Raw genomic sequence first — 59,221 nt, 5'->3', positions numbered from 1 at the left:
TGCCTTATAGTTTACATTTTTAAAAGAAATATTATTATAAATTAATGGCTAAAACTCTGGCCTTTCTGACTCTCTGAAGATGATTTTCTTGTAGCATGGATGACCAACTATGAGGAGGGATAACTTGTCATGTCCAATCACTTTTTGTAAAATGTTTTAAGATCATCAACTAAAAAAGAACAGGGGCTTTGCATTCAGCCAATTGCTCGTTTGGTTGGTTGTCCTGCTCAGTTCTTGGTGTCCCTGCTCCTTTTATTGGCATGCCTCTGTGAATTCTCCTACATAGCTGTCTCTCCTTTCATCCTCCTACACTTTCAGCCAAAATCTCTTTTTCAAGGTTGACTGAGCAGAAGGCAAAATCTACTCGTTAATCTTTTGTAGTTTAATCTTATCCTTCATTCCACACCACCCTTCTCCTCCAATTTCACAAATATGATAAATCACTCTTTGGGAAAAGGGGTTCTACAAGTCTGAGTTTTCCCAAACTCACACATCTCCTGAAGCCTCCATTACCAAACTTAGCCAAGGTTCCTTCTCTCCTTGACTCCAAAAAAACTCTGCCTCCTTCTGCCCTACAGGCTGTGCATTGGTGTGTGGGCACCTTTGAATGAGTTCTGTCATTTTTCTCTTCTTGCTATCGTGGACTAGAGGTAGTCAGATCTGATTTTGAGTTTGTTTTTTATATCTTAATAAGGTGATATATCTGAAGTTGCATGTCCTCTACTTGTTACCGTTCCCAAATAGTTACAATGCCAGGAATTATTGCACTTTCATTTTAACTTCCCAAGTACAGTTCATACAAAGTCTTTGAAGAGAGCAATATTAGCAATATCCATGTTCCTCTGAGGCTCACCAGGTTTTGCACATTTGCATATAATCAGAACACAATAGACAGTAGTTTAAGAAGCTGATTAGTTGATCATCAATTGTCACACAGTTCACCAAATGGATGATAATCATAACAGTCTCTGTAACTTAAAATGCACACATACACACACACAAAACAAACAAGCAAACAAAAACAAGCAAAAATTTCCAGTGTATAGTCCTCATTTTCTTTCTGAAAATTAGAGTGCCTTTAGGTCTCTGTACAGTCAGCCCCCAAAATCCTTAAAAGCCCCAGAGTCACTTGTGATCACAACTATTCATGAGTCATTAAGTGTTGGACCCATGAATAGTTCACATTAGTATTTTTAATAACCTGCTATCCATTATGTTTTTCCTTTAACAACATAAAGGTATTTGATAGCATCGCCACAGTCAGCCCATTCAAGCCCTATAGATTGCTTGTACCCACTACTGTACTTTTTGGCACAGCCTTATCTCCATGTGTCTGTACCAGCAGCACTCCATTAATTATGGGTCAGAAGCTGGTTATGACTCGCAAACCTGTGCCAGAAACTCCCCATCGCCAACGCTGTCTCTTAACAATGAGGAATTTGGAGGGGATTCTGACGTTTGAGATCCCTTAACTCAGAGTTTGACATTAATCCCATTACCTCTAGATGAGATAAAACTGATGCACTGAACACTTACTGCATCAGGCAAGTGCTCATCCCATTTTAACCTGTGGTAGTTATTATTATAACCATTTTACAAATGAAAACCCTAAGGCTAAAGAGAGAAAGTTACCTGCTCATGGACAACCTGCAAATGGTACAACTTTAAGGATGTCCAAATCTTTTATATAATTAACTTATGAGGAATCCACTATTCCATTCTAGCTCTCATTTCTAAGCATCACAGAGACATCCTATGTCAGTGATAGACACCATCAAATAATTTCTTTTATGCTCAAGGTAACCAGCATCTGCACAAGATTTGAAATTAAGAAATACAGTTCCTACCAATGCCATGCCAAGATGAAGAGTGTAGTTTGGGCCTTTACCTTATACACTGCTTTGTCAGTGGTGGTCCTGTTGCCTTCTCTTGCCCTGTGAGTGTCCTCAGGTACAACTAGAGACTTTTAAAAGCTTGCTTCATCAAAGTTTCTTATTTTACGAATTGTACTCACTAATCTTTAATTATTAAGGTGAATTCACAAGAAAACTATTCACTTTCATTCCGTCTCCCTGAAATTAGCAAGCATTTATTCTTATTCATTGTTTTGCTTTGTTTTATTCTCTTTCATTTGTCGTTAAGGTTTAAGTATGTCCAGCCTTTGCTTCTTTGCTTATACCATTTCTCTTGTTGGACTTTCTCAGTTTCTTCAAACTGAGTACCATATACTTGCAGAATTTGTAATACCTTCATAAGCAGTGATATATATGAAGTCACATTTAAAACTCTGACAGATTTCAGGAACTCTGAGAATGTGAAGAGAGAATAAACAATGATGATTTTTAAATGGATATAGCCCATATCTAGCAGAGAGCCAGACTACTCTACTCTTCAGGGTCACAACCTCTGAACTTAGGAAACCAGTCCAGGTTTTGGCAACTCACCTAGGAGGCCTATTTTCATATCTGATTGAATTCAGCCCGTTCCTTTCAGAGCCCACAGTTAGGTCACTTGCAGAGAGGTCCCTGCCCTTTCTTTTATGAAATCAATGGCTTATACATTAACATAGTTCTACACCAAGCCTTTAAAACACCGCAACATAATTGAGGCAATTAAAGATTTTTTGGTTAACATCTGGAGATGGAAGTTAGTAATACACATGTTGAGATTCAGCAGCTAAACTCATGGTATAAATTATCTGTCATATAAAATTAAATGATAAATTGCTATAGTTAAAATGAATATGTGAGCCTTGGATACTAAAGAGTTGCAGCAAAAGTTGTAGGCGATGTCTCTGGTTTTAAATTATTTATATGAAACATTAAAGAGAGTAAGTGTAGATTTCCTACTGGGGCTTAACAAGGGTTTGGTAATGAAGTCTAAAATCCTGACTCTAATGAAGAACCTTAACATGTACTGATCATGGAGCCAGGCAACTTACTAGGACAAGAGAGTTCACTAGGGCTGGAGAAGAATAGAGAGTATCCTAGATTCATATAGAGATATATGTTCAAGATTTTAAGAAAATGTTCAAGCTGGGAAGAAATGAGGTCCCTGAGGCAAGATCAATTCAAGTCCAAGCAAGCAGAACAGAAAGGAGTCAGTGGATTTTGTAGATGAAGATTATTTTAAAGCTAATGTTTATGGATTTTTTCTACGTGCAAGGGGCTGCTTTATGTGCTTTACACACCAGGATTGGATTCTTCTTTGAAGAAACTCTTTGAAGAAGACAAAATTGTTACCCCCATTTTACAAATGAGGAATTGAGATGTTTGTGTAACTCTTTCAAAGTTATGTAGCTAGTAAGGGATGAGCTGTCACTGTACTTAAGAGGCCATAAGCCAGTGAAGCCATAAATTCTTAGATAAGACAGACATGAGAAGTACATCTTAAAGCATAAGTGCATGTTCCTAAGCATGATAGCTGTTGGTGACTATGTTAGAACGACTCCTGCTATATGTCAGTAGCTTCAAAGAGACAAGAAATATTTGTGATCTTGCAAACTCCAAATTGACTCTGTACCTTCCTTGTTCTTGTCCTATATAGCCCTCTGTAACCTGCTGGGCAGTGTGGGGCACTACTCTGAAGATCCTACAGCTTCCTAGGAGCTTCCTTGTCTGTAATCTCCCTAACAAAATGTATGTATTTTGCTAACTGGAGTGGCCTGCTTTGTTTTCCAGTGAGAAGTGCCCATCAAACTTTAGCAGAACCTACTCTGTAGGTTCGTGACCAGATATTATCTACAGTCACTTTTAAGAGCCCATACTTACAAACATGCCACTCTACTGGATCCTTATAGGTGTACAGTGTTTGTATTTATGGAAGGCCTGGAAAGGTTATCAGCTTGCTTCCCAACCTTTCTCAACAAGTTATTACTTGTCCAGCAACCAGAACAATTTGAACCACATCGATTTATTTCCTTACCTAAAACCATCTAGTGACTTCTCTTCAAACTCAAAACAATATCTATTTGCCTACCTTGATTCACAAGGCCCTGCTTACTCAGCCCCTACAAACTTCCCTAACCTCATCTGCTATATATAGTCTTGTCTGTTTATGTAATGCTCTATCTATTTCAAGTACCTAGTAAATTGTCTGACTTATATAAGTCACTGAATATATATTTGTTGAGTAAACGAAAAACAGGAATGATAAATTTCAGGGGTGAGATTAGAGAACACAGATGTATATTTTGATCCTAGGACAGATGCCATATGCTGTCTGGACCTTGCTCTGGAAAGCAAGGTTAATATGTTTTGACTGCCAGGCATAAAGTTATAGTTATCTGCACACCCAAACTCCAATAAGTGCATGAAGTTATACTCACCAGGGCTTTTATATCATGTTAATTTTAGAAGATTTATCAAAACATCCATCTGCCGTCATTTCTAAGAACATTGGTCTACCCACAGAAAAAAAGTAGTGCTGAGCTGAGTAAACTCCAAGGAACTTAATATCCAGAATAAATAACCAGCTATGAAATGATTTGCTTCAGTTTATTCCTTCTGGAATATATTTTCTACTAATTATTCACGTATAACAATAATTCACTGTTTTATTACATAGAAGACATAATGGTGAGAAGGAGGAATCATTTTTCTATATTTCTGCCTCAATATACTTATTGTCCTCAGAAGTTTCCTGCATTACATTTTACTCACTGTATCACTTAAGAAGACCTCAAATGGAAATCTGGGAAAAATAGGTGAATAGAAGACCTCTCCAATGACCAAAGTAACAGAGTATGGCACATACAGAGAGAGAGAGAGAGAGAGAAAGAAAGAGAGAGAGAGAGAAACAGAAAAGAAAATAAAGACAGCAAGAAAAAACAAAAATGGAATAATTTGTTTTCCCCATTGTATTAACTAATCCTATATCTTTTTTCTTTTCTGCACGGGCAGGCACCAGGAAACGGACCAGGTCTCTGGCATGGCAGGCGAGAACTCTGCCTGCTGAGCCACTGTGGCCCGCCCCAAATCCTGTATCTTTTGTTAGAAAAAAAAGCTAATCTTGTCAATTAGAGTACCTAATTTCATAATACAGTTTCTAGGCATTCTTTAACTAGACATTGAGGCACCATTCTTTATTTGTTGAAGGTGTAGAAATGATTGCTCTTTCATAACTGATACAGAAAAATGTAGTCCCCAAAAAAATACATTAACAAAACTTGCCAAGTGTGTCTTTAATTACCTTCTCTTAGGGATATAATAGAGCTATGAAAAAAGAGCAAAACTTAGATATGCCATCTGATACTGGTAAAAAAAGAGAAATTATTCATATTACCAATATTTATTAATGTTATATCTCACTTGTTGAAGGCTTATTGTGCCTCAAACATGGTGTTATCTCCATAAAATCTCCCAAGGATCATAAAAAAATTTAGCTGTATTTATCCAGTGTCTTGCACACACTGTATCCTCTTCTATAATAAAGGATTAATTTCATAGATGAGTCAGCCAATTTCACTTTTGAATATTATATAGGTAGTAAGTGACAGAACCACTTTTTCCCACCCAAGTCTATCTTCTATAAAGCCAATAGTTTTCAGTATGCCACAATGACTATATTAACGGTGAAGAAATTTTTTCACTCCCAAACATGTCTCTTGTTAAACTTATGACTAGATTGATGCAGAAAAGGATTTGACAAAATTCAGCATCCTTTCTTGATGACTACACTTCAAAAGACATGAATAGAAGGAAACTGCCTCAACATTTAATAAAGGGAATATGTGAAAAACACCCAGCTAACATCATACTCAATGGAAAAGACTGAAAGCTTTCCCTCTAAGATCAGGAACAAGATAAAAATGCCCACTGTCACCATTGTTATTCAACAGTGTGCTGGAAGTTCTAGCTATAGCAAATAGACAAGAAAAAAAAAAAGAAGAATTAAAAGTCTTCCAAATTGGAAAAAAGGGGCAGAACTTTCACTATTTACAGACGGCATGATCCTATATGTAGAAAATCCCCAAAAATCTACAGCAAAGCTACTAGAACTAATAAAGAAGGATACAAGATCAACAGACAAATATCAGTTATGTTTCTATACATTAGGAATAAGCAATCAGAAGATGAAATCAAGTAAAAATTCCATTTACAATACAACAAAAAGAATCAAATATTTAGCAATTAATCTAATAAAAAACATGAAAGGTCCGTAGATAGAAAACTATAAAAACATTGCTAAAAGAAATAAAGAAGACCTAAGTAAGTGAACATATCATATTTATGTATTGGAAGAGTAAATAGAGTTAAGATGTCAATTATACCTACATTGATCTATAGATTCAATGCAGTGTCGATTAAAATCCCAACAACTTAGTTTGCAGAAATAGAAAATTCCTATTTTTTATTTTAAATAGAAAATATAATCAATAATCAAATTTATTTGGAAGGGCGAAGTACTCAAATAGCTAAAAATATCTTGAGAAAAAAATGAATTGTGAGGCTTCACGTTACATGACTTTAAACGTATTGTAAAGCTACAGTGGTCAAAACAGGATGGTGCTGACATAAAGATAGATATACTGACCAAGGCATCAAATTGAGGGTTCAGAAATAGACCCTCTCATCAATGGAAGTTTGATTTTTGATAAGATGGTGAAGTCAAGTCAACTGGGACAGCAGAGTCTCTCCCACAAATGGTGCTTGTAGAACTTGATATCAATATCCTAAAGAATGAAAGAGTACCCCATCTCACACCATATACAAAAATTAACTCAAAATGGATCAAAGGCTTAAACAATAGACCTAAGACCATAAAAATTTTAGAGGAAAATATAGGGAGATATATTAGAGATCTTGTGGTAGGAGGTGGTTTCCTAAGACCTTACATCCAAAGCACAAACAATGAAATAAGATAAAGATAAACGGAATCTCCTCAAAATTTAAGACTTGTGTGTCAAAGGACTCTGTCAAGAAAGTAAAAAGGAGACAGTAATTGGAAACTACATGTCAGATAATGGTTTAATATCCAGAATATATAAAGAGATCCTACAACTCAACTAAAAAGACAAACAACTAAATTTAAAAATGGGCAAAAGACATGGATAGGCACTTTTCCAAAGAAGAAATACAAATGTCTCAAAAGCATGTGAAAAGATGCTCAGCCTCACTATTGGAGAAATGCAAATCAAAACCACAATGAGATATCATCTCAATCTACCAGAATGTCCAATATAAAAAAAACCAGAAAATTACATATGCTAGACAGAATATGGAGAAATAGGTGCACCTACTTACTGTTGGTGGGGATGTAGAATGATACAACTGCTCTGGAAGGCAATTGGGTGATTCTTCAGGAAACTAAGTACACAATTGCCATGTGATCTAGCAATCCCATAACTGCATATATACTCAAAAGGCCTGAAAACAAGGACACAAACAGACATTTGCAAACCAATATTTATAGTGGCATTATTGATGATTGCCAAGAGATGGAAACAGTCCAAATGTCCATCAGTGAACAAGTGGATAAACAAACTGTAGTACATACATACAATAGAATTATGCAGTTGTAAGACAGAACGAAGTCATGAGGCACACAACAATGTGGATGAACCTTGAGGACATTATCTAGAACAAAATATGCCAGAAACCAAAGAACAAATACTGAGTGGTCTCACTAATATGTACTAACTATAATGAGCAAACTCTGAGAGTTAAAGTTGAGAACAGGTTATCAGGAGACATAAAAAAGGTAGAGATTGGGCATTTGCTGTTGAATTAGTAAAGAATGTTCAACAGGATTGATTGTAAAGATTCAGAAATAGATACCACAATACTGTGTGATGGTAGCACAATATTGTAAATATAATGAACAGAGCTGAGTGTGAGTATGGTTGAAAGTGGAAGGCGAGGGACATGTAGGACACCAGAAGTAAAGATAGAGGATGAAAACTGGGACTGTATAACTTAGCAAAACCTAGAGTGGATGGTGATGGTGATTAATTGTAGAAATACAGGAAAATTTTTACATGAGGGAGAACAAATGAATGTCACCACAGCAAAGTGTTAAAAATGGAATGGTACATGGAAAAAAATACAACTAATGCAAACTAGGGTCTATAGTTAACAGTAACATTGCAATATTCTTTCATTAATTGTAATAAAGGCAACATACCAAAGCTAAATACCAATAAGAGAGGGATATAAGGGAGGAGTATGGGATTTTTATTGTTGTTGTTGTTTCTCCTTTTTACTCTCTCTCTTTCCTCTTCGTCTTTCTTAGCATAAGAAAGGAAATGTTCTCATATAGATCATGGTGGTAACTGCATAACTATGTGTTACACAAGCAGCCATTGATTGTACACTTTGGATGGATTGTATGGTAGGTGGAAAAAACTGTTTAAAAAATAAACTGAAAGATGCAAGTGCTGGAGAAGATGTAGAGAGAGTAGTATACCTAATCACTATTTGTAGGGAAGTAGAATGGTGCAACTTCTCTGGAGAACAGTGTGGTGGTTCCACAGAAGGCTAAGATAGGTTTGGCATATGATCTTGCAACCCCATTATTAAGCATATACTAATATATAGTATTATTTATTATAAATATATATTGTAAGATATATTCCGTAATATATGGAAGAACTGAAAGCAGGACAGGAGTAGACACTTGTACACTGGTGTTTATGGTGACATTATTCACACTTTGCAATGGATAGAGGTGGCCTAAAGATACATTGACTGATGAAATGAAGGGTGTACTGAGGGGTATACATAACACAGAATACTGAGCTGCTTCAGGAAGGAATGAAGTCATGAGGCATGCAACTAGGTGAATGAAACTTGGAAACATTATGTTGAGTGATATAAGCCAGAAATGGAAGGACAAATATGGCATGGTCTCATGAATATAAACTAATTATCATGAAAAAACTCTAAGAATTAAATTTGAGATTATAGGCATCAGGGGATAGAAAGTGATAGAAAGATTGAACAATCAATGATTAAAGAGTACAGAATGTTCAATAAGTCTCATTGTAAAGGTTCCTATAATGTAAGATTGTAGATGTAAGCAGTCACGTCTGTTTCTGAGTTTTAACTGTTATTTCTAATTTCTGAGATACTGTGTTCGTTGTATATAACCCAGCAGTTCACTGGAACTGTAGGCACCTGTGTGACACCTGAGACTCAGAATTAGAGTTCTGCAGCTCTGAAAGCCAGTAACACTCCATATAGCAACTGTTAAAGAAGGTGAAAAAGAGCTCAAACCTCTATTAAAGAAATGAAAGTAACAGACCTGGTTAGGATAAATAAATCAGAATATAGGGTAAAAAATTATATTGTCTGTATTTTAAAACCTCAGCTTTTGTGTGATGCCAAAGGATGAGATCTTTACTTGGTCCAAAATTTAAATTTTCTGTTGTACACTATCTAATTTAACCTATCTGTTCAGTTTATTTAAACAACATAATTACATGAAACCTAGAATAGGGAAAGAGACCTTGTTTTTCAGTACAGGTTAAAGTAATGCCCCAAATAGTGTATTGGGGCATTACTTTAATCTGTACCGAAAAGAATATATATATATGTGTGTGTGTGTATTGGGGCTGAGGATAAGTGTAGAACTATCAAACTTCCCAACTGGAATTTCTGATATTCTCTCAAGCATTAGGGACTTCAAATTTTACAAAAAACAAGCCCTCCATCTTGGGACTTGCCCTTCTGAAAGTTATTTCTGCAATGGCCAAGCTAAGGCTACTTATAATTATGCCTAAGAGTCACCCCAAGAGAACCTCTTGCACTGATGTGGCCTCTCTCTCTAACCAACTCTGCAAATAAACTCACCACCCTCCCATGAGACATGATTCCCAGAGGTGTAAGTATCCTTGGCAACATGGAACATGATACCAGGGAAGAATCTGGCTCTGGCTTTGTGGGGTTGAGACTATCTTCTTGACCAAAAAGGAGAAAAGAAATGAAACCAAATAAAATTTCAGTAGCTAAGGGATTTCAAACAGAGTCAAGAAGATATTCAGGAGGTTATTTTTACGCAGGCTTCAGCCAGATATTGCAAATTGCCACAGTATCCTAAGCTTCAACCAACAGTGTACCAGAAAACCCTCAAGAATACCTTGGGCTCTATCTGAATCTCTATACGTTTTACCTAATAACTTTATTATTTCAGAATCTTTAGGCTTCCATATTTTTCCTATGCTATATAAGCCCTGAAACCCAGAGGTATCAGTCTCTCCAAGAATGTCAACCCATTTCATTCCTCTACCCCATCAGGTCAACACCCTACCCAGCAAGAGGATGTTAAAATAGTTATGGCCCATGAAGAGAAAGAGAATGATCATTTGAGAAGGCAAAGGTGTAACTGAGAAAGTAGAATGTAACAAATGATTATTACTATTGACTCATTATAAGATATTTCTTTTTAGTTCCTAGCGTATTAGAAAAACTAGAAGGAAATACCTGAAATTGTTGAACTGTATCCAAAAGCTTTGATCTTTGATAATGATTGTATAATGCTATAGCTTTCATCACTTGATTCATGTGATTGTAAAAACCTTATGACTAACACTCCCTTTTTCCAGTGTATGGATAGATGAGTAATAAAGACTAATATTAATAATAATAAGGTAGGGTAAGGGATATGTCTTGTTTTTGGTTTTCTTTGTTCTTTTTTAATGAAAATGTTCTAAAATTGATTGTGGTGATGAATGCATAACTATATGATGATACTGTGAGCCATTAATTGCATACTTCAGATGGAGTATACAGAATGTGAATATATCTCAATAAAGTTACATTAAAAACATGACTCAAATCAATTGAAAATCTCATTTGGGTGGTGGAAAATAGAAAAGTAAATGGAAATATATAGTTTTGGAGAAATACAGAATTCATTAGTAATAGGAATTAATATTTAATATAAATATAAACTTTTCAAAAATTAGCTCTGAATCCACTAGGACTGTTACACATTGAAGGTCTTTTCTAATCTAAATGCTTTCTTCCTAATAAAGAAATCTAATTTTCACCATGTGCCCCAGGCAAATGTATTTGCCCTGATTGAATAAAAGTACTAAAAGAACATTTTGGGTCAATCTGACAAGTTTTTTCCCTTCTTCTACAACAAAACATTTTTAGATTTCTAAAATTCTAAAATTTAGTGTTATAATTCTAAAGTTAGTGTTCTAATTCTTTGATTTCTTTTTCTATTTCCCATCTGAAAGTGAAAAGCAAATATAATCACATTATACACAATGGAATTAAAATAAAGGCTTCTTCTGCTCCTTTGTGTTCTGTAAGTGCACCTGGAAAGTGTTAAACAAGATAAAACAGCTACCTACATTTGATGTTGCCAGGAAGGACCCCTTTCAAAGAAAGGATTTTCCAAAAGACCAAATCAATAAACCTGCAGGGGCTTTCTGAGAAAATGGAACAATGTAATGTGCCCTATAGGATTGCAGATATGCAATACCTGGTAATTAGCCAATTTGGGTCCAGTAGAGATAGCTGGACAAGAGAACCATGCTGGCCAATTATATCTGCTCCCCCTATGTAAAATGGAACCTTAAGGTCAAGCTATCAGGATATTTCCCTATTTGCCTCCACTTTTGCCCCATATAGGTTTCTCCTTTCCATTCCTTTAGTGGAGCTCCTTACCACTTTCAGTATGGTGCTCCCCAAATCATGAACTGTTTGTTGCCCAAATAAACTTTAACAGAATTTCTTAATTGTCTCAGTTTATCTTTGACAATAGATGTGTGTGTGTGTGTGTGTGTGTGTTACCCTGAAGAAAGAGTCAGTTAACCAGGAAACTAGTGTAACTGAGGAATTTGGATTTAACAAATAATTATGACTATATCAATATTTTTCTTTCTGGTATATTAGAGTAAATCTCTGAACTGAAATCCAGCTGTCCTGATCCCTAAGAATGATAGTGAGAGCCCTTATCTTGTGCCTTTATCTGCTTTCTTACTTTGGAAATTTGTAAAGGAAGGAACTTTAGTCAGCCATTTATTGTTTCCAACCCTGGTTTCACTCCTTTATACTTGTAAATTGCTTCTGTTTACACATGCTAATGAAAACACTCTTCTCCTTTCTGTTTACACTTGCTATTAAAAAGGTAACTCTGTCTTTCTTCCTCTCTGTTTACTATTGAAATTGTAATAACTTCCCTTTGTTAGAATCCATAAAAACCTGAACATCCTAGACTCAGGGAGACCTGTTTTTGTCAGCTAGGCCATCTGATCTCCTGCTTTGCACCTAGCAATAAAACTTTCTCTGTTTGAAAGAGTGTCTCAGGAATTGGTCATTCAAACCATTAGAAGGAGAATTAATTGCCTTTGTCTAGTATCACTGGATGATCTCTGGGATTAACTAAAAAGAGCAAATTGAAGAACTTTATTCTAGAGTTACTTAGCCTAATATTCTTGTTAATATATTATATTATGATATATAATATTCTTGTTATTATAAATTTTATGATCTTGTCATTATGTTTCTGTGGTGTGTAAAGAAAGTATTTTTGTATTTCTGCAGATATAAGGTTTTCTGAATAGCTTTTTTGCAGAAATTTGGGATTCTGGCCTTAGAGCAAGCTTTGGGAAGCTCATTTACAATTGTGCACATAGCGAGAGAACTCCAGAGAGATTTACCTACTTCCTGAGGTATATGTTTACATTCCAAGGAGAAAATGAGACCCAAGACCTCTGAGATAATCTATATCATAAAAACTAGACAAAGCACGCTTGGAGCAATGTATTTGCTTTGCATTTACATGTATTTACGAAAAGGTGAGTGATAACCCTGTGTGCTGGTTTGAATTATGTGCACCTTAGAAAAACTACGTCCTTTAATTCTGGTTCAATATTGTAGGGGTGGGCCTTTGATTACATTGCTTTCATGGAGACTGACCAACTCAATTATGGTAGTGGCCTTTTGATTAGAACGAGATTTACCTCCACGCATTTTGGAGAGAAAAGAGTTGCTTCAGACCTGAAACACAGACATTTGAAGGTGTTTGGAATGCCCACAGAGAGAGCAGACACCTAGACACAGATGTTTAGAAATACAGAGCCCAGCAGATATTGCCATATGCCTTCCCATCAGATGCTAAGAAAGCCAGAACCCAGAGTTATGTTCCAGAAAAACTAAGTGAAGGCCACAGACACTTAGAGAGGAAATCACTGGCGTCAGAAGCTGGAAGCAATAGAATTGGGAACAAGGACCAGCAGATACCAGCCACATCCTTCCCATGTTACAGACATCAGCCTTGTTTGTATCAAGGTGTCTTTTACGGGATGACTTAGTTTGGGCATTTTTATGGACTTAGAAGTATAAACATGTAACTTAAAAAAAATCCCCTTTTTGAAAGCCATTTCATTTCTGGTTTATTGCATTTTGGCAGTATTTAGCAAATGAAAATACCCAGGATTTTTTTTAACTTTTTTTATTGTATAGTATACTATACTATTGTATAGTATAACATATATACAAAGCAAAGAAATAAAAAGACAATAGTTATCAAAGCACTCTTCAACAATTAGCTACAGGACAGATCCCAGAGTTTGTCATGGGTTACCATATGATCCTGTCATATTTTTCCTCCTATCTGCTCCAGAATATAGGAGGCTAGAGGTTTTAAATATATTTTATCATCACGATAAACTTTTTTCTTTCTTTTTGTGTGAAAAGTAATATATATACAAAAAAGCTATAAATTTCAAGACACAACACCACAATTAGTTGTAGAACATATTTCAGAGTTTGACATGGGTTACAAATTCACAATTTAAGGTTTTTACTTCTAGCTGCTCTTAAGTACTAGAGACTAAAAGATATCAATTTAATGACTCAGCATTAATATTCATTTGTTAAATCCTATCTTCTCTGTATAACTCCACCATCACCTTTAATCTTTCCACCCTCACTTTAGGGGTGTTTGGGCTATGGCAATTCTAAATTTTTGCTACTGGGAGGGTCTGTCACTAATATGGGGTAGGGAGATCAAACTATCTGATGTACTAGAGAGGCTAGGCTAGGTTTCAGGACTTCTCTGGACCAAGGACACATCTGGAAGTATAGGTTTCTGGAAAATTACTCTAGTGCATGGAACCCTTGTGGAATCTTATGTATTGCCCTAGGTGTTCTTTAGAAATGGTCCTGGTTGGGGGTTGGTAGGTGTTCTAGTTTGCTAGCTGCCAGAATGCAACACGCCAGAGATGGATTGGCTTTTAATAAAAGGGGATTAATTTTTGTTAGTTCTTCAGAGGAAAGGCAGCTAACTTTCCACTTAGGTTCTTCTTACGTGGAAGGCACAGGATGGTCTCTGATGGTCTTCTCTCCAGGCCCCTGGGTTCCAACAACTTTCCCCGGGGTGACTTCCTTCTGCATCTCCAAAGGCCTGGACTGAGCTGCAAGTGCTGAGATGAGGAATGTCGAGCTGCTTAGCTGTGCTATGTTGCGATCTCTCATTTAAGCACCAGCCAATTAAGTCAAACGTCACTCATTGCAGCAGACACGCCTCCTAGCCGACTGCAGATGTAATTAGCAACAGATGAGGTTCACATACCATTGGCTTATGTCCGCAGCAACAAGACTAGGTATGCTCACCTGACCAAGTTAACAACTGAATCTAACTAACACAGTAGGTTATGACAGGTTGCAAGGTCTAATTGAAGCTTGCATAAAAGTAACCTCCAGAGTAGCCCCCCGACTCTATTTGAACTCTCTCTGCCACTGATACTTTATTAATTACACTTCTTTTCCACCTTTTGGTCAGGATGTAATTGTTGATTCCAAGGTGCCAAGTTTGGATTCATCCCTGGGAGTCATCTCTCACATCGCCAGGGAGACTTTCACTCCTGGATATCATATCCCATGTGGGCGGCGGAAGGAGGAATGATTTCACTTGCAGAGTTGGGCTTGGAGAGATGGAGGTCACATCTGAGCAACAAAAGAGATCCTTAGGCATTCCTTTAGGTTCTCTAAGTTTCTCCGCTACCTACATAAGCTTCATAGGAGTAAGCCCATGATTGAAGGCATGGCGTATTGATTTGGGTGTCCCTAAAGTTTGACCCAGTAACAGGGGATTCCCTGATGGAAAGTTTAATAGTTCCATATTTTTCTCCCATTCCTCAGGGGACTTTGCCAATACATTTTGATTACCTGGCTAATATGCTCTAAGGTGTATCCAGGCATTGCAATAGTCTATACAGGATTAAAGGACCTCTTTCTAATTCTGTGCTCCCTGTGTTTCAATTGTTCAAATGAGCTATACAGAAAGGTTGAATTAGATTATGCACTACAAGAAATTTCACTTCCACACCAAATGAACCTTTCTTCCATTGGTCTCAAAGACTATGTATGGTTCTAAAATATAGACACTGTCTTCCATATCCCACTGTTCTGAATCACTTTAACTTCAACCTGTTTGGCTTCATTCTTTTCTCTAAATACCAGGTTATATATATAAAAAAACAGCTTCTCAAAATCCAGAAATAATAATCACCACTCTGGACTTAATGTGTCTGCTCTAAAAGCTTACAGTCTAGGCCCCCGTTTTCTTATAAGCATTTTCTAAAGGTGACCATACCATTCTTGTTCTTTTGTTTCTGGCTTATTTTGTCTCACCAAATGTCCCACATGCTCATTCTCATTGCATGCCTCATGACTTTGTTCCTTTTTGTAGCATTACAACCTTTATTCACAAGTATATATCATTGTTTGCCAATATAATTCTCCATCAATGCATCCTTCAGCCACCTACATTCATCAGGCATCATGTAGAGGGCCCAAAGTCCACAGTCCTTCAGCATTCTCAATTTTAGATAATTTCATTGTTCCCAAGAGAAAGAAAACCAATAAACACAGCCTCACCAAATAGGAAATCTAAACCTCATCTTAACTCTCTTTATTATTTCCCTCCCCTCATTATTTACCTCTGCTGTTGCTGTGGTAGTGCTGATGGTTTCCTTTTGAACAAACCCCATAGCATGGAATAGCAGTTTTCCCCATACCCTGGGCTTATACACTCTTTATACAAGAATCATATCTTTGAAGTAATTCTTGTGAGAACTCATTCATATTTCTAGTGTGAGTCAGTGGTACACTTAGGTCTATACAACCCCTTTCAATCTTGTTTATCTTCAATATGGTAATATTACTTACAGACCCACTAGAGAACCACACCTTCACTCCTATCTGTTCCCTTATATTGGAGTTCAACCTCATTTGTTAATGGTTCACCCATTTCTAGCTTCTATGTATCTTTAAGTCCCCTATATTCTGTATTATATGTCTCTGATTATGCCTTTATGCTGGTCATAAAAGTGGAATCATGCAGCATCTATCCTTTTGTGTCTGGCTAACTTCACCCAGCATTATGTCCTCAAAGCTCATCCATCTTGTCATGTGCTTTAGGATGTCATTTTGTCTTACTGCTGCATAATATTCTATTGTATGCATATACCACATTTTGTTGATCCACTTGTCTGTTGATGGGCATTTGGTTTGTTTCCATCTTTTTGGCAATAGTGAATAATGCTGCTATGCTCTTCTGGGTATATACCAAGTAATGCTGTTGCTGGGTCATGGGGCAAATTGATCTTTAGTTTCCTAAGGAACCACCAAACAGTCTTCCACAATGGCTGCACCATTATACATTCCCACCAGCAGTTCATAAGTGTCCTAGTTTTTCCACATCCTCTCCAACATTTCCACATCCTTCCTGTTTGTTTAATAGTAGTCATTCTTATAGGTGTGAGGTGGTATCTCGTTGTAGTCTTAATCTACATTTCCCTTATAGCCAATGAAAATGAACATCTCTTCATGTATTTTGAGCCATCTGCACTCTTCAGAAAGGTACCTATTCAAATCTTTAGCCCATTTTATAATTGGATTGTTTGTTCTTTTATTGTTGAGTTGTATGATTTCTTTGTATATACAGGAAGTCAAACATTTGTCCATTATGTGATTCCCAAATATTTTCTCCCATTGAGTTGGCTGCCTCTTCACCTTTTCGACAAAGTCTTCTGAAGTGCAGAAGCATTTGATTTTGATGAGTTCCCATTTACCTTTTTTTTTTCTTTTGTTGCTTGTGCTTTGGGTGTAAAGCTTAGGAAGCTACCTCCTATTACTAGGTCTTGAAGATGTTTCCCTACATTTTCTTGTAGAAGCTTTAAGGTGCTAGTTATTATATTTAGGCATTTGATACACTTTGAGTTAGTTTTTGTGTAGGGTTTAAGATATGGGTTCTCTTTCATTCTCTTGGCTATTGATATCCAGTTCTTCCTTGCCCAATAATTGAATACTATTTTGTCCCAGTTCAGAGGATTTGGGGGCCTTGCCAAAGATCAGTTGGCCATAGATTTGGTGGTCTATTTCCACACACTTGATTCAATTCCATTGGTCAATGTTTCTATCTTTCTGCCAGTACCACGCTGTTTTGACCACTGTGGCTTCATAATAGGTTTTAAAGTCGGGGAGTGTTAATCCTCCCACTTCATTCTTGTTTTGTTTTTTTTTTTAAGGATGCTTTTAGCTATTCAAGGTCTCTTTCCCTTCCAGATGATTTTGGTAGTTAGCATTTCTAAATCTTCAAAGCAGGTTTTGGAATTTTGATTGCAACTATGTTGAATCTGTAGATCAATTTTGGGAGATTGACATCTTAACTATATTTAGCCTTCCTGTCTATGAGCAGGGAATGTCTTTCCACTTATTTAGATCTTTTTTATTTCTTTTAGCAATATTGTGTAGTTTTCTGTGTGCAAGTTCTTTACATCCCTAGTTAAGTCCATTCCTAAGTACTTGATTCTTTTAGTGACTATTTTGAGTGGAATTTTTTCCTTAACTGACTCCTCAGCTTGGTCATTGCTTGTGTATAGAAATGCTACTGATTTTTACACATTAATTTATATCCCACCACCTTGCTGAATTTATTAGCTCAAGTAACTTTTGTTGTTGTTGTTGTTGTAGATTTTTCAGGATCTCCCAAGCATAGTATCACATCACCTGCAAAAGATGAGTGTTTTACTTCTTCCTTTCCAATTTGGATGCATTGTATTTCTTTGTCCTACCTAATTGCTCGAGCTAGAACTTCTAGCACAATGTGGAATAATAGTGGTGGCATCTTTGTCTTGTATGTGACCTTAGGGGGAAAGCTTTCAGTCTCTCTCCATTGAGTACAATGCTGGCTATTGGTTTTTCATATATTCCTGTTATCATATTGAGGTAGTTACGTTTGATTCCTATCTTTTGGAGTGCTTTCATCAGAAAAGGATGCTGAATTTTGTCAAATGCTTTTTCAGCATCAATCGAGATGATCATGTGATTTTTCCCTTTTGATTTGTTAATGTGCTCTATTACATTAGTTGATTTTCTTATCTTGAACCATCCTTGCATTCCTGGTATAAACCCCACTTGGTCATGGTATCTAATTCTTTTAATGTATTGTTGGATTCAATTTGCTAATATTTTATTGAGAATTTTTGCATCTATGTTCATTAGTGCCTATAGTTTTCCTTTCTTATAGCATCATTACCTGGTTTGGTATTAAATGATGCTAGCTTCATAAAATGAGTTAGATAGAATTCCTTTTTTCTCAATTTTTTGGAAATGTTTGAGGAGGACTGGTGCTAATGTTTTTTTTTTTTTTTTTGGAGGCAGGGGAATGTTTCATAAAATTCCCCTGTGAAGCCATCTGGCCATGGGCTTTTTTTTGTAGGAAAAATTTTGATGACTGATTGAATCTCTTTACTTGTGATTGGTTAGTTGAGATGTTCTATTTTTTCCTGAGTCAGCATAGCTTGTTTGTGCATCTCCAGGAAGTTGTTCATTTCATCTAAGTTGTCTAGTTTGTTGGCATACAGTTATTCATAGTATTCTCATGATTTTTATTTCTTCAAGGTCTGTGGTAAGGCACCCCTTCTCATTTCTGATTTTGTTTATTTGCATCCTCTCGCTTGTTTGATTTGTCAGTCTTGCCAGTGGCCCATCAATTTTATCAATTTTATTGATTTTCTCAAAGAACCAACTTTTGGTTTTATTGAATCTTTCTTTTGTTCTCCCATTCATTTATCTCTGTTTTAATCTTTGTTATTTCTCTTCTTCTGTTTACTTTGGGGATAGTTTGCTATTCTTTCTCAAGTTCCTCCAGGTATGCTGTTAAGTCCTCAATTTTTGGTCTTCCTTTTTTTTTTTTTAATATAGGTATTTAGGGCAATAAATTTCCCTCTCAGCACAGCCTTTGCCTCTCCCATAAGTTTTGATGAGTTGCATTCTCATTTTCATTTGTCTCCAGATAGCTACTGGTTTCTCTTGCAATTTCTTTGACCCACTGGTTGTTTAAGAGTGTGTTATTCAATCTTCATATATTTGTGGATGTTCTCATTCTTTGGTAATTATTGAGATCCAGCTTCATCCCATTGTGATCAGAGAAACTGCTTTGACTAATTTCAACATTTTTAAATTTATAAAGACCTGTCTTGTGCCCCAACATATGATCTATCCTGGAGAATGTTCCATGAGCACCTGAGAAGAATGTATATACTTGTGCTTTGGGATGCAATAACCTACATATGTCTGTTAGGTTTAATACATTTATCAAGTTATTTAACTTCTCTATTTCCTTGTTGATCTTCTCTCTGGGCTGTTCTGTCTATAGAGGAAAGTGGTGTACTGAAGTCTCCTTCTATTATTGTTGAAACACCTACTGCTCCCTTCAGTTTTGCCAATGTCTGTCTCATGTACTTTGGAGCTCCTTGATTGGGAGCATACACATTTATGATTGTTATATCTTCTTGGTGTATTGACCCTTTAATTAATATACAGTGTCCTTCTTTGTCTCTCATGATGTCTGTATATTTAAAGTCTATTTTGTCTGATATTAGTATAGCTACTCCTTCTTTCTTTTGGTTATAACTTGCGTGGAAAATCTTTTTCCATCCTTGTACTTTTTATATATTTGTATACTTGTGTCTAAGATGAGTCTCTCGGCAGCAGCATATAGCTGGATTATGTTTCTTAACCCATTCTGCCAATCTGTGTCTTTAAATTGGTAGGTTTAGTTCATTAACATTCAAAGTTATTACTGAAAAGGAATTTCTTGAATCCACCATCTTATCTTTTTTTTTATTTTATTTGTCAGATCTATATATTCTTTTCCCTCTTTCTTTTTGTAGTCCTTAAATTACCCTTAGGAGTACTTTTCAATTCTGTGCCCTCCTCCAGACCTCCCTCTCCTGTCTTTTTTATTTTTTTCAGCTGGCAGAACTTCTTCCAGTTATTTCTTGTAGGACCAGTTTCTTTTTGACAGATTCTTTCAGGACTTCTTTGTCTGTGAAAACTTTAACCTCTCCCTCTGTCCTTGTTGAAGGACAATCTGCTGGGTACAGAATTCTAGGCTGGAAGACCATCACTTTCAGTTTCTTGAATATATCATACCACTGCTTTCTTGCCTCCAGGGTGCTAATTGAGTAGTCTGAACTCTGTCCTATTTGATTTCCATTGTATGTAGTAGATTGTTTTTCTCTTGCCACCTTCAGGATTTTCTGCTTCTCTTCAACATTTGACAGACTGATTAGTATGTGCCTTGGGAAGGCTTATTTGGATTTATTCTGTCTGGAGTTTGTTGGGCTTCTTTAACTTGTATATTTATGTCTTTTATGAGGATTTGGAAGTTTTTTCCCATCATATCCTCAACTACTCTTCCTAGCTGTTTATTCCTCTCTTCTCCTTCTGGGACACCAGTGATTCTTATATTTGTGCACTCTGTTTTGTCTATCATTTCCCTGAGTTCCAATTCAATTTTTTTCATCTTTTTTACCATTTGCTCTTTTGAGTCTTCAAAGTCAATTATCCTGTCCTTTATATCATTCTTTCTTCTGTCTCTTCCAATCTGGTGTTGTGTGTCTAGTATGCTTTTTAATTGGTCAACTGAGTCTTTAATCTTATGATATCCACTATTTTCCTATTTATTCTTTCAAATTTCTCTTTATTACTCTTCCACTATCTTCTTGATCTCCTTTATGTCATTTGTTATCCTGTTTATTTTATTAAATAGAGTTGCGTTGTAAAGAAGGATTTTATAAAGCTTAACAGTAGCTAATTTTTCTTGCTTAATTTAGCTATTTACATATATTTTAGCTTCTGAATGATAGAAATATCCAGCAAAAGCATTTGTGTCATTTTATATTCACTGCTATGCATTTGGTATGAGTTAAGAATTATAAAGAAAAAGTTATGGGCCCCATCAGGCTAAGAAAAACAACCCAGAACTTCCCAGGGGTGGTTATCTGCTGCCTTGGTTATGCAAGGTTATCTGCTGCCTTGGTTATGCAAGGTTGTAACTGCCGGAGGAAGTTTGTCTAAGAATGCAACTGAGAAGGTTGAGTAAGGGAGTTTTGCACAACGAGACAGCTGCTTCTTGCATGAAGCAGCTCCCATGACTCATGCGCGAAAAATGTTTGTTATCTGTTTCTTGCAAAATGTTTGTTATCTGCTTCTTGCAAAATGTTTGTTATCTGCTTCTTGCATGAAGCAGCACCTGTGACCCATGCTCGACCCTCACCCCCCTCCTCCTACCCCTTAAAAGCTTCCCCAAACCCAGGCTCAGGGCTCTCTGTTCCTGCGTGTTCAGTGAGCCCCACGCATGTGTGGTAAATAAACCCCTTGTGTGTTGCATGAAAGAACATCTCTTGGAGTCCTCCTTTGCATGGCAAAACTCTTGAATTCTTACAGCGTGAATGTCTTTGATTAGTTGTTCCAACATCTGTGTCTCCAGTAGTGTTTTAATTTGGTCATTAGACAGGGCTATATCTATCTGCATTGTGATATGCTTAGTGATCTTCCTCTGTTTTCCTTACATGTAAATATCATGATTGATTTACTCTGGGAGTTGATTTCTTTCAGTAGTCTAAGGTCTCGTGTTGGTGGGATGGTTGTACAGCAGGGAGCAGGGTACGGGGTGGGGCACTCAGTGCAGTATTTTGTTGCAGGTTGGGGATGTTACACTAATGCTTGTGATTGTGGGTGCCCAGCAGCCAAGGAGGATGTAGCTGTGTGGGTGCACTGGTCTGAAAGGCATAACCCTGGTGTGCGCTGGTCTAAGGCACGGGGCCCTTTGTGTGCATGCGTAGAGCTATGGCAGCAGACTGGTGTTATGCCTTCATGGCTTGGAGGCAGATGTGATCCAGCCGTGCAGGTTGGCACTTCCTCAGAGCTTCGAAGCGAGGCTGAGGGCCGAGAGCATGAGCAGTTCTAGGCCTGCTGTAAAGTGTGGTTCCTAGAGCTGAATGACATGATTGGGGGCCAGTGGGCATGCGTGGGGCTGGGAGTGCCATAAACAGATGAGCAGAGCTCAGGGGGAGCAGGGTGAGGTTGTGTGAGACTATGGGCAGGGGGCATAGGTAGCTTAGGTATGAGGGTTATTGCCTGCAGCCTTTCTGCACTGGCAACAGGCTGCAGGGAACAAGGAGGGGGAGATAGTGTTCAAGAGGGATGCAGGAAAGGTGAGTTGGGCTGCACTTGGGGTGGGGGTGTGGGGCAGGTACCTGCACTGGAGGCTGGTGGGGTGGGGCTGCCTAGAGCATAGAGAATGGGAGCAGGTGATGGGGTTCAGGTGTATGGGGTGTGGGGTGAGTTGCTGGTCACTGGGTTGTGCTGGAGGGGGTAGCACACCCAAGGAACGTGGCCTGGCTTACTTCCTAGTCCCTGGCTCCCCTCTGTGCACTCCTGCAGGCTCCATGGCTCCATGCCTCTGCCCCAGGCTTCTGCTTTCTGCCTCTCAGTTTCTTGACCTCTGCAACCAGGGCTGCCCCATGTGGTGCAGAAGGCTCTCCCAGGTCAGTTGTACTCCTGAATTGCCGCCTCAGTTCCCCTCTTGTTCTTTCTCTAATTTTTCCATGGAGCAGGGCTAATCTCGAGCTACTCTAGTAGGCCAACTTCCTAGAGGCACCCAAGATCTTTTTAAACTTGTCTCCAAAAATAAAGATATTTTCTCCCTATCAAGGTTGAGAAACCATGCTTTACAGTGAATGAGTGAATGTTTCCCCAGAAAAGCAGATATAAGACATGAATATCCATTCTCACCAATTCTATTTAATATTTTAGTGCCATTCCTAGAGTTTGCATAAACAAAGCAAAAAAGATAAAAGGCATACAGATGAGAAAGAAATATAACTATCCTTACTTGTAAATAACATCATGTGAACATGCATGCAGAAAATTCCATGGAATTTGCAATAAAAAGCTACTAGAAATAATAAATTAGTTTAGCAAGGCCATAGAATAGATAATATAATATAAATGGAACAGAATAGAGAGGACAGAAATTAATTCTTACATATATGTTTATTATTTTTACAAATAAATTAAAATAACTTAATAGGGAAAGGATTGTTTTTCAACAAAGGGTGCTGGTCATAGATATGGCAAAAATGAACACTGAACATTGACTTCATCCATATTTAAAACTTCTAATTGTAGAAAGACAACATAAAGATAACCTTTGGAAAGACATATTTATGATACATATATCCGATAAATAATTAGTATGCAAAATGCAAAACAAACTACAATCACTCAATAATAAGACAAACAAACCAACAGAAATGTGTAAACAACTTAAACGCACACTTCACATAAGGAAATAGATGGCTGATAATCACACAGAAATATGCTCAACAGCATTAGTCATTTAGGAAATGCAAATTAAAACCTTGAGATAGGGCTACAAACCCAAGAGAATGGCTGCCATTTAAAAGATTGACAATACCAACTGTTGGTGAGATGTGGAACAAACAAACTTTCATATATGGCTCTTAAGGATATAAAATGGTTCTAGAAAACATTTTATCAGTTTCTGATAATGATAAACATATACTACCTGTTCCAACCCAGTTCTTGGAGGGCTTGGGTTGGAGCAGCCCTAAGACCAAAGAACACCAGGCATGGAGTTTGGCATGGAAGTTTATTGGAATTTACCAAATACGAGAAGATTTTTCCCAATGGCCGGCAGTCGGGAAATGGAAGTCACCGCACCACGGGGTGTGGGGTGCAAGGGACAGCTCATAAGATTTTAAGACAAAGGCGTTCCATAGGGTATGAGAACAGAGTTTCAGCAGAGTCTCATGACCCAGGTGTCTGGAGGTTTGTTATCAACAGTGATTAAGGGAGGGGAGTACATTCCTCCTTTCCTCAGGGGATCTGATGACCTTTAACTTCTGTCCTGGTCACTGTAAACAGCTATGTGCAGTAATTTATTCTCAATGTGGAAGGAGTGGGAGGGCGTAGCCCTGGGGCTCCACACTGTCATATGACCTAGCATTTTATTTTTGATGTTTTCCTTGATAAATGAAAATGTATGCTCTTGTAAGGGCCTGCAAACAAATGTTCGTAGCAGTTATATTTGTAGTAGCCACAACCTAAATATCCATGAGCAGTTGAATGGATTAGACAAATCTTTGTCTAGCTATAATGGGGCATTAGTCAGTGGCTTTGGAAAAATGATGCCAGTGCATAGAATTAAATAGATGTAGTAGATTTTAAATTTGTTCAAAATTCTTTGTTGGGGCATCCCCTTAAATCCAGGCTGGCCACAGTGATGCATTTGTAAGCAATATAATGCAACCAAAGTAATGCTATGTAACCTCTGCGGCTAGGTGAAAAAAAGGCCGTATAGCTTCTGTCTGGTCCTCCTCTGATACTTGCCTTTAGATCCCTGATCTGCCTTGTGATAATTCTCACTACTTGAAGGTCACTCTGCTGCAAGGAGGTCCCGGACCCATGGAGAAGCCATGTAGAAGTGTTCGAGGCTGTGGACACAATTGAGTACTCTGCCAATAGCTGGCATCAAACACCAGGCATGTAAGTGAAATCCCCTCCGGTGGCTCTCAGGCATTTATCACCTGGAGCCTTAAGTCTTTCCAACTGAGACTCCAGACATCAAGGAGCCAAAACAAGCTGTCCCCGTTGTGCTCTATTGAAATTCCTGACCCACAGGCTCAATGAGCATAATAAAAATGTTTGTTTCATGCCACTAAGTTTTGAAGTAATTAGTTATGCAACGGTAGTAAGGGGGCCATGGATGAGTCTTCAAATATACTGAGTGAAAGAAACCTAGTATAAAGCACACATGTTGTAGGATTCGATTCACTTGAAACCAGAAAAGGCGAATTTAATCTGGGTCCCAGTTAGGGTTGGTGTTGAACGGGAAGGAGCATAAAGAGTATGGAAATAATCCAAATGTTGATTGTGGTAGTGATTACCCTTGCCAAAACTCATCCATGTCTTAAAACAGAGTATGTAAATTGTACCCTTTAAAAAATAAGGACACACCTACCAAGGGAATTGGAAACTAGGGAAGGGAATGCCTGCATGTCTGCATTTGTTCAGCTGGTAATCTCTAGTGATCATTACATCACTCCTTACCAGATCCTTAGGAAAAATAGGGGAGGGACAGAGACAAGCTTTGAACTGCCTATGATGTTTCTGGAGGTGTTCTCCCAGCAACACAAAAGGCTCCTATTCAGCATTAGAATTTCAATTTTCAAAAAATATTAATGGCTGTGTGCTCATTTCCCCCTAGAAATTCTCATGTTCCAGTGATATTTACTTATTTTTCATAGAAAAGTCCTTTTATTGACCAGAGGGAAGTTCTTTATTTCTGACAGCAGGTGTCACAATTTCCTAATAAAAGAGAGGCATGCTGAAAGGTTTCTTAGGACAATAATCAGCTCAAAACATGGCTTTTAAATACATTCAATTAGTTCCATTAATACTTTGCTAGCATTGACATAGTAATTTGTATGCTTCCTTCATTCACAAATAATATGCCAGTAAGTTAGACTGATTTAATAATAGCTCTTGAAAGAAAAAAAGGAACACAACCTCATAAAATGTTGTATATGATATACACACACACGCAAATATGTGTCTTTACACACACACACACACACACACACACAGTACATGTAGCATCCCAATATCAGAAATGTTAAAATGCAAAAGAATGTTACCCTTAGTGTCATGGAAATATGGGCTAGTAAGTAACCAAATACTGTTTGCAGGATACCAGGTGAGTCACACATTCTCTGCCAATCAAGGCTCCCCAGTTTACAATACACAGATCTGCCTCACTCAGTTGACTTGTACAGTGGTTAATTCTCCAGGGCCATAGCCCTGCTGATTGATGGCTCACAAAAACAAAGGAGAACTTTAAAGCCAATAGGGCCTAGGGTAGTAAAGAGTGGAGGTAGTCACTAGGAAACTAGGGAAGGGAATGCCTGCATGTCTGCATTTGTTCAGCTGGTAATCTCTAGTAATCATTACATCACTCCTTACCAGATCCTCAGGAAAAATAGGGGAGGGACAGAGACAAGCTTTGAACTGCCTATGATGTTTCTGGACGTAGCAGAAGTAGCAGGTGGTACCCTTTCTTTCCACTGCATTTCTGGAGTGCTGTATTAAAGTATTTTTAAAATAAGTAGTCAGGTGTGGCAAGGGCAGGTGACACCAGAGATGTATGAAAGAACAGTTTCTTAGCATTTACAGTCCTAGAACAAACAGAAGGGCACACCTCAAGAGGGTCACATGGGGAAACATGTCAGGAACATGGACTCAACCAGGAAGGTAGGTAGCAAGTGGTGCAAGGTGAACCTGAGGACTCAGCTTCTATAGTGCCACATGGTATGCTGGTTTGGAACTATTATGTACCCCAGAAGAGCCATGTTTAATCTTGATCCAATCTTGTCGGAGCAGCCATTTCTTTTAAACCTAATTCAAGATATAGGTCAGAAACTTTTTGATTAGATTGTCTCCATAGAGATGTGACATGCCCAATTGTGGGTATGACCTTTTGATTAGATGGAGATGTGACTCCACTTATTCCAGATGGTTCTTGATTACTTTACTGTAGTCCTTTAAAGAGGAAACGTTTTGGAGAGAGCAAAGAGAGTTGATGTAGACACTTGGAGAGTAGAGTGACAGAGCCCGCAAAGCCAGACACCTTTGGAGATGAAGGAAGAAAACACCCCTGGGAGAGCCATTTGAAACCAGAAGCCAAAGACCCCTGCAGATGCCACTCACGTGACTTCCTATCTGACAGAGGTCTTCCAGACCCACCAGCCTTTCCTGAATTAAGGTATTTTTCCCTGGATGCCCTTAGTTTGGACATTTTTATTGGCTTAGAACTGTCAAGTTGCAACTTATTAAATTCCCTTTTTAAAAGCCATTTCATTTTAGGTAAATTGCATTCTGACCTCTTAACACACTGATATACACATGGGTAGGGCTGTAGTAGTTGGTCAGGCAAGAGTGAGGATTGGGGAGTTTGTATTTGACTTTTGTAGGAGCACAAACGTAGGTAGAACATGTGGAACAGAAGCAGCTGTTCTTCCTGTATAAGCAGGTATCAGGTGTGCTCACTGAGGGATCTAAATGTTAGGGTCTGAGGTACTGAGGCATCAAGTCAGTGCAAAACCCTTTATGTTATTACCGACTTTAGAGATGCAGGGGCATCGTGAGGGTGTAAACAAAGCTTCTATATTATCTTAATTCACTACAGGTGCTTAGGAGGGCAACAAGGACTTCTCTCTGCCATCTGCAATAGGAGCCCACAATAAATGTCTGTTGTTTAATTACTTGTAGGAACTCAATAAATAAAGAGAAAATGCACCAATGAGAATTTCTGGATGATGGCCAGCCTGGCCTTGCAATGGGCATGAGAAACTTCATCTTCCATGTTCATCAGAGGCTTTTTCCTTGCTATCATCACATTGTTAAAGAGGCCTTTACTATTGAAGACTGCTTACTTGCTTCTTTTTAAAAATATAATTATTACAAATTATTGCTTAGCATATCTGTGCACTCAATTCTGCCCCTCTGTTTTAGCTAAGACCTATCCTTTCATATAGATATTATTTTAAAGGCAGGAGGTCTATACCTATCATGTTAAAAAAATATGTTTTCATGGTAGCTGATCTGTGCAAGATGCCCTGACATATTCTATCCATGAGTACATCTTCCTCAAATTTAATATTTCTTCTTGGGCGGGCCACGGTGGCTCAGCAGACAAGAATGGTTGCCTGCCATGCCAGAGGACCCAGGTTCGATTCCTGGTGCCTGCCTATGTTAAAAAAAATATATTTCTTCTTCTCTTCTCCTTATCATATGATAAGAAAAATTAGCTTAAAACAATCAAGCAAATAAATGTCAATAAAATAAAAAATATATATGAATTCTTTTAATTACTCATTTCCAGTTAATACGGACTTCTTTCCCTTTCCTCACCTCCGCAGAGACAGTCCCCTCCAGGGTTTGAGACGATCTGTGGAAGCTACAGGTAACTGCCCCCATTAATTCAGAGGCTCTCAGCTGGGTGCGTGAAGGTATGTGCACGTAGATCCTGTAGCATGCATGCCCCTCTCTCCCTTCCTGCATTCAAAGACTCTTGTCAGGTAAAACACTGGTCAAATCTGAAATAAATAAGGAAGGGGATCCTTGGAAACTCTGAGTCCAGAATTCAGTTTCTGTTCAAAAGTGAAGCTATCATATTTGGATGGAAGATAGGGGTTAAATATTTATTCATTCTACAGTGAAGAAGAAAGGAATTAGTTCTATCGAACTGAATGAATAAGGCTTGCCCAGTGATGCGGTTTGGTCTTTGAGCAGAAAGAACAGACCAACTATTGTTATGAGCTTGAAGGAAATTGCTATGGGGGGAGAAGCTGGGGGTATGATTTGGTTCAGGGGTGAATAGTATTTTGGGGTGGCTCTAAGAAGCTCTCTGTGAACCTGGGTTTCTTCTCCTCTCTGCCATGCTACATTGTTGCAAACACGTTGACCAATCATATGCTAAGGCTTGAGGTAAAGTTATTCACTGAGGGGTGTATAATGGAGGATTTGGGAGGGGTGAATTCTGCTGCTGTAAACACTATGGCCACACGAGGGTGCTAAAAACCCTCGATTTACTCACACAAAAGCCTGAGGCTGCTTTGAGTTCACAAAACAGCCCTGACTGGGCAATCTCCCCAGGTTTCCAGATTTCAGAGCAAAAGCCCACATGCTCCCAACGCGGAGTCCTCTGCTCTGCCCAGCTCACTGACCTCTGCCCCTCCAATGCAGGAGAAAAATGAAGTAGATTGAGACACAAAAAAGACAGAAAGGGCAGATGTCTTTGGTCCAGGAGTCCCTCCTGCTCACCCAACCCAACCTTGGAAGAACCCCCCTGCCCTGGCTTTACATTCTCCCTGCTGTGTGAGCACCAATGCCCTGTTGGCTGAGGATATCTGCTTCACCTGTCCTGTGAGACGGCTAACGCAGCCTCCTAGTTAGGCATTTGTTAAAGAGAGTTGTGGACAAGGAAGTGAGCAGTTTTCCTGTAAACTTATGAAGAGGAGCCTTGCAGATGATTCACAAGTGAGGCTTTTAGGGATGAATGGGGGCAAGAAACTGAGTAAGAAAGATTAGGTAACAGGTGGTTGGTGGACTCTACTACTTGGAAATGAAGAGGAGAGGAAAGGGACCTTGGCAAGAAAAATATGTATCTGCCAGTCCTTTGGGCAATAGTTTGTCATAAGATGGAAAGATAATTTTGCTTAAGTTTACATTCTAGAATACTTTTGGTTTCTTGCTATTATGAAGTATACAGAAAAATTATTTGGGGGAAAAAGTCCTTCAGTTGGCTGTGCTAAGGGAAAACAAAGCATCTTTTACTTTTCATTATTTAAGATTTATTTGTAGGAGGGGAGCAATAACTATCTCAGGGATTTGTAGAAGGAGAATTAAGGAACCCTGAGCAGAAGATGATACACAGGAGGACAGAGACATGCCCTCCTCTTCAGAACATTTGCAGTTCTGCATTTTTCCTCTATGCTGAGGTGAATTCCTTTCAACTGATCTCTGCTAGCTCTTCTAACTGCCTACTTCTAATTTAATCCAGCAGAATTGAACTTTCATACCTTGACTTCTCAGCTTCTTCCCATTTGTCCATGGGAAACCTTATCACATGCCTTTTACCCTGATTTCTTTTATCTTGTGGACTTTTTATACATGAGAGAATAACATATTTTCTTTTACTGCCAAATTGGTTTGGGCCACAGTCTTCTTCTTACAAGTTTATCTTTTCTTGCTTTTTATTCTTTGGCTGTAAAAAGTCCAACACCCAGGTTAAGTGTGATTTCAGAAATGAAAATTTCTGTTAATTTAGTGTATTCACTAGAGGATGTGATGACAGTGGGTTTGCAGATAGGTAAAGCTGAAAAACTGTGAGTAGTTCATTAATATTTTTATATTTAGCCATTTTGTGGTCAAAATGAAAGAAAGATTTTATAGTTACCTGGAACAGAGTGGTATCCATCTAGAAAGGATGTTTTTTTTTTTCTGGACCTTTCACCTCTCTTCCCAGTTGCTTGTACTTAGGTCCTGTCTTGATGCTGTGTCTGCTACCTCCATTTCCCTCTTAGAATTTGTTGATGGACTAAGTGATGATCATAAGTATGAGAGAGGAAGGCAGGACAAGGATTGATTACACTATTTTAAAACTTGATGAAAAATGTGTGTAAAAGAGGCTCTGGAGGAAATAATAAAATCCAGTCTCACATGTTGCATTTGAGATGAAAGCCAGGCAGTGAGGTGGAGATACCTAGCAAGGTACTAGCAATCCTGGTGTCTTGAAGCTTAGAAAGAAGGGGCACTACAAATATTGTATTAACCTGGGGTCAACTGAGACAAGTTGATAGTTGACGCCCTGTGGCTTAGAAGGGCCTCAGAAATACTTTAGGCTGAGAATTTACTTTTCTGAGTGAAAGTAGAAAAGAAAAAGAAGAAGGACCATGAAATGTAAAAGAAAAGAGTTTCAAAAAAGAATTCTAACAATGAGCAAAAAGCATAAGGTAAGACAAAGTGAAGAGAAAGCCGACAGCTTCTGGCAGTGAAGAGGGCACTGGTGGTTTTGGAAGGAAGAGATCCATGAGTGTGGCAGGGTCAAAAACCTGATTTCAAGGCAGTGAAAGCACAAGGTGGTAGGGAAATAAGGAACTATCCTCTGCACAAGTTACTTGCAATGGAGAAGATGTTCAAGGGAGTTGCAGGATTGAGGGCAAATTTCTTTTCCAATCAAGAACTTAACATGATTTCAAACAAATGATTTTTGCAGGAAGGGAACAAAATGACAATAATAGTTTTTCTCTATTTTTTCATATGAACATATCAGTATTAATGGTGTTTTACTCTAAAAATATTAATAGTTCATAAAGTATAAATCAGTGAAACTGAAAATTTAGTATATTTCAAACATTTTCATAAATGTTCATATTGCAAAATGTGTCTTTGGCCACTACAGCTTTCTTCAACTTCAGGGAACCTTCAGAGTTGCCACTTCTGTTGTAGCTGGAAAAGTAAGGCTTCGGGTCCTTCCCACAATATCTACTTTCCTTGAATATAATCTTTTAGCACCACTATCTCTGGAAAGGTCCTCTTCCTTGAACAGAGATTTGGTATTGACAGCAGTTTAATTTCTTTCTCTACTATCAGTCAAAACTGAAAAGAAAACTCTGTTCTTTTCCTAATTCCTCTCCTTCTCCACCAAAAAGAGTTGCCTGCTAATGTCCTTCCCAGCCCACTGTTCAGTCTTTCATTGTAGGCCAGGCAAGGTGAGATCAGGGGCAACTGAAAGAAGAAGAGAAGCTGGGAGGCTTATGGTGAAGATGTCAGGAATGGTAGGGAGAGGCAAGAAGGAGGAAGTAGACAGTGGCCAAGAGTCAACAGAGGTGAAGGAAGCTGTAGATAGCTAGTCATTAAAACAGAAGGAATCATTGAGGATGGAGAGTTTTGTGATGAAATGAATATGGAAGCAATCAAGAAAGAAGTGGAAAGGAAACTAGAGAACACAGGTAAAACAGTTTATGTTAGAAATGAAGAAAAATTAATCTTCTCTGAGGCAGGACTGAAGAAGGAACAGAGAGCTTAACTCTCAGATCCTGGCACAGAGGTTGCAGACACAGAAAAGGCCTGAAGTGCCAGTAAAGGAAGCCAAGGAGATTGGTAGTCTCCCCTGTGCTTAGGTTCAGCTCAGTAGGAAGTGCATGCCTTAAGTGAGGGTATAGACCTGTTCCTGTTGCCCTGGGATTAGGTCTGGCGAGGCTTTGATAGGCTCTGTAATATTCCCTTATACTTGATGGCCTTCCCAGCGGATAGTGAGTTTTGGTAACTTAATCAGCCTGGGCTCCAGGTATTTTCCTCCTGGAGCCCAGGCTGCATCTGACTTGGCAGAGCTGAAAATTCAGGGTTCCTATGTCCTCACTTTATGCACCAAAATCTGACTCTATGTGGGGCTGTGTTCCCCACTTTACTTGTGGCAAAGGACTACCCACAGCTGCCCCAGTTTTCAGTCATCCTTCGGACAAGATCAGGCCACCTACTGCTGTTTCCCTCACGGGTGAGGGAAGGACTTTCATATTCAGAGCAGGAAACACAGTCTCTGCCCATGTTTTCTCTAATTTTTCATCCCTCACTGACCTGGGCCTTTAAATATTCTCCCTTGTCTCTGGGTCTCCAAATGTTGGCGAACTGTCTCACTGCTGGGACAGATTTAATAGTCTGTGTCCCCAGTGGAAGGTGGAGGAATCCTGGTTGCTGCTCTATGCCCTTACTGCTCTGAGACCATCCCAGTCCAGGATGGATTTTCTTACCTGATATTTTTCTCTTTCTTTAATTTCATATTTATAGGGTCCATCTCCAGCCTATACCTTCCTCCAGAGTTCTGACAATTCAAAACTGTCCTTCTTATTTGAATCTCTGGAGAGAAGTTTTCAGTATCTGTGTATGTTGCCATGTTGATGACTCACTTCCTCATTCAGGTTTATTTTTTTGTTTCTGCTTTCTTAGCTTGGGCAGACACTAAGAATCGAACCCGGGTCTCCAGCATGGCAGGCGAGAACTCTGCCTGCTGAGCCACCGTGGCCCACCCTCTCATTCAGTTTTAACTCTCTTAGTCTCTACCTGAGAAAACTATCTTCTTATCCCATATACCTGTCTTTTCAAAGTTGACCTCTTTAAAATTTCAACATAATTGAGTTTCCCCCTTGCAAACTGTCACAGTCTGGTTATTCACTTCTTTTCCAAAAGGTATACTCTACGAGATCTACTTTCCTCATGGAGATCTTCTCTTATCCCTAACTTGGCTACCTCCCCAACCCTGTACCGTCACTTTTTTTTGGTATGCTGTATGGCGGGGTCACATTTCATTATTTTTCCATTTGAGTATTCCATTATTGCAGCACCATTTCTTGAATTTTTCCTGTTTGTTTGCTTGCTTTTTTTGTTTGTTTTTACTTGTTTGTTTTTCAGAAAGTACATGGACCGGGAATCGAACCCAAGTTGTACTGTTGCTTTTAATCAACAAGATCTCTAATTTTTTGCCTTCTTTGTTCTCCAGAATCTCTTTATCTATGGCCATTTTCATTAGTGAGGTCTTCTGAGTGATGTGGCCTCCATCCTTTCCCTGCCCCCATGTCCATACCTTATGTTGGTCTCCTGGGTATTTGAACTCTGCTTTGATCACATTCAGCACTTTGTCAGTGTTGATCCTTGCTCACTCTAACACTCTGAGAAAGCTTTTTCCCCAAACTTCCTTTTCCTCGGGTGCTCCATGACCTTTCCATGTTTGAACTGAATCCTCTGAGAAGTACTCATATGCATGCACACACACACATCGAGCACCTCTCACATGACCCTTGGCTTAGATGATGTCTAAAACTTGGTCAGATCTTTCTTTTCATCTAGTCTGGTTATTAAAAGTACAGGTCCTTTTATCAGTTTATTTCTAGACCAAGAAAGCAACATCTTTAAAATGATATAACATCAAGAAAAGTTAAAATCTGTTTTACTTCTAGTCAGTTGTTATGGTATAAAAGCTTCCGGATAATCCCAGTTATAAGCATAAATCCAAGAATAACAGCTACTTGGATGCCTTCAGTAATGAGAAGACTCTTGGTGGGGCATCTGAAAAGCACTGCTTCTGCTGCTCATTTTAAACTTTCCTACTTCAAGGAATATGATGATAAGAAGGAACATTGAAAGTAACCTACCTCTCATCCCTACTTTTAGAACAATTTAAAGTCTTCCAAATTTTTTGGAATGCTGCCTTCTTATTTGCCTCTGTATGGATCAAAAAGGATAATCAGTCCTTATCTTCTGCACAAAAGTACTTTGATGCTATTATTTTATCTTTTTGCTTTTTATAAAACATGAAAAATGGTTTGGAACAACAGCTATTCAAATATGTGCATGATTTTCTTGATACTATGATTATAGCTATTATTTCATTTTCTCATTTGTTTCTAAAATTTATAATGAGAAAATGTAATTTTAAAGTTATAAAAATATAGTGTACTGTAAAGATGTATCTGGGGTGAACCCTAGTTATTCATTTACTTAATGTGTGACATTGGTTAAGTGTTTCTGAGTGTTAATATTTCTATCTTAAAATGGAAAAGTTACTTAACTAGAACAAGCTATGAAGAAAGTTAAATATGATGATGGATTCCAATCCAAGTAGACTTGCCATTGCACTAAACTTCTATAGCATTTACAGCCTATACCATGTAATATGTCACCTAAGGATTTGTTTTCTGACACTCAGAAAGAGACACCTATTACCACCTCCAGGGTGGTAAGATGTCAGCCCTGGAGATGGCAAGAACTCAACAATACCTGCCATCTGGAGCTCAATCCTAAGGAACACACCTACTCCACAGTTTGTCAGTGTTGGGGTCACCAACAGAAGCACAATTCACACAGCACTGGATGGAAGAAAGTTTTACTCACTGAGAGAAGAGACAAAGTCAACTTCAATAATGGGTGATTGTTCTTGTGTTGGTTTAAGCTATTATGTACCCCAGAAAAGCCATGTCATTGAATCCTCATTCAGTATTGCTGGGTGGAATCTTTTCTATTGTTTCCATGCAGATGTGACCCACCCAGTTGTGAGTGGTAACTTTTGATTAGATGGTTTCCATGGAGGTGTGCCTCCACCAATCAAAGTGGGTTTGCTTACTGGATCCCTTAAAGAGGGAACTATTTTGGAAAAAGCTTTAGAACCCACATAGCCAGAGACCTTTGCAGATGAAGAAGGAAAATATCCCCAGGGGAGCTTCATGAAACAAGAAACCATTGAAGACAAAGCTAGCAGAATTCACCATATGCCCTTCCAGCTGAGAGAGAAATCCCAAACTTCACTGTCCATTTTTGAGTGAAGATAACCTCTTGTTGGCACCTTAATTTGGACATTTTCATATCCTTGCCTTAATGTGGACATTTGCACAGCCTTAAAACTGTAAGCATGTAACTTGATAAATTCCCCCTTTTAAAAGATGTTCTGTTTCTGGTATATCATGTTCCAGCAGCTTTCAAACTAAAACAGATTTTGGTACTGGAGAAATGGGGTGCTGCTGCAGTTTGAAAATGCCAAATATGTTGGAACAAGATTTTCAATGGATAAGAGGAAGATTCTGGAAGAGTTGTGAAGAGTTTGATAGAGAAGGCCTAGAATACTTTAAAGAGACTGTTAGTAGAAATGTGGACTGTAAAGATACCGCTGATGATGCTTTAGACAGAAATGATACACATGTTACTGCAAACTGAGAAGAAGGTGATCCTTGTTTTAAAGTTGCAGAAAATTTATAAAAACTGACTGCTGACTTTAGATGGAAGGTAGATTTTAAAAGCCACAAACTTGGATATTTAGCAGAAGAGATTTCCAAATTAAATGTGGAAAATGCAGTCTGGCTGTTCCTTGAAACTTATAGTAAAATGCAAAAAGAAAGAGATAAGTTGAAAACTAAACTCTTGGGTACAAAGAAGCCAGAAATTGATGTTCTAGAAAATCCTGGGCTTCCAGGAAGGGAGACCCTAGAGAAGAGTGCCTCATGTGACAATTTAACCAAATGGGGAACCAGTCAACCATTTCAGAGAAAGCCAGGATTGGGGATGGTTATCCAGGAAGGATTTGTGGAAACTCTTTCTGGCTGATGAGCATGATCCTTGCCTACTACAAAGAAAGCCAACTTGATATTATGGGATCTGTATAAACAGAAGCACTGCAGTCCGGACTAAAAGGCTCAGAAAAGGGACAACATGAAGGTAAAATATCTTCAGAGGCAGAAACATGGAGACTAAAGTCTGAAGTCAAGAAACCTTGGGCCAGGAGAGTGGACCCACACAAAGACTTAGAGGGGGTGAGTTTGCCCCAAAGACAGAGGGTGGGCCTTCCACCTTGTTACAGTGGAAGAGTTGTGTCACCTCAGGCCTTGGAGAGTGTGGAGTACATTGCTTGGGGATTAGGAAGAGCCTGGCTGCCACCAAATAGAGGGGCTGAATGTGTGCCCCAAAGATGGGGGATGGCAGGGTGTGACCCTTATGCTCAGAGAGGGGGGAAGCCTAGAAAAAGGTAGTCTTCCAGTGTCCCCAAGGTTGCTTTCGGAGAGAGGCAGGCCACTGCCTAGGTTCTTGGAAAGAGTGGGACTGCCACTTTCTAAAGCCTGGAAGATAAATGATCTCAGATTTGAATTCCAATTGAGTTTGCTCTTCAAGTTTCCAGAACTGTTTGAGTCCAGTGACCCCTGTGTTCCTTCCAATTTCTCCCTATGGAAATGGGAATATGTATCCTGTGACTGTCCCTCCTTTACATGTTGGCAGCTTATGTGGTGGAATGAATGTATTTTGCATTTGGAAAGAACATGTCTTTTGGGGTCCAAAGGGTAGAATGTGCTGATTTGAAGCTATTATGTATCCCAGCTACATAATAATCCACATTCAATATTACTGGGTGGAATCTTTTTTATTGTTTCTCCGCAGATGTGACCCACCCAGTTGTGGGTGGTAACTTTTGATTAGATGGTTTCCATGGATGTGTGCCTCCACCAGTTCAAGGTGGGTTTGCTTACTGGACCCCTTTAAGAGGGAATCATTTTGGAAAAAGCTTTAGAACCCATGGAGCCAGAGACCTTTGCAGATGAAGAAGGAAAATATCCCCAGGGGAGCTTCATGAAACAAGAAACCATTGAAGAGAAAGCTAGCGGAATTCACCATGTGTCCTTTCAGCTGAGAGAGAAATCCCAAACTTCACTGTCCTTTTTTGAGTGAAGATAACCTCTTGTTGGCACCTTAATTTGGACATTTTCTTAGCCTTGCCTTAATATGGATGTTTGCACAGCTTTAGAAATGTGAACTTGTAACTTAATAAATTTCCCTTTTTTTTTTTATTAATTAATGGAAAAAAAGAAATTAACCCAACATTTAGAAATCATACCATTCTACATATGCAATCAGTAATTCTTAACATCATCACATAGATGCATGATCATCGTTTCTTAGTACATTTGCATCGGTTTAGAAGAACTAGCAGCACAACAGAAAAAGATATAGAATGTTAATATAGAGAAAAAAATAAAAGTAATAATAATAGTAAAAAAAAAAAACAAACAAAAAACAAAACAAAACAAAACCAAAACCTATAGCTCAGATGCAGCTTCAGTCAGTAATAAATTTCCCTTTTAAAAGCCCTTCTGTTCCTGGTATATCACATTGCATTCCGGCAGCTTGCAAACTAAAACAGTTCCCCATAGTCAGCAGGTCTCAATCTGTGGCCAAGGCAGGGAGATGTTCTGGGCAGCACCCCTCTCTTGTGTTTGTGTGCCATAGTGGAGGAACCCTTAATCAGGAACAGCTATATCACAGGATGTGAGCTGGACGCCATAAAACATGCCCACTTTAATCAGACTGTCTTCAGTGAATATTTACATAAGCTCAGGACAATAGGGGGTGGAATGCAGTTCTTTTAAATACTAGGAATTGTGTTTTATCAGCCTTATCTTGCCAAGCTGATATTCCCAGTCCTGAGAACAGGATGCATTTGTGGGTCTTAGGTAAAGGTGTCAGGGCCTGTCCCCTAGCCCATTTTCTTATATTATCCTAAAAATATTTCATTTACCTGTAACTATTATCTTAAAATAAATATAATTCCTTGGAAGAAAAGCTGTGCTTTACATAACTTCTATGTTTGTTACGTTTTTAATGTAGTGGGTATACAGTAGGTTCTCAAGAAGCCTCAGTTATATAATACAGAATAAGTCCTCTTGGTTTATGGAGTTGAAATTCTATTTGAGTACATGTGGTTTTAAATTACTATAAAATATTAAATTTACTATATTTCTTTATCCTTTTATAAAGTCAGTTTCCTTCTCTAAATTTCATAGGCAATCTACAAGATTTAATATTTATACTTTAATACTGAATTCCTAGTTCCAAGCTATTTATTCAAGGGTGGAAAAAGGAAGGAGAGTTGATCAGTATTTTTAGAAAGCAATTTACCAACTGTAATATGTAGAAATTTCTGCTTCAAATTCATATGTACTTTCTAATACTACCTGACACTGGGTTTTCTAAGAATATATGACACATTATAAGTATCAACAAATAAAGTACCATCTAAGTGTTTTAAAATGTGGCGGTTAACTGTCTCAAAAGATGGAGGAAAAGTTGGTGAAGTCTAAATTAGTTGTAAACAATCTAGCTTTGCAATTGAGGGATCCTAAATTTTAGTCTTATATCTACTGCAAGAATCTCAGATAAATCACTTAACATCCTCTTTGAACACAGATTCTTCCTCTATAAAATAAAGTTATTAATACTTGTTTATAGGCTTCATATTTATTCCATTAAGAATCAAATTAAGAACATTAGCTAATGAGGTTGAACTCCAATGTAAGGGAATAGATAGGAGCCAAGGTGATTCTCTAGTGGGTCTAGAAGTAATATTACCATACTGAAGATGAACAAGATTGAAAGGGGTTGCATAGACCTAAGTGTACCACTGACTCACACTAGAAATATGAATGAGTTCTTGTAAGAATTACTTCAAAGATATGATTCTTGTACAGAGAGTTTAAGTCCAGGGCACAGGGGGAAATCTACTATTGCATGTTATGACTATGTTCAAAAGGAAACCATCAGCACTACCACAGCAACAGCAGAGGTAAATGATGGTGTGAGGGACAAGAGTTAAGATGAAGTTTAGGCTTCCATTTTGGTGAGGGTGTGTTTATTGGTTTTCTGTCTCTTGGGAACAATGAAATTATCTAAAATTGAGAATGTTGATGGACTGCGGACTTTGGGCCTTCTACATGATGCCCGACGAATGCAGGTGGCTGAAGGAAGCACTGACGGAGAAGTAGAATGGCAAATGATGGTGTATACTTATGAACGAAGGCAGTGCAGCTACAGAAAGGAACAATGTTGTGTGGCATGCAACGATGTGAATGAACATGTGGGACATTTAGTGAGACAAAATGAGCCAGAAAAAAAAGAACAAGAATGGTACGGTCACCTTTAGAAAACTCTTTTAAGAAAACAGGGGCCTAGATTGCAAGCTTTTGGAGCACACACATTAAGTCCGGAGTTGTGATTATTATTTCTGGATTCTGAGAGACTGTTTTATATATATAACCTGATAGTTAGAGATAAGAATGAAGCCAAACAGGTTAGAGTTAAAGTAATTCAGAACATCGGGGTAAGGAAGGCAGTGTCTATACTTTAGAACCTCACATAGTCTTTGAGGCCAATGGAAGAAAGGTTTATTTAGTCTGGAACTGAAATTTTCTGCAGTGCATAATCTAATTTAACCTTTCTGTATAGCTTATTTGAACAACTGAAACACAGAGAGCACAGAATGAGAAACAGATCCTTTAGTTCTTATGGATTATTGTAACTCCTGGAAACATCCTAGAGTATATTAACCAGATAATCAAAAGGTATTGGCAAAGTCCCCTAAGAGAGAGGAGAAAGACTAGGGAACTATTGAACTTTGACATCAGGAAATCCCCAGATACTGTGTCAAACTTTAGAGACACCCAAGTCAATAGGCCATGCCCTCAGTCATGTGAAGCTACTCTTGTGAAGCTTATGTAGGTAGCATAGAAGCTTAGACTACCTATAGGCATGCCTAAGAGTTACTTCTGGAGGACCTCTGTTTCTCAGATATGGCCTCAGTCTCTCTAAGCCCAACTCTGCAAGTGAAATCACTGCCCTCCCTGCTACATGGGACATGACATTCAGGGGTGAAAGTCTCCCTGGTGACATGGGAGAGGACTCCCAGGGATGAATCCAGACCTGGCACTGTGAGATCAATAATTCCATCCTGACCAAATGGGGGAAAATAAGTATAATTAATAAAGTATCAGTGGCTGAGAAAGTTCAAATAGAGTCAAGAGGCTACTCTGGAGGTTGCTCTTACACAAGTTTCAGGTAGACCTTGCTACCTACCATAACCTGCCACCCCCCCAACCAAGACCATTCCAGCCAATCCTAAAGAACACCTACGGCAATATAAAGGATTCCAAAAGGGTTCTAGACACTAGAGTAACTTTCCAGAAACCTACAACCTCCAGATGGGTCTCTAGTCCAGATAAGTCCTGACACCTAGCCCTGCCTCTCCAGAACATCAGATAGTTCCGTCTCCCTACCCCATATTAGTGACAGACCCTTCCAGTATAAAAAATTTAGAATTTCCATAGCCCAAACAACCCCAAAGAGAGGTACAGAAAGATCAAAGGTGATGGTGGAATTATACACAGAAGATAAGACTTAACAAATGAATATGAATGCTGAATCATTAAATTGATATCTCTTTTAGTCTCCAGTATTTTAGAGCAGCTAGAAGTAAAAACCTAAAATTGTGAAATTGTAACCCATGTCAAAGTCTGAAATATGTTCTACAACTGATTGTGGTGCTGTGCTTTGAAATTTATAGCTGTTTTGTATATATGTTATTGTTCACAAACAAAGAAGGAAAAAAAGTTGATTGTGATGATAAACAGGTATTTAAGCCCTCTAGCCTCCTATATCTGGAGCAGCTAGATGGAAAAATCTGAGCAAACTGTATGGTAGCCCATGACAAACTCTGGGATCTATCTTGTAACCACTTTTTGAAGAGTGCTTTGAAACCTATTGCTCTTTTATTTATTTGCTTTGTATATATGTTATACTATACAATAAAATAAGTTAAAAAAGAATCAAATTAAATAACTGATATGAAAATACTTAGAAAAATTTATGGCATTGAACATATGTATGGTGATATTCTGTGTTTGGTTGGAAACAGAATTTGCCTTTGAAAAGCAATTTCTAGATGTTAAAAACACATCACTTTTAACTTTCAGACTGTAATCACATTCCAAAACAGCAAAAGCAAACCATCCAAATATTTATTCTACCAACATGCCAACCATCTGAGAATTTCCAGAATTAGTATCTAATTCTTTACCATAGCAATATCCTATTTTTTTCTGAATATTTCTATGATGTTCGATTAGTTCCATGGCAAATCTGGTACAATGTCAATTATATACATTCTTAAAAATAGCCCAAATTTCTAAGTCAGTTTGTCCAAAGAAGCAGATCTTTTCATAATAAATTTCAAGATCAAATTTCAGAAAAGCCAACTGGGATCATTTAGCAAAACACTATCTGGGAGAGAGAAGGACCAGAAGTGCACCTGCCCTTAGCTCACTAGGTGAGAAGAGATTGGCAAAGGGATGGGGATATTTTTAGACCAAAAGAATCCATATTTTTAGGCCAAAGGATGATGCGTGAATTGGCCATTAAGATGATATTGGCATGCCTTTGAGGAAATGGCTGCATATTGTGTTACTTAAAAACTTTGGGTTTATAGTGTTCTTATCAGTGATTTGCTAGTAAATGATCAACTGGCTCTCTGAAAAAATGCATGTATGCATATAACTACATACATTTTTTTGTAAATTTTACTAATAAAAATAATGTATAGCCAAAACTTAAAATAATAATAAAATATACAATACACTTTCTTGCAAGTACCATATAGTCAATCAATTCTCACAGAAAGCTTTTACTGATTCTGCTGGACTCATGTGTCCACAGCTATTATTTGCAATTGATGAATGTGTGTATTTTTTATATGATATTGGTTGATAATTTTGTTTATGCTAATGAGTGAAATTGAAACAGCAAAAACATATGTTGGAACTTAACCCATTCATCAAAGATGTGGGTGATTTCTTCACTGAATTGGATAATAGCCTTTCAATACTAGGAGTATATTCTTTCAATTGTTTGTGCTATGTATATTGCAATGACCATATTTGAGACACACTTTTAGGTTTTGTCAACATTTTCTCCATTACTTTCTTAAGTATGTACAATTAATAAAACAATAAATCAAACCCCAATTTGTAACATTCACCTATTTTTGTGATGAAATTCTCCCTCAATGGTTGATTTCAAGCAACCAACGTGACATTACTGAATGTTAATTGGGAAGAGGTATGTGCTAGCAGACCATTAAATGGCATTGCCATCATACAGATACAAAGGACCTAAATAACCACAACTGCATAAATTAATAAAATGGAGTATAATAATTAGAAATAAGTAAGTATTGAGTATTTTCTTTGTTTTCAACACTATTTATTGAAATGTACATTTATATTGTTTGGCTTTTAATAATGGCTGTGCTTTAGCAACCAGCTCACAATTTTCCTGAATATTGAACAACTGGTACCCAGAGCTAGTACGTGCCATCTCCAGCACACAACTGGGTACAATCCTTGTATCTCAGGTAATTTTACTATTAAAAAAAATGATATGACTATGAGGAGGAAGGAACATGCCCCTTAAGGAATATTTTCATTCTTGGAGGAACTGGTTGAAAGTTTGAATCAGACCAGTAGGCAATGGAGATCTTGGCAAGTCAAGTTCTGGGGCAGGGGAAGGGGGTCTGGGGATGCAGCATGGCTATCAACAATACCTAACATTCAGTCTCACCTGCAGCACTGGCTTTGCCAACCCACCAATGACTGTGAGGAAATAAAGGGGGAGAAGGCTATCACCAGCAGGTAGGTTCTTCTGAGAGGCCTTTGATCTCAAATGCTTGAGAGGTATGTCTAAGTTTCTGTTCACCCAACACACTTATTCATGGAAATTTGAATAATTTTTTAAAAACATTAAAAAAAGAAAACCCCAGGAAGAAGTTTAGTCTTCTTATGTGACTGGCCTCAAGACTTTGCATTTTGAACATTAAAAGAGAAAATGATCGTATCTTCTCATTCCAGTAGAGCATTACCTGGCTATCTGGATGGATATTGTTAAATGATTAGGGGGATATTTTTCTAATTATACAAGGCTATTTGCTTTAACATGTAACACAAATTTTCTTAGAAGCTTAAAAATATTTGCATTTGAAAATGACCACACAGAAAATCCTCAAGAAGTTAAATGTTTTTATTCATTGCACATTAAGGTTTGGTAAATTAATGATGAATAAAGAGCTACTTGTTGGCTAAATTAAAATGTAAGCCATGTAGACTTTTCAAAAGTAAATTTTACATGTGATGGTAAAAGAGATCCATAGAGGATTATACATGATAAAATGAAGTGCTCATGTTTAATGCATCCTGATATAATATAGAAAAACACTATGCTTATAAGAGTAAGGGAAGTGAACACTGAGGAATGATGAAACAGGCATCTCTGCTTTCCTTTCTTCCACCAGAGGACTCACTCATCAAGCATTTTTTTATTTCATAGGCTATACGAGGAAAGTGCAAGTGGAGTTAAAATGCAAATCACTTGTAATTTTACAATCCTGGGTGACTCTGAATAATTTGGCAGTGCATTTTGAAGTGTTTTTGGCAAAGGCTAATTCTTTTTGTTCTTTGAAGATCAGAGTTAAGAAATGGCTTCATGATCTTTAAAAACATATTGAAAGCCAGGCCTAAAAGAATAGGCAACTTCTCTAAGAGCATTGATTTACCTGTGGCTGGACTGATAACATATAAGAAGCAGAATGATAAGTAAACATCACAATACATTTAAGTACAATAGTGCAAATATGCAAAATTTATGGCAAGATCAGAATTCTAATTCTTGTCCTGAAAAGGTAACATCTCAATAACTATGGATGTTTTGATTCACCCTCTGTTTAAAAGAAAAAAAGAATGTTTATAAGCCAGGGTTATTATAAATTATAAAATATCATGTAGCAATGATAATGAAATTTTATAGAATTTAAATCATACTAACAACTCTACTGAGAGAGAATATCATTAACTCCATTTTACAGGTAAGAAAATTAATTAAATAACTTGGCTTAATGCCCAGAGCTAGTTATTGGCAGAATTTAAATCTCTTTAGTCTAAGTTCAGTTTTCTCCTCTAGAACATGAAACTGCTCATCATGACCTCCTAATAAAGCAGAGAACACATCCATGCCAACCCACCGTTCCAAGCCATCAAGGATTTGACGTTATTTTTTTTTTTTTAAGGCATTTGGCCTCTGTGGCAGAACATGATTTCCAGAATTCCCTGCAGAGTAGATTCTCACCACAGCCATGCAGGCTATGTTAAATGAGTAAACACATGCGTTTTTACCCATTTAAATGAGTTATGGTTCTCATCTCATGACTTTGCCTGTTTCCTGAGGAAATGATAGTGGGTGGTCTTTGAGTCAGTTATTCTCTTTACAATCTCTCTGAAGGGAAATGAGAATAATCCCTTTTCTATAAGTCAGCCTTAGTCTTGATTATTTTGTGCCATTTTTAGGTTTAGAGACTATTTTTTACTGAAACAAGTATCATATTTACCACAATTGGGTGACTTAATAGAGCACACGTAAGATTGTGTAGAATGCAAATATAATTAGTGGATTTTGGCTTACTGAGACACTAGACAAAGATACAATAATCAAATCTTACACTGTGTTCTTAAATCCTACTGATTTTTCTTACTGCCTTGCAGATTACAACTATTGGCTCTTAACCAAGAACAAATTTGTTCATCAACGAGGCTTTCAAAATAAACTTTTCTTGTTCTCATCTTAATTTGTATTAAACTCATCACTACACAAGAGGAATTTATACAATTTTTAGCACATATTTCAGCAGTCCTAATCTCTTAGACGTCAAGGCAGTCACTTTCTCTCATTAGTATATGTAGATATAACTATGCACTATGTTTATAATGGTGTTTTTTCCCCCTCTCCAAATCTCAGTTGTTTGTAAAATGTAATGCACATTACGTTTTAGAACATTATGGGACTCAGTGGCACATCTTTCTCAAATCTTAAATAAAAGTGAGAAAATGCTAGAAAAATAAAACAAAATAAGTGTCTCACCTGATATGGTTCATATTTTCTTCCTCACAGTTGTTTCCAGGTTTCAATTTGCAGGTCATGGCTTCACAGCAAAGATTGGTGCAATCCTTAAAAATGTATACCGTGTGTTCAAAGTGGGTCAAACATCGTTTTTCCAACAGACTTGAGTCATAGAATTCTCTTACAAGATAGAAATGAAACCCCACTTTTTAAATTGCTGTGCTATGCAAATGCTATTTGAAATGACCCAGGAAACTTCATATGAGGAAAAAGATGAGTAAAACAGACAATTTCTTAAAAATCCAGAAAAAAGCTTGTCAAAAAATTATCCCAGATAAATTTGGTCTGGATGTATTACGGGTAAATTAATTCAAAACTTCAAATAAATTAATTCAATACTCAAAGAAGAGTTTTTCCATACTATTCAAACTGTTTGAAAAATAGAGAAAAAAGTGAAAAAATCCCCAATTTATCTTATCAAGCCCATTTAATCTTCATAATGATAACTGGTAATAAACACACACACACTCACACACACTGTTCTTGTTTATAAGTATTATATGAAACTGAATAAAAAATTAGTAGAACACCAGTTTATTAAGATAATAACTCAACTCTTCATTATAACTGTGTTTTTCACACTAAACAGCCAAAGGAGGCTCAACTTTACAAAGTAGAAGTATATTAAGAGATTGAGAAAGGAAAACAACAACAACTAATATTACTAGGATAGTTGACAAACAGTTGATAAAAATTCAGTAGTTGTTATTGAATTCTTTAAGCATGTGTAAGTAAACTGGACTTCCAAAAATATGTTTTAAATGAAAAAAAAGAAAAACTGCAGAGGTCTTAAACCCTAATAAATTTTTTAAAGCGTGAGTGTTTTCATACCTTTGGAGAGCCACAATCACAGTCTTCTCCCACTTCCAGAAGTTGGTTCCCACACACTGGCTTGGTTAGTATGTTTTTAGGAGGTGGTGCTTGCAGGAGGCACTTTGGTTTTTTCGATAAAAGATATTTTTGAAAATGTGAGCGGCAGGATATACTGAAATCTTTTGGGAATTTTGAACTGTAACCAGAAGAAAAATCAGAAAAAATATTCTTTACAGTGACACAGCTTTTACATGATTAATGTACATGAGAATATGATTTATCTAACTATACTACTTGGTTCAGTGGAAATACCATATTTGATATAGGTGTAGGACTGCACTTTGTCACAGTGGAAGGAGAGAGAGCATGCACACAACACTAAGTAGACAAATTATTTTCCTAGATACCCAATTGTAAAGCAGGAAAAAATTAAATCTCCCTTTGGATTTGATACTATTCTAAATGGTGATAGTGGTGAACCTCACCATTTGCTATCATGACCAGTGAGGGTAAATAATTGCAGGCTTATAGGTTCTGTGAATATGTTTCAAGCACTTCAAGAGCAAATAATGTTTATTCATTTTTTTAATCTCAAGTCTTTGCCAAGTGTCTGGCATTAACAGGAAATTATTAATGTGTAAAAAAATGGATTGATTGAGTGGTTGGTAATGGGGATATATGAATATGCTGTCATCTAAATTGTATTCATATTTTTTTAGAAAATATTTTAAGTTAAAATGATGTAGTCAATTCACTTTTAAGTCCTATCTTGTCATAGTTGAAAATCATAGAGATTCGGTCCTGACAGCAGGCAAAATCTGTCCATCAAGAGATTAGAGAGTTAAATGAGATATAGTTAAGTAAACTATATCTAGTAAACTATATCTAGTTAACATATGCAGACTACATCTAAATTTTTTAAGGTTCTTAAGGTATATTTTTTCTCCAGGGTGACAAAATCTCACCTCAGATATTGATTCATTGCACAACTCCCAGAGGGACACTTGATGTAATATGGAATATCAGGCATACCAAGAACATGGCCCAACTCATGGGACATTACTGCCACAAGAGCCACATTATTCTTCTTTTTAGCCTGGACAAAAAGAGAAGCATCCATTACTTCTTACTTTATTGAGTTATTTCTTAGTCATTGCCCATGTGTAGAACTAAAATAAAATACAGGTGAAAGATAATGAGCCACAAGCTCCTTTCCCTGTCATTGCTGATTGCAAAATGCCGAATGTACATTTGAAATAGTTGGGTCCTGTGAATCCAATCATTGAGTCAATGCCCAATAAATATTTGTTGATCTAATGGATATTGTGGTCTTAGTCAACATAATCAAATTGAGTTCATTACATTCTTCACTGAAGTATTAAAAGATACCATACTGTGGACTCAGATATCTCCAAAAACTAATATATGGCACCTAGGACCTTGCCAAATGACAACCACATGTACCTTATCTGCGTAATCTCTAGGGCTATCAAATAGTGGATGACTAATATAGAGTTTGTTCAGGCCACAGAGGGCATGTCGATCCCCATTTGGTACTTTTTCTGCTCTCATTCTCTAATACCAACTAAAGAGTGAAGTCTTATGGGATTGCCAAAGTAAGGAGTATTCTGATTCAAAATCCAAGGAATGTTCACTGGAATGATTCAATAGGATCATTTCTACTTTTCTTTATTCAAGAAATATTCATTGTGCCAACTCTGTGTAAGGCATTATGTCAGTTTTCATACATTATGCAAAAACACAGCTAGCCTTGCTATAAGTTTACAAACCTCAATAACAGCAACTGAAGAGGGTGAACACAAGGAATTCGAAGCTGCCATCCCTACTCTTCGATTATTGAAGCCAATTCCACTGTATGAAAATTAGAGAAACACTGTCAGAATCTGAGTCATTGGAACCATTAGCTACTGTCCATTATTTATAGAGTTCTCTTACTGCCTTAGTCTTTTTTATATTTGCTGGTCCTCTGGAAAAGCTTCTACTGTTTTACACCATTATGACTACAGATAATTATCCCATATCTAAAAGTCCATTTTATTGATCTGACAAGGGCTTCCAGTAATCACACAAATAAATTGCTAATGGTAGAACTTCCAGTACCCTGACAACTGGTCAAGAAAGTATCCTTGAACAGGAATTTCTGCCAAGAAACATTGTGAATGAGTATCCCCCCTGCCTACATGCACTGGACTGCATGTGCTCACCTGAGTAGTTGAGCATGGTCATGGATCTTCATTTTCTTCAAGTTAGATTGATGCCAACTCAGGAAGTTGTTAAAAGTGGTGCCTATGTTGGGAACTACCTTTATCTTATCACTATCAGACCAGATTTCCAAACCGACTAAGGCCACTTGCACATCAATGGTATTATAAATCTGTGGAAAGAGCATTTTTCTTAATGAAACGTTCAGGAGTCATTAAATGTCTTAGATATTTTGCTGACCATGAGTGATGAATAAATGTACTCCATTTTGAAAACAGGAATCCTAGAAGTTGCCTTGATTAGAATATATGCAATTTTACTTTGATGTTCATCCTTGTTCTGCTCAGTTTCCCAGAACTTCTAACCTTGTGATCCTCTCCTCCCCTTATTTGGTAACATCAGTAGGAAGCCCCAGATCCCAAGTGGAAATATTTGAATGAAACTTACCATATTGAGTAGGTTTATGACATCAAACACAAAGCTTCGCATCATAGTTATATTTCCGTTATACATGTTATACTGTAAAAAATGCAAAATTTAAATAGAAGAGAAAATTAAAGCAAAAGAGCTGATGGGGCCAGGATTTCACATTTTTAAAAATTCCTTTTCAATATAATTACCATCTACTCATTCTGTGTTTGTCTTGTATAAAATCCTGTGTGTCATCAAATTTTGCTTCAAATTTAAAAGATTTTTTGATCAGAGAAAATTAGACATTCAATTAAAATTTCAATATTTTTCATATTTAAGTCAAATAAATAATTGTTGGTGTCTTAAAATCAACTCAATATTGTTAAAATTTGATTATAAAGCAAAATTTACTAGGTAGAAACACTGACTCTGGTATTTTTTCTGTACATATAAATATAATTTGTAAGGTATATATGGTTTGTGTTTACTTTATATTTACAAAATATAGTTAGAATTTTCAGAAACATTGTAATAACCCGTTTGGTTTTTTTTCATTATTGCGATTAATTTCCTGTAGCTACCTAGTGTTATGCATATTGACAACATCTGAATATTTTGGTAGCAGACAGATATTAAAGGGGGTAAGTGAGTGAAAACTATTGCTGGCAATGCAGAAAGAATATACAAGACAATCAGTTGGAGAGCCTCTGTGCTGTTGGCTAAAATAGCTTGCTGCTTTCCTTCTCCTGCTAAGCAAATTTAAGAGTTGGCTTCATTGGCCAAGGAACACATATTGCATACTTACAAAGGCATTATCCAGGACCAAAAAGAGATCAAGATATTTCTCCGCCTGAAGAAAATCTTCTTGCTTTAGAAAAAGTAAAACAACCTTGTTAATAATTCTTTATACTGAAGGATTCAAACGCTTACAAAGAGATGTTTTTCCCCTCTAAGGAAAATTAAATTGAAGAATCAGTGAAGAATGGGCAGGCTTCAAGTATACCAGTCGATGATTTAAATAAATGGTCTTAAAGGAGCTATACTCACTTTTAGACTACTGAGGGACCTAATGGTTCGGATAGGTCCTCCTTTCCTGCCAACATTTCTCCTGCTGCAGGTTTGATTAGCTGGGTCTAGCTCCTCCAGGTTATATGTGAGGACAGCATGCTCTTCTTGGTTGGTGCTTTGCAAAGGCTTTATCTGGTATCTTTGATTACGATGTGTGAAGTATCCCCTGTGGAGAAATTTGTATTTCAGGGTTTCTTTCCATGCAGTCATACAAGCTAACCAGAATGAACTGATACCTCTCCTACTCATCTCAGTGTCATACATAGTTTTCATTCCTAGAGTTTCAGGTAACTTTTGCTCATTTAAATTTGAATCAGTAATTGTCAATACTAAATTGAAACCTACCTTATTTACCCAAAAAATTATGAACAAGAATTGCTAAAATGGACTTTACAGCATGAGTTCATTAAATATTTTCCCACAATTTACTCATGTTTTGAACAAATATTTCTTACCAGATTTTAAGAATATAACAAGGAACAGAGACAAATCAAGGTTTGGGTACCAGAATCTCAGAGAGGAGAAAGCAGTATATCCCTCTTCCATACATAATCCCTCTTCCAAGTAAGATAAGTAGTTCAGAAATACAAAATGAATCCGTATGATAGAATATTATGAGGCTAACATGGTCATTAAAAATTACATCTATGTAAGATATTTTATGATATGGGGAAAAGTTTATGACACCATGTTAAGGTTGTAGAATGACTAAGTATAGTTTATTTTATTTGTCATATTTTCTTTCATATCCCAACCATGTAAAATACTTTTATCTACATGTATAAACATTAACAATAGTGATCACTTAGAGGGAAACTTTGGCATGGGTGTAATTCTATTTGTGCTTTTTCTAACTTTTCAGATTTTCCCTATTTGGCAATCATTACTTTAGTAAACAGATATACAAACACACTTAAAAATTAAGTTCAACTGGGACAAGTGCTGAATAGAATGTTTTATAAAATAACAAATAATGCTTCCAGGAAATGGGGTGGATAAACATGGGCATGGATTCAGTTATGCTCAGGGTCTAGGGTGAGGCACTCTTGATTTAAAATTGCTGGGACTGTCTTCCGCTAGGGCAGCAGATTATGAAATCAGTGTAAGGGCGATACTTTATACTTCACTGTAACTATGTATATTTGACATTTTAGGATGTGTAAAATTTTAATAAGAAGACAATGTTCAGAAAGACTCAGTTTAGTGTAACAAAATCATGCTCAAAGTTTAATGTTCAGAGAGGTTCAGTTTAGTGCAACAAAATCGTGCTCAAAGTTTAATGTTTTTGTAAGTGCCTCTCACCTCAACCCATCACAAGTACTAATGCTGGCAACAGAATCCTCTTCATTTTGTATGTGCCCTTCATAGTAACAGTGTTCCTGGGGGTGAAAAAAAAAGAAATTGCACTTTAGAATTTTTTTTAATTGCAAGAATATGTAGCATTGTTTTGGTGAAGGCTGTTTGCAAAGTGTTTCAAATAGTGATGTCATCCATACCAGTTCCCAGAAACAAGAAACACTGAGAACCTCACTTGTTTCCTCAATTGCTCCACAGCTGACCCTAGAAAATGTCCACATTGGGTGGCTGAGCCATCCTTCTGATGCTAATTTTTACTATGGAATAATCCAGGGAAGTTGAATATTAGCATGTTGTGGTGAAAGTGGTAGTTGCATTTAAGAAGTAGTTGATCCTTGGGACCTACTACTGGGGTGCTGTCATGTGTGAGGGACAATCTTCAAGAATGTAACTCCCTATGCTGACTCCCAATGACACTATTCATCACACAGTAAATGAGGCACCCATTTTTCTAAAGCCTGGAATTCTCAAAAGGCTGACCGTCTAATTGGTCCAATTCACATTTTTAATTTGTCTATTTTTATATGCTATATGGTGGGGTCATATTTCAGTCTTTTTCCATGTGAGTATCCTGTTACTGCAGCACCATTTGTTGAATCTTTGTTTGTTCACTTTTTGTTGGTTTCTTTGTTCGCTTGTTTGGGAAGTGCATGGCTGAGAATCAAACCCAGGTCTTCCACATGGTAGGCGAGGATTCTACCACTGAACTACCCTTGCACCCCCTTAATTTGTCTTTTACGGGAATCCCTTTGCCAACACCAAAATCCAGGGCACTTGTCTACACACAGAGACTCAAAAATGGCAAGGGGAATACTTACTTGGAATGATAAAAGAAAGCTAATGAACAAACTCTAGTTTGGAATAAATTGATTTGCATCAGGGCCTGAAGTTCCAGCCATGTTTTTCTTTCCTTTAGAATAAACCTTGTCATCCACAAGCATTTTCTCAGAGAAAAGATATCACATTAAGTTATAACCAGCTATTCATACTTTGACATGAATTAGCCTCTCAGATACTACTATCTTTTGAGGACAGCTTTAGCAAAAATCTGGATATCCATGAAATGAGAATTTTGATGCAAGAAAGGAAAAATGAGGCATTTTGTGGTGAAATGTACATGTGCATCTCTATGACTTGTTTTTCATAGAGACGTACATATTTGAGGGGCCTCAGAGGATGGCTCTATGCATCTCACTTGGCTTGGAACAAACATATCATGATTGAGACATTTTATTTTCTCTTCCTATTCTTCCTTTGGCAATAGTTTCATCATTTCAGCTCTGGCATAATCTGTAGGATGGCAGTTTAATCAGATGTAAAAAATATATCAATTAAATAATTGATATTCTAATTGCTGACCCTAGGATAAATGTAAATATCTTCAGAAAATGGTAAATAGTGGCATGATATTTCAGTTAGAAAGAAGAGAGGAAATATTCTTCTAACCTATGAATAAGATAGTCTCAGGGGCTAGTGATCTGTCAGTTGCTTTTAAAAACACACTACTTGAAAGCCTCCTACAACTCCTACCTTTTAAAAGCTGACCATGACTGCAGTGCTGTCTGGTTGTAGGTGAATCCCTTGCTTTCGAATCTTTTAATTATTTTAAAGTTGTCCTTGAATCTATGAACCATAAAATAAATTGAAGATCGCAGAAAACTTTCAAACCCTACCAGGTTCTGAGGGCTTGTGGTGATCTTCTCTCCTCTGGATGAATAGTGTGTTTCCATATAGTCTGGCCCCAGGAGGTACCTGTTGAAAGGAGAAAGCCACAAGACACAGTCTCAGTGGCAATAAATAGAGGCTGATTTTCCTGACTTAGTGTTCAGCTTTAAAAGAAAAATAATATCTACAATGAGTACCAACTGACATTCTGACCTGCTGCTCCTTTTCCAATATTAGAACTCTGCTGCTGAAGCAAATCAAATCATTGATTATACCCGTTAGGTCTGAAGTAATAAATCCCTTAGCCACTTTTCAGCTTCAGGTTTCTTTTCTTCGCATGGGTTATTTAGAGATTCTTTGCACCTAGGATATATCCTCTACAGAATCTTTAAAGGGTGCTGGGTCACAAATATGCCTAAGAGACTACTGTATTCAGGCACGTTTATGATGCTGTAGAGCTTGGCGGAGGGCCATCCCCTGATATGTATCTTAAAACCAGGGTATCTTGCATCAGCTTTGATCATATGTTCTTATAAAAATAATGGAAATTTACACCAAAGGTTTGTGTTATCTTAGTAGAGAAGACTTTTTCCATAAATTCCAAGTAGCATCAAGGGAGAAAACATTTACATACGTAGTCTCTTTGTTTTACACTTTTCATATAATTTCTTAGTAACATTTTCAGATAACGTTAGCACAAACTAATAACATCTAAAACTCAATATGCCTCATGTGTTCTATCTCAAGCCACATCGAATAACGTTTTTTTTTTCCTGCCTCTTTTCGGAAGAATCTAGTGATTATACCATCAGGGAATGTTACTTACTTGTTTTTTTGTAGGTAAAGAGTGACTTTTTCTCCATTTAATATAATCTGATATTGAACTTCAGGCTCATATCTTTCCTAAAAATATTTTATGGTAAAATTAAATAAAACATTTTGAATTTATAAATCTATCTAAGATAATGTCAATAAAATGACACATACCATACATAAGAACAATAATACAAATGCATTCATGATAAAATCATTAGTTCTCATGCCTTTAAAATATATAGAATAAAACATAAATTGTCAATCAAGATGGACTTCCAAAAAGTGAATGGTAATAAAGATTTAAGGATTAAATTAACCCTCTAGATACAGACTCATCATTTAGCTGATATCCAGCATATTGTCCCTCTATGCATCATAATGGATCCTTAATGGGATAAAAATAAGGTCCATGGTTTCCTTACTTTGAAAACAAAACTAACGAACTAAACAAAATATGCTAAAGAAAGCAAATCAAAAATCTGCTAAGAATAAAATGAGATAAAATTACAAATTGGGTTAATTATTTGCTACCGTGTTATAGTCAAATGTTAAAATCTCAATAAGAAAAAGGTCTTATTACTTAAAGATATATTGTTGAATTTTCCATTAAAGACAAATTGCTGAGAAAAAAGCAATTCACTGGCAGGGGGGAGCTGGGGAGAAAGCCAAGAGTTTGGTGGCAAGAAACATCTCTTTCTAGAAAATGGCTACCGTTTTTGTACTCCTTTGCCCACAACCCTGGAGAAAAGTCCAAGCAACTTTATTCTTTGTGATGAAGTGAGGAAGTTAAATACCTTCCTGCTGCTAAACTGTTAAAGCCTTCTGAGATGTACAGTGTTCTCCCCTGGACAAAGGGTACCTGGATATATGCGCTCCAAGATTAAACTATTAAATGTTGACTTCACTTCTATTAGTGAAAGAATCTTTATTGTCTCGTCAGATGATTCTAAAATCTATCAGTGTCGTTCACATTGCTTACCTCTTTGCCAGGATTCTCTGTCTGGTTGTTGTTTGTCTCTCTTTTGTGTAAAATATGAAGCTTTTTAGGATGAACCACTTCAAAGAGATTTAATTCCGGTGTTTGCCTTATGGTCATTGCTAGAGAAAGAGATAATATTAATATAAAAGATTAAAGGGCTTTTTTGGCTAATTGGTTTGTTGCAAGCATGTGAAAATCTAAATCATCATATAGAAGGCAAAAGGGAGAAGAACAAGTTCATTCTCCAGTTGCAGCTTTGATGACAACAACAACAACAACAAAATATATATATACATATATTCTTTAGCCTCCTCTCCCATTCTAGAAAGAAGCAAGGATGATAAAACACGGCTCTGTATGGCCTTTCAGTATATCTCTCAGCATATATAAACTCTGCACCACCAAGACAGGAAAGGATGGGTCTTGAATTAGATTAGAGGTGTTGAGTCCAGACATTCTATCTGTGATAAGACAGTTCCTTCTTGCTCGCAGTGCTCCTCAAAGACCTAAGTCATCCTCAGAGACCTCTGCTATTACTTTTTATGTCTATTTCCCTCTGTGGTGAAAGCCCTGTCAGCTTCCCTGCCTCCAAAATTAAAAAAAAAAAAAAAATCCTGAAAATTATTCTCAGGAAAGGCTCCACAATCACTAATTTATTCTTCATCATGACAATAATGAAGAATTATGCTTGTTTTGTCATTAGAATTTGCCTACAAAATTTCTTAAGTATTAAGTCGTTGAAATCTAAAATTTTGGCTGTGTAAACCTTGCAAATAATTAAATCACCTAGAGGTTGGAAGGTGATAAGTATGGTGGAGATAAAAGATATCTCAGTAAAGGGGATTGTCGTGCTGGAGTAGGAGTGAGTGTTGTCATTTTTAAGAGGACAATCAGCATAACCACACTGAAAGGTCATATTCAAGTCAAGATTTAACAAAGAGAAGGTAATGAACCATGTGAGTATTTGGAGAAAGAGAGTTCCAGATAGGAGAGAACAGCCATCAATAAGGCCCTAATATGGGAAACTGAATACTGTGTTTAAGAAACCACAAGACCTTTGCCTGGACTGGAGTGAGGAGGGAAAGGAGGAAATGCAAATAGATTGTTTATGGGGATGAACAGATTGTATAAAGCCTGAGAGGCTTTTTCAAGAACTTTGTGTTTTGTACCCAGTAACAATAGCACATTATTTATCTCTATAGAGAGAGTTTGATATATAAAAGGCTGCTTGGAAAATGTTCACTGCATTTAACATCAATGAAGTAGTAGTAAGAACAATTCTGATGGGGATGAAAACTCTGTTGAAGCAGGAATAGAAGAAATAGAAGCAAGAGGAATTGGAGGCAAAGTGACAGCTCCTTCAAGGATTTTTACTGCAGAGGGGAGAGAAAAAGCATGTTAACTGGCAGGGGAGAAAGGAAAAGTATTAAGAATAATTTTGTTTTTAATTAGGAGATTTAATAGCATTTTTGTGTGCTTATGGAAATGATTTAATAAAGAGTATGAAATAGATAAAGAAGGGAAGAAGTAGAAATTGTTAAAGCAACGTGCTTGAGCATATGAGAAGGAATGGGGATCAAGGAGACAAATGAAAATATTAAGTTAAGATAGCACAGATATTTCAATTATAGGAGGGATAAGCACGGTATCAAGCAGTGACAGATTAGTGAATATAGAACACCAAGTAAAACCTCTTCAAACACCCACCAAGAAACTTTAAGCATGGTTTCATACACATAACACAAAACCAAATATAATGCTGAAGTTCTTTTTGCTTGGCATATTAATGGGTACAAGTTTGTTTGACCATAGAAGGGGGGGTCTTATGTGCCTTTGATAATGATGGTAAGACCATCTTTATCAGAATTCCATGGCATTTCCATAATGTTATGATTCTGAAAGAAGAATGAATAACCAGAAAAAATCATGTATAGGAAAAAATGGAAATAGACAAGTATAAAATTATCTAGTTAATTATAGCCTAATGAACATATCCTAAAATAATGGCTTTATTGTTAACTATCATGGACAGATGTTTAAAAATTCAGACTAATTTGGGCACTGTTGATTCTGCAGACCATAGTCAGAATCAGAACAATTTCAGTGGTTTTTGAAAAGAATTTAGAGGGGAAAAAGCTATATAAAGGAAAGTTCCACCTTTCAAGGAATATGCAGCAATAAGATAAGTTTTGGGGAGGTCTCTGTGAGGAATAAGAAAAAAAGAGACATTAGCAATTTTTAAACTTCAATTAAATAATCCTTTCATTATTTGTTTGTAAATCTTCTTGACATACAATCAATTTTCTACCAGGCAGCACAAGAACAAGCTGTTCAGATGGTCAACTAATTTTACTTTAACATAATAATGCATTTATGTCTAATTTAAACCTAATTTTACATTTGATGTTTTCTCTGCCACCCATGCTAGGACAGCTTATGGCCAAATTGTGTCTTTGAATAAATGATTATCTCTGTATGGGGTAGAAAATGTTAAAGATTCACATTTTGTTGCAGATGATGTTGGAGATGGTTAGGATGTTCTCATGAATAAATGAACTTAATTTCTGTGTGAAAATTGGTCTTCTGGCATTACCTTGGGCTGTGTGTTTTTGAAAATGAAATGATGGAACTAGCCAGATTATTGAATAAAAGCTATAATTTCAAAGACATCCTCCCTAAAATATTATGCCAATCACAACATCTTGTATATAAGCACAGATTTTATATGCATTGAGTCAATTGATTTTAAAAACTTCCATCGAGCTGTACATAAATAGGATAACTATTAGTTTAATAATTATTATATTTTATTCTTTCTTTGGGTACAATATCAAAGCTGGGCAATGTGAAGAGAATATATAAGAAATACAAGGGTTATAGAGTGAGACCTATATATACAACTTTTGCACACCATTAAGTAAGTGATAATATTGTGGTAAGCTCAAGTAACTCCTTACTTATACCCTTTACCTGCTTCTGCGTAGGATTTTCCCCAGATGTGTTTATCCATGGAAATGTGCATATTCAAAGCATTTGAGTTTTAACATACACATTATGTGGCTAGAAGAAAAATAACCAGTGATGGAATAAGCTTGATTTATTGGTGATATAATACATGTGTGCAACATGGTTATCGAATTGTCACATCAACCAATCAACATCAACCTCAAATAAATAAATATTTTTCCAGGACTAATTCTTTGAACCCTATAATTCCACTTCTGAGAATCTTTCTTCAGGGAATATTCTAAAATGAAGATAATTTTTAAATGCCAAGATACATGAAGATGCTAAGAAAGCTCATAATCAATAGAGGAATAGTAAAATAACTTTTGGTTCAACCATTTGGGAAATACTGGGTAAACACAAAATTTATTATTTGGTGAAGTATATGACAATTTGAAAAAATAGGAAAATTATAGAATATATGTTTTATATAGTGTTTTTAGGGACATGTTTTACCTAGTGTTTTAAAATGTTTTAACTCAAAAAGCAATATTAATATATACGTCTTTCATTTTTAGAAAAAATAAATACCAAAAAAATGCAAACATTAGTGGTCTTTGAATATCTTTATTTAAGTCAGCTTCCATGTTCTGCAAACATTCCATTAAGGGTATCTTTTAAAATTCATTGAAACATTTTATTTTTATATAAAATGCCAATATATTAGTGCTTACCTTGAGTTTGGACAATGATCCAGAGTATAGAAAGCAGAACCAATGACATGGTAGCTACTGCCAGTAGCTGAGATGTCCCAGGAAGAATGAAGATGTGGTCTCCACAATAGACCCAGTTTTATCCTCCCTTACTTCTCTTCTGAAATCGAAAAGAAAAAAATAAAAAAATTAAGGCCTCAAACTTTCATTGTGAGATAAGGACAATGTTTCCTAATGGTGTTGGGAAATTGCAAAGAAATTGCAGCATCAAGAGCATGAGAATGTTCCACATTTATGAGATATGTTTATATTTGTGGTTACAGCTGTTAAGGCACTGCTTGCTCAGTGGGTGGGAATGTGGAACTGAGAGCTGAAATGCCCTTGTGCATATTTGCTTGTTCAGCAAACGGAAGTATTGCTATTGCTGATCGGTATTCTTATAGAAACTCACCTACAAATTAAGAAAACAGATCATAATATCCTGAACATATATTTTTCTTGATTTGATACATTTATTAAAAATATAGACTAAAGGTGCCATATTTAAATGTCATTGTTGTGTGGTTATATACTTGATTTCCACAAAACATAACTATTTTTAAGAAACTCTTTACAAATAGACTCCTGACAAAAGTAAAAAGGTCAACAGAAATAACGTCAAGAAAAGTGCCATTTCAAGCATAATTCTGTAATAAATAATACTTGCTAGAAGATGGAGTTTGGCATTATTGAAAATAATATTTATATTATTTTCATATCGAAAATAATGTCACCAACATTCATGAAGTTTGAATATCGTAGGCATGAGCGTGTACTGTGACTATAAGAAGTTTTTTCATACTTCCTAAATCTTATTATATTTTAGCTACAAAATCAGTCACTAGCGCCAAATTTGTTCTAAAGTAGAATTTTTATGTCTATCCATACATCTTTCTGAGTCTGTTCATTTTCAATTAGAGGGAGGAACCATAAACACGTTCTTCTTACTATGCATTCCCATGTGATGCCAAATCATCATAAGCTGTCCAATTTCT

General features: G+C 37.0%; 1 protein-coding gene and 1 long non-coding RNA gene across 3 annotated transcripts; one reads left to right on the top strand and one right to left on the bottom strand.

Moving 5' to 3' along the window:
• The first annotated feature begins 24,708 nt into the window (after positions 1-24,708).
• On the top strand, positions 24,709-44,856 carry LOC143677159 (uncharacterized). Its single transcript, XR_013172409.1, has 4 exons — positions 24,709-24,821; positions 28,253-28,296; positions 42,819-42,883; positions 44,783-44,856. It is a non-coding gene; the product is annotated as an uncharacterized LOC143677159 (long non-coding RNA).
• Positions 43,253-58,427, bottom strand: ADAMDEC1 (ADAM like decysin 1). 2 transcript variants are annotated; one of them, XM_077152824.1, is made up of 14 exons: positions 58,209-58,427; positions 54,529-54,647; positions 53,560-53,636; positions 52,742-52,820; positions 51,015-51,091; positions 49,692-49,878; positions 49,450-49,512; positions 48,681-48,752; positions 48,236-48,405; positions 47,801-47,882; positions 46,976-47,106; positions 46,029-46,206; positions 45,159-45,244; positions 43,253-43,964 (listed from the first exon to the last, which is right to left on the bottom strand). In XM_077152824.1, the coding sequence occupies exons 1-14, from the start codon at positions 58,255-58,257 to the stop codon at positions 43,958-43,960; spliced, it is 1,377 nt and encodes a 458-aa protein (XP_077008939.1). In that variant the 5' UTR covers positions 58,258-58,427; the 3' UTR covers positions 43,253-43,957. The 2 variants fall into 2 exon arrangements, with proteins under 2 accessions (XP_077008939.1, XP_077008940.1); XM_077152825.1 differs by having other exon boundaries at positions 43,253-43,575.
• Between the last annotated feature and the right edge of the window lie 794 nt (positions 58,428-59,221).

This window comes from Tamandua tetradactyla, chromosome 3, assembly GCF_023851605.1.
Source record: "Tamandua tetradactyla isolate mTamTet1 chromosome 3, mTamTet1.pri, whole genome shotgun sequence".
Classification (NCBI taxonomy): domain Eukaryota; kingdom Metazoa; phylum Chordata; class Mammalia; order Pilosa; family Myrmecophagidae; genus Tamandua; species Tamandua tetradactyla.
Note: the sequence above shows the minus strand (reverse complement) of the source record. Positions and strands in the feature narration are given on the sequence as shown.

What these genes read in the sequence shown, in the direction of transcription:
- ADAMDEC1 (XM_077152824.1), bottom strand. Translation starts at nt 58,257, where the DNA reads ATGTCATTGGTTCTGCTTTCTATACTCTGGATCATTGTCCAAACTCAA. An exon ending in GGTCCCTCAGTAGTCTAAAA is followed by an intron (nt 49,513 to 49,691) that starts GTGAGTATAGCT and finishes CTTTTTCTAAAG; the next exon opens with CAAGAAGATTTTCTTCAGGC. An exon ending in GCAATGAATCAATATCTGAG is followed by an intron (nt 46,207 to 46,975) that starts GTGAGATTTTGT and finishes TTCTGGTTACAG; the next exon opens with TTCAAAATTCCCAAAAGATT.